Source organism: Dipodomys merriami, unplaced genomic scaffold, assembly GCF_024711535.1.
Source record: "Dipodomys merriami isolate MVZ:Mamm:240054 unplaced genomic scaffold, mDipMer1.0.p SCAF_230, whole genome shotgun sequence".
Classification (NCBI taxonomy): Eukaryota; Metazoa; Chordata; class Mammalia; order Rodentia; family Heteromyidae; genus Dipodomys; species Dipodomys merriami.
This window is the reverse complement of record NW_027203716.1, coordinates 552,440-624,528: the sequence shown is the minus strand read 5'-3', so window position 1 is coordinate 624,528 and position 72,089 is coordinate 552,440. Positions and strand designations below refer to the sequence as shown.

General features: G+C 36.4%; 2 pseudogenes; one reads left to right on the top strand and one right to left on the bottom strand.

The window, feature by feature from the left end:
- The first annotated feature begins 33,948 nt into the window (after positions 1 to 33,948).
- LOC138835204 (periphilin-1-like) lies at positions 33,949 to 34,613 on the top strand (annotated as a pseudogene).
- A 15,018-nt stretch (positions 34,614 to 49,631) lies between these two features.
- LOC138835224 (U6 spliceosomal RNA) lies at positions 49,632 to 49,725 on the bottom strand (annotated as a pseudogene).
- Positions 49,726 to 72,089: the final 22,364 nt, after the last annotated feature.

Genomic DNA, 72,089 nt, shown 5'->3' with positions numbered 1-72,089 from the left:
CACTTAAATACATATCTTAGGGTTCATTTTCCTAACATCACCTTATCTGACCTTTTCTGCTTGACTCATACATATACTAACTATTGCAAATGAGGGAAACCATGGGACCTATGTTTATTTGGGCTTTGCTTACTTCACTTAATATAATTTTTCCAAGTCTGTCCATTTCCTAACAAATGGGGAAATGTCATTCTTTCTGATGTAGGCATAGAATTCCATTGTGTACATGTACCACATTTTCTTGACCATTCATCTACTGAGGGGCATCTCGGTTGGTTCCAGATCTTTGGTATGGTAAATAATGCTGCAATAAACATAGTTGTGCTGGTACTTTTAGTGTGGTCTTGTTTGTAACAGTTGGGTAAATGCCCAAAAGTGGGATTGCTGGGTCATAGGGGAACTCTATGTGGAGTCATTTGAGGAACCTCCATACTGCTTTCCAAAGTGGTTGAACAAGTTTACACTCCTACCAACAATGCAGTAAGGTTCGCTTCTGTCCACATTCCACCCACCATCTGTTGTTATTCGAGTTCTTGTTTCTGCCATTCTAACTGGAGTGAGGTGGTATATTAATGTTGTTTTGATTTGCATTTCTTTTATGGCTAGGGAGGTTGAGCATTTTTTCATGTGTCTATTGGCCATCCTTCTTTCTTCTTCAGAGAAGTTTCTCTCTAAGTCTTTAGCCCAATTATTTATTGGGCAGTTGTTTCCTTGAGGATTTGTTGTTGGGGGGTTTAATTTCTTTGATTTCCAAGTATATGTTAGATATGAGACCCTTGTCCATTGTACGGCTAGTGAAGATCTTCTCCCAATCCGTGGGCTTTCTATTGATCTTGCTAGCTATGTCCTTTGGCATGCAGAAGCTCTGCAACTTCATGCAATCCTATTTGTCCAACCTTTCTTTGATTTGTTGTGTTTCCGGGTTTCTATTAAGAAAATTTCAACCTGCGCCAAGGAGACCTAGAGTTTCTCCTATTCCATCCTGTAATGTTTTCAGAGTGTCTGCTTTGACTCTGAGGTCTTTGATCCATTTGGAGTTGATTCTGGTGTGGGGTGATATATAAGGATCTAGCTTTAGTTTTCTACACTTAATTAACCAATTTTGCCAGCACCATTTACTGAAGAGACTGTCTTTCTTCCATTCTAGTTTGTTGCTCCCTTATCGATGATTAGATAGCTATAGGTCTGTAGGTTCATTCCTGGGTTTTCAATTCTATTCCATTGGTCCTGAGGTCTGTTCTTGTGCCAGTACCAAGATGCTTTGAATACTATGGATTTATATTAGAGTTTGAAATGTGGTAGTGATATTCCTCCAGCAGCGTTTTTTCCGTTGAGGAGCGTTTTTGCTATTCGGGGTCTTTTATTGTTCCGTATGAATTTTTGGATAGCCACTTATATTTCCTTGAAGAATGAGGTTGGAATTTTGATAGGTAACGCATTGAACTTTTAAATAGCCTTGGAAAATATTGTCATTTTCCTGATGTTAATCTTTCCAATCCAGGAGCATGGGAGTTTTGCCATTTCCTAAATTCCGTTTTGATTTCCTATTTCAAGTTTTTAAAGTTTTCATCACAGAGGCCCTTCACTTCTTTGGTTAAGTCAATTCCTAGGTATTTTACTTTTTGTGGGGCTGTTACAAATGGAGTTGCTTTCCTAATTTCAGCCACACTTTTCTCATTGTTGGCATACAGAAAAGCCATTGATTTTGGGGGGCTAATTTTATACCCTGGTACTCTGTCAAAGTTTTGAATCACCTTGAGTAATTTGGGAGTGGAGTCTATGGGATTCTTTAAATACAAGATCATGGCATCTGCAAAAAGGGAGAGTTTTATTTTTTCCTTCCATATTTGGATCCCCTTTATGTTTGCATCTTCTCTTATTGCTGTAGCTAGGCATTCTAATACTAGATTGAAGAGAAGTGAAGAGACTGGACAACTAGGTATTTCTACAAATTCTAATGAGATCTCAGCAGATTAAATATTTTTTGGAATTCCTATTAAAATATTGCGTTGCAGAATGACTGGTTCTTCATACTACACCTATGTGTATCTGTGTGTTTGTATGTGTATATTTGTGTGTGTTTGAATAAACTAATACAACAATGTAGCACATAAAATATTAGTATGGCCTGTCCAAAGAAACATACTTCCCATGGTTCCCCTAATTTTCAATCACTAATATATGTCTGAGATAAATAGAAATGTTCAAAAGCTAGGTCCATTTAACCAGATAAGATAATGTTATGGGAAATGAACCCCAAGATAGGGACACAAGTGGTTATTTCTTTCTGGCTATTGTTTCTAACATACTTATAATGTGCGATGTGATTTTTTGTGTTTCTTTATAGGTTCCTCCCCCAAACTATAGCACCTTTTTTCACTTTATTTGATGCTGCTACATCTTGTATATATGCTCCTCTAATTTGGGAAGGGGAAGGAAAAAACCAAAATGCTTAAATGGGATACAGGTTGACCCATTGTAACAATGAGATGCACAAGAAAATATGTTGAAAAATGAACTTTACAATTTAAGTTGGGGATGGGGGAATGGAAGTATACTTGTGAAGGTAGAAGGGAAGGGAGGTAGGGGGAAAATAATGGAGGAGGTAAGGATGCTTGTTCAGAAATGTACTCATTACATTGCTCATGTAAATGTGACCCCTCTGTACAGTATTTTTACAATAAAAATGTATTAAAAAGTTCTGAGATGAAGAGTTTATTTCCTTTATTTTATTCATATAATATCGTGAACAAAGAAATCATTGCAAAACACTGATATGAAAGTATTTGAATAAATGTATGTGTGTGTGTGCGCACACACACAGCCACTTGGCATGCATAGAATTTGAAATCAGGTGTTCAAGTCTTGCTAATCCTTTCCTCTCTAGATTGATCAGCTACACTATGAGCTACATCTCTATTCCTGGCCCTATGCTATTTAATTAAAATTTTTGAAAAATAATCTCATGAATTTATTTTGCCCTGATTGGCATTCAGATATCCAGCTCCTGAGTAGATATCCCCAGTAGACACGATGACAGTTGTGACCAAGCACCACAAGGCTTTCAGAATAATTTTAAATGTAGAAGAAAATTTACTTCATGGGGGCCTGTTTTATTATCTGCTACTTTTAAAGCATTTTTGTTGATTGTATGTGAAGTTTTTTTCGTTTTGGGATTCTTAATAGACAGTAAGTTTTAGTACTTTTTCAAAAGGAAACTTTGACTCATTTCCTTTCTCAATGTGTGTCTTTGGGCCATGCACTTAGTGCCCTTAATTGCAATTTTTACCAACACTAAAATGGTAATAACCTTAGGATTATAGCAAATGTTATCTTAAGAATTAAGGGAAATAAATCTTGTGAAATACTTAACCTAAACTTCTATGAATGAGCTTTGAGTTTAGCCAGTGTATTTTTTAAAATACTAAATAGAATGAGATAAGCATTACAAAAACTATTACATGTAGTGAGCAACCAGAAGTAATGTTATGTATTGACCATGCTCTTCTTCCAAGGAAGCCAGGTGGATAACTTCTCATGCTGTTAATCAAACTGGTTATCTTATGTCTTGGTATTGTAAAAATATTAGAGACAGAATAATGAATGAAGGTTGTAAACTGAGGTGAAGTCCATATGTGAATGTGAAAAACTGATAAAACAAAAGTATCTGACCAATATATTGTGTTTTACATCATAAGGAAGACCTAGAGGAATGAATTCTCTTTTTGATATCCTATCATAGGTCATTAGAAGGATGAACTCTTTCCTCATTCTTGTAGAGGCATCAACAGATGAGAGGAACTGTATTTTTTTGTTTCCTTCAATTTATTCTTCAGTCCAAATCTGAACTACTTGAGATTGAAAGAAACCAAGGGAAATTAGACACGTACACTTTGAAATGAATAATCAAGGTAAAATAAATAAAATACATACAGCCTTGTAAAAGGTCTAACTAAATTGAGTTATATATCCTCAAGCATAAATAGAAAATGATTTAAGCAATATCATATTATTGATAATTGAAAAATGTTGAGTTGCTTAATTTTTTCCTTTGTACTACCTTGAATTATTTATTGATTTTGCATAGAAGATTAAAGATGAGATTAACAAGAAACTTGATTTAAAATGGACAAAAGTTCTGAATAGACATGTTTTCCTTAAATCCCTGAAGATCGACAGTGGGTTAACAAGGTTGTACTTAATACAACTTCTATGCTGGCTTAATGCTTTGAGACCAGAAGTCATTAGGGAAATGTAATTCAAAATTACTATGATACTACTTCATTACTATTATAACTTTTATCCAAAAAATCAAAGGAACCAGGTGTTGTGGTAAAGGCTTGTAATTCCAAGCACTTAGGAGGTTAGATTTAAGTCTAAGGCCAGTCTGGGGCATGCTGCAGATAGTATGCCCATTATTATAAAAGTTAATAATGGTGAGAGTGTGGAGAAAAGGACATTTTCTACACTCTTGGTCAAAATACAGGTTAGAATTCTCATTGTAGAAATAGTATGCAGTTTTCTAAAGAGGCTGATATCTGAGGATCAGGTTCAAAGCCAGCCCAGGCAGAAAAGTCTTTGAAACTCTTATCTCCAATAAACACCAGAAAACAGGAAGTGGTGCTCTAGCTCAAGGGGTAGATCGCTAGCCTTGAGCTGAAGCACCGAGGGATAATGCCCAGGCCCTGAGTTCAAGCCCCTCAACTGACAAAAAAAGAGAAATGCTAAGTTAATGTATCATCTTACCCACCAATAATGTGATTATTTCTCTCTCTGTAATTCGTAAATATATCTGTAGTTCATTGTTATTCACCTTATTCACACCAGCAGCCAATATATAAATCAAAGTTGTGTTCAACTACAGACTAATGTGGTACATGTACAAATTTTTCACATTTCTGCCTTCCTTCTCTTCTCATATAAGAAAGCACTGACTAACACTATAAATATATTGCATTTATATATTAATGATCACTGTTGTTGTTGTTTTCTAAACTGAAGCCTTCTTTTCCATGATTTTTGACAGAAAATTTTGGGAGATTTTTTTATTGTTATGGGATTCCATCTAAAACAAAGCCATGTATATCGAGAAAGCCAATGTTTTCAACTCAGAGTACTAAACAAAATAGGGAGAAAATTAAGGATAGATTTATATGTTAAGCAAAAATACAGGCAATATCATGATATTTTGAAATCGTATACCTTTACTTGATAAAGTGGCTCAAACCTTTAATCTTATCTACTTGGTCAACAAAGATTAGAGTATTCCAGTGCCAGGGAAGTCCAGACAATAAAAAGAAGTTTCAGAAACTCTTACCATTTGCTGGGTGCAATGTTTTCTTGCCTGTGTTAGGAGGACTGCAGTCCAATCAGTCCCAGGCATAGTGATACTGCCTCAAAATAAGCAATCGAATTACAATCTGCAGGTATGGCACTAGTAGAGATGCTGTTTCACAAGTATAGGGTTTTGGGTTCAATCCTCTAGTACCGCTAGGAATTTAAGTGTGTGCCAGAGTAAGAATTTGGCATGTCTAAAGTCAAACTTCATACTTATTACCATCTTTGTGAGAACTTCAGCTTCCTTATTTGGAAACTGAGCTGTTCAGTTAAGAGTGAGTAGATGAATCTTATTATTTAAAATTTCATTTAACTGAAATTGGAAAGATTAATGTCGCAGACACTATTCACATTTGAGATTCATTAGCCACATATATAGCCAGTGGGTAGTGTGTTAGACAATGCATATATAGTATAATTCCATTATCACAGATGTTTCTGTTAGAACTATTTTAGAGCATGTTTCTGCTTGTTAAGGGATGGTTCATGTTCATAAACTACATATGCTACATAGATGGTACTAAGATTGAAGATCAGACCAGAAAGGCTAGACACCCATGAAGTTAAGATATAGATATAAATTGCTCTACATAGGCACACTTATTTGTGAGGAGGAAGAGGATCAAACAGTCAATGTCAGCAGAATCAACGCTCTCAACTCTAGGAAAGAATAGGTGGAAATTTTAACAATTCTTTGCAGCTTTGCTTCTGTGATTGAAATTGGCTGTAGTATTCTCAATGGTGATTTTGTTGGAAAATATACATGTGTAATTATCATATTCGCTCACAGAAGAATTAGTATTTGTGCTTTGTAAATGTCATTTGGTATTTATATGTGACATTTCAATTTCTCCTGGTAACAATAAACCACAAATATCTTTATATGGCTTCTGAGTTTTTGTTTTCGTTAGTTTTGTTGTTCTTACAGCAGACATTTAAAAAAATTGTGGAAAAATTAAGACTTCTGTTTTATAATCCCATCATTACTCAGTAAGCTTAATAAACAGTGAGAATACAAGAACTATGTGAAGAAATTATATCTCCAATTAATTACTGGAGCAAAGAGAACTGGCTCTCCAGAATCTCACCTTCAGAATTCAAGAATGAGGTGGGAATAAGACAAGCAAAGACAGAGATAGTAATTTGCACTGAAGTTGCTGTGCTGTCACAACGAACACCTGTTCTCATGCAATCTTTTTGAATCTCACAGTTAGCTTTTTTGTGGCTTTTAAGAGTATGACAAAGATGACTGACTTTCCCAGATTTACATTTGGAAATGTGTGGGAGACATTGCTTTATATATGGAATCTTCCTTAAAATTGTTTATCATTCACTTTGGTTCTCGGTGCCTTTTCGATCCTTGTCACAAGTATGTATTTCTACAAATGGAGACGCTGGTTCATCATTTGCCTTTAAATGATTAAATAATGTGGATTTTGGAGGTTGTGTGATTTGCTGTAGATGCAAAGTATTATGGGCAGGACCCTTTGGTCCATTTTGATGCTTCTTTGTAGAATTCTTATTGGGGTCCTTACACATGGACTCATGTGTAAGTAATTCCCCTCATATTCCAGTATAATCCAGTAGAGAGGGGCAATGCATTAGAAATTTAAAACATGCACATAACTCTTAAAATATACTTTCAAATATAATGACATAAATAAAAGATTTTGTTTCTATTTTTTATTTTAGTATTATTGTCAAGGTGATGTACAGAGGGGTTCCAGTTACATAAGTAAGGTAGTGATAACATTTCTTATCTAACTTGTTACTCTCTCCCTCATTTTTCTTCCTCTTTCCCTCACTTTCTCAATCCCTCCACCAAGTTGTACAGAACAATTCCAACATATTGTTATGTTTGATTTCCTTTAAGTAAATATTTGTGCTGTTCCCATCTTGGAGCTCCACGAGGTAAACACTGAAACACCACAGTTAGACCCCTCTGCCTTCATATATGTCTATACATATTTTCCTACAATTTGGGGTCATATATTTGTTTGATTACTCATTTGTTTATTGCCAAAACTGGAGTTTGAATCCAGGGACTGCACATTGTCTTTTTCCTCAACTCTAGCTACAACTCCATTTCTGGCATTTTGTTGGTTAAATGTGGGTTGGCTTTGAACCATGACCTCAAATCTCACCCTTGTCAGTAGGAGGTGTGAGCCTACTTTATAATTTGACTTTTCCTATCATTATATCATGCATCTATTTCCTATCTAATAACATCCTTAGAAATTTCATACTGTTCTAAGATCATTACTTATAATGAGTACATGGGACTCCAGTGCTAATAAATTCCATAATTAATTAAACTGTCTCTATCCCTGAAAATCTTTGTTGTTTCCAAAATATTTAAATGGATCATCAAAGTACTTTTGGATTTTTCATTCTAGTATCTATTTTTTATAAATAGATTAGCATCTGCTAGTTGTTAGAAAGAACCAAATACAAACATTGTTGTTAGAAAGAACCAAATACAAACATTCTTCTTACAAAATGATCCATCTTAACTTGGCTCATCTGAAACAGTAAGTTACTCCTCCCTGTGAAGTTATTCTTTTTCCCAGCATGCAGTTCCAGTTTTGTAACATTTACACACCTTACTCATTATAATGCCTTTGTCTAAAATCCCTCTTGCTATCATCCAGTTTTTGTACAAACCTTTGCCATTGTATTTCATTAATAGGAAGGCATGTTTCACTAATACCAACTTAATGTCATCATTTCCATGGGTATTTCCATTTTAGCCTGGATCAGAACTTGATTCTAACAAGATTTTATTTTAATGGAAGAATCAGAGCATCAATTGGAAGCCTGAGAGTACCCTTATGAACAAATTTTATCATTAATTGCCTAATTTTCTTTTAGAATTTGAAGGCTAAAGTTTACCAGCACGTATATCCTCTGTTGTCACTGTATTTGATTCCCGTTCCCTGCATCTTGTATATACATTTTTCTAATGTGGGGAGGGGAAGGGAAATAACAAAATGCTGAAACAAGGATACAGGTTAATCAAATGTAACAATGAGATGTGCAATACACTATGTTGAAAATGAACTTCACAACTTTGTGGTAGAGGGAAGGAGGAGTTGTGAAAGTACAGAGGGAAGGAAATGTAGTGGGAAAACAAAGGAGGGGGTAACAATGCTCCACAGGAAATGTACTCATTACCTTACTGTAACTGTAACCCTATAACTCTCTATACAGTATCTTTACAATAAAAAATATTTTTAAAAAGATTTCCAGCTCATACTCCCATGGTTAATATGCTATACACCTTAAATGCTTCATATGGCTCAAAATGGGAAACCAAAAAGAAAACAACTTTCAACATAGATTTCTATTGTTGTAACACTGAGATGCCAAATGCATTGCCAAGTGCACAGGAACACAGATTACAGACATTAACCTCTAGAATTCTGAGTTGTCTGCTTTGGCTTGAAATCTCTTAATTGTATTATATACAATATGCAGAAATGTCCTGAAAAAATATTCATGGATAAAGAACAGTTCTATAAAATCAAGAAAATTTGTACCAAGTCAAAAAGAGGAAAATAAGACAAGAAAAATTTTATTCCTGGTTATATAAAGCTAGGATTGAACATGGGTCTACCAATAGTCTGAAGAAAAACAATTATTTAAGTTAGTTCTTATTACAAATATAGTAATATAATGACATACATGGTAAAATAGAACCTAATGATGAGCCATGAACTCTGGCTGGCGAATTCAAGAAAATATTTCTTGCACAATGTCATGATACATAGGAAGGGAAAAAACAAATATTCTGTAAAATGATGAAAAGGTTACGAAGTTCAGTAATCTCCAAATAGTATGACCAAGGAATGTAAAGTATCAGGAACTAGCTAACAGTAAATTGGAAAGTGAAATTGGAGAGATTGAAATGGCCATATAGCTTGGTGTTATGGCACTTTCTTAATATGTATAGGGCCCTGGGTTCAATCCCCAGCATTAAAAAGGAAGGAAGGAAAGAGACCAAGAAAGATTTGTGAGGTGGGCCTAGCACCATCATAGACGTTTTATTCTCTAGCCCATGATTGCATACTGTTGATTACACATTATTACTGCATGGGAGATTTTAACAGTTCAGTTGCCCAAGTCCCAGCCATTTTTATTTGCGTGGGTACAGATGTATCAACTTCAGCTCATATGACTTGGGGGCACCAGTAAACACCCAGGACAGAGATATCATGAGAGCACATATGAGTCTAGAACTTGAAAAATGGTCTATGAGCCTTTTATTTCTGCAGAAAAATAAATACACATGGTATGTTAGCCTAAGTATGGATATAGATTAGTCTGAGTTTAAATGTACCCATATACCAGTTTTGCAACCTTGAGTAAATTACCTACTTCTATTTAAACCTCCATTTCCTGTTTGGACATGGGAGCCAATGAGACTACAGTGTAAGAGTATTCCTAAAGTGTTTTCTGGCTATGCATTTTAAAATTTATTATAACTACCATTAGTTGACTTGTTTATATAGTGCACATTTGCACCAGGTGGTGATGAGCAAAGCATTAGATGATGAAGTGTCCTGTCTTAGGTCTCTCAGGTACTTAATGTAAGTCTTTACACTCCAAAATTTATGAAGTCAGAGTTGGAAAACAGGGCAATTTAAAAACTTTTCTCTATGGAGCCTTAGCATTTTTCAATATCAGAAGGACTCCAGAAAGATGGAAAATTAAAATAGAGAAACTGGGGCTGGGAAGGTGTCTCAGTGTTAGAGTGCTTGCCTTGCATGCATGAAGCCCGGGGTTCGATTCCTCAGCACCACATAAGCAGAAAAAGCCAGAAATGGGGTTGAGGGTCAAGTGGTAGAGTGCTAGTCTACAGTTGAAGAGCTGAGGGACAGAGCCCAGGCCCAGATTTCAGGCCCCACAACCAACAAAAAGAGAAAATAAAAAGGGAAAAAAAGAGAAACCACAACAGTCACTGTCAACTAGCTTACTATTCGTCCTTTTGACTTATGATGGCAAAATACCAGACACTAAATTGGTTATAAACAACAAATTTATTTCTGCACTCTGGAGCCTGGAGGTCCAAGATTGCAATGCCAGCAGTCAGGATTTTTTTTTCTGAGTGATGCACTGTACTAGATCAAGAGTGAAATCTATTTGGTTTTGTTTACTTAAATCCCAGTCATGAAGGCTTGCCATCCACATACACACAAAGGCCCACTTCTGCCTCAAACTGTGATCCTCCTACTTCTGCCTCTTATCAATATGTGTCACGTTTGTTTTAGGTGTTGATATTTTCACCATACCAAGAGCAAGCCTCCGATACCTTCCAGAGTCTAAGTCATAAGTATTTAGAATTATAGGCATGCACCACTATATCAACCTGAATTTTTCTAAAAAGAAATCTTCAGTACTTCTGCTAACAAAGAGATATTCACTCACTTATCTTTATTCTGCAATTCTCTGCCTCTGGAACTTCTTTCTCATTGTTCTCCTCACTGAAGCCGGCAAGTTTGTGATAACTTCAGTTTTGTTAATGCTTTCAAAATATTCCTTTTTAGTCTGCATTCTTCATGCCTCATGATCTATATCATAGTGATTTTCCTTACCAAAAATATTTGTCTCATCCAGGAGAGGTGACTGATGCCTGCAATCCTGAGCAGCTGATGTAAAGACTTTAGTTGGAATCAAGCCAAATATTTTCTATCTAAAAGGAAACTGGGTGCCACTTAATAACATAAAAATCATTATTTCATATTTGTTATAATAACACCTTACAAATTTAAAGTTATTCATTTGATAACCTTAATAGAAACAAGGAATTAAACATGAATTTCTCTCAGGAAATCCAAGTCACTCATTACAACCCTAACTTATTTGGGGAGAGAGTTGAAATCTCGTTCAGAAAACATAACCACGTGCCATTGTTACATTCTCCTTTCTGTCATTATCAAACATGCTTCAGAGGAAACAGACTTAAACATATATGAGTCCTGGAATATTTTGTAAATGCCAGCATTGAATGATCTTTCCATGGTAAAAAAAAAAAAAAAAAAAAAAAAAAAAAAAAAAAAAAAAAAAAACTCTTCACAAATTTTCATGCTCCTGAACAACCCATCCTGTTGTTTTGCTCTGAGCCTGGATGAATTTTCCCATTTGTCCTTCTGTGGCACTTCCTCTAGGATAGGTGTGTGTCTTTTCCTTTATTCGGCCGATATGGAGTTTTATTTCCTCTTTCAAACATTCTGAGAAGCTATTGCCAGGCCACAGAAAGTAAGATAAAATTTTCATCCCATATTCTCCCCTCACAGTTCTCCTGCCCTGAAAAACTGTATACTGAACAAAATGGAACAATGATTGCACAGTGATATAAACCTGAAAGAGCATTATCACACTAGTCATAATACCAGAGAGGAACAAGTAGAGGAATCTGCGTGTCACCAGTATCAATCGACCTACTACATCCATGTTTAAATGGGACAACTAATAGATGTTTTTCTAGCTGCCAGTGGCTCACACCAGCAATGCTAGCTACTCAGCAGACTGAGGTCTGAAGATTGTGGTTCAAAGCAAGCCCAGGATAGAAAGTCCATGAGATTCTTACCTCCAATTAACTACCAAAAAGCTGAAAGTGGTACTGTGGCACAAGGGGTAGATTTCTAACCTTGAGCAAAACAGCTCAGGGATAGCATGCAAGCCAAAGAAACAGCACACACACAAAGATATATGTTCTTTTTCATAAGATGAAGATTTTGAAGTCAAATAATCTTTATGCCAATTAATAGCTATGCTGTCTTGGGCTTGAAATCCTCAAGTTCATCTTCCTTGCCTGTACAATGAAGAAATTTTGCAAAACTGGTGCAGTGGGCGAATCCAGTCATAATGTATATGTGTGAAAATGTAAGTAGGTAAATTCAGGGGGTGGGGTTGGGAAAGATAAAGAAGAATGATCAAATTGGTGACATCCTTTAAGATGTACTCACAAACTGACTTTTTAAATTAAAGCTCCTCACAATAAAAAATAAAAATTAAAAATTAATACTCTTTTGTTCACTACTTAGGTATAATTTTTTTAAGTAGAAAAAAATGTAACCAGTGCATCAGTGCAAACCACACCTCTTAGGGCCAGATAGTGCATAATTGTTTCTTTTAAAGAATACAGGACAGAGAAGAGTGGAACAAATCATTTCCAGAATAAAACTGATCAACTCTACCCCAAAGTTACCATCAATAGTGATGTTGACATATACCCTTGATTTCATGCACTCAGAGCACATTTCCCCCCATCCCCCAATCCTGGGTTTGAATTCAGTGCCAAGCTTGTGTCCCAGAGCTTCCCCTCGCCCCACCCCTCAAAGCTACTGCTCTAACATTTGAGCCACAGCTCCAATTCTGGCTATTTTTGGTTAATTGGAGATGAGTCTCATGGATTTTCCTGCCCAGGCTGGCTTTGAATCACAATCCTCAAATCTCAGGTGTGGAATATAGTTGTGAACCACCATACCAGTATGCACCATACCAGTGCATACTTTTGCACTGTAATTCTCCTCCCTGAAACCTCATAGCCACAATCTTAGGCGAAAAGATTCAGAGAGCCCCCAATTGAAGACCATTCTACAGAATGTCCTGTCACATACTCCTAAAACGGGAGAAATGCCATCTCTTTCCCTTTGGTGAAAATAATAGAAGTTATATTATTATATGACAATAATAATAGATATTATTATAATGTTCACAATATGTATTCCCATCCCCATTGCTACCAGGCTTGGTTGTATAACAAATCACATGTAAGAAATGATGACACGTGTCTTTTCTGAGCTTTAGTCCTGTAGTTTTCACACTTTTCTTCCCCTAGAAACCTCTATCACTCAGTGAATCACAGAATGGACACCATGCTGAATGTCAGTGGACCTGGAAGAGGCTTGGTAGCATGAGAGAGAGTAATCAAAGTTGTAAGCTATTGAGTCATTGGGGTTTGTTTCCCACAGTAAAATCACTCTCACATTGAAGTCCTATTTCTAGGTAATCTAGGCCTCTTTCTCTTCACTCCACTCCCTCCCCCTTCTCATTATTCCTGAATATTTTCTTTTCTACCAGCTTATCCTCAGGTGACACCAATTCATGAGTCTCCTTATCCAAGAAACTGTTTTTAGTGTTCCTATATTACTTTCTCTCTTAGGGGTTTCTTCACTTTGTCTTTCTGAGGTTTTCAGCCAGAAGCTTCCAAGTGCGATGGATCCTCAGATAAAATCCCTCTGCCCAGGCTGGGAAGGTGGCTCAGTGGTAAAGTGCTTGCTTTGCATGCATGAGGTCCTAGCTTCGATTCCTCAGCACCACATAAGCAGAAAAAGTCAGAAGTGACACTGTGGCCCAAGTGGTAGAGCACTAGCCTTGAGCTGAAGAGCTGAGGGCCAGTGCCCAGGCCCAGAGTTCAGGCCCCAAAACTGATCCCCCCAAAAAATCCCTTGCTTACTTTCACTCCACTCATGTTGGTCTACTAGGAAGCCAGAATAAGATGAAGCTCCAGAAACCTTTTTGGATAGAAAAAGAAACCACCACATGGGAAGAGATTGGGAGCTGAACACAGGCAGGAGGGCTCATGGCTTCAATCTCAACTGTCTTCTGTATCATTGCCCAGTTACCAGCGGTGAGTCTTTCCTCCAAAATCAATGTGGCGAATTCTGCAATTCGTATTGACTCATCCACATACACAGACCTAGTTAGGCATCCAGAATGACTTAAAATAAAGATTTCCTACATCAGAGAAATCTGTACCGGAGAAAATGGGCAGAAAGAACTTCATTTAATCAGGTTCAATTCATATTTACATGCTTAAAATTTAACTGAGCATAATATCAAATTCACTCAGCCTTCATAAATTCAAAATATCCAAGCAACTACATTTTATAGGAGGTAAATATTCACAGCACAAATCCGAATTCCTGAAAGGGTGGTGCTCTCAGAAAATAAGGAATTAGGGTTCAGGACACATGTCAGACACATTTCACTTCAGCATCAAGATTAAATTCATTAACACAGGCTGCAAAAGTTGTTTACTTTCAACATGTAAGCACATATAATTTTTTTTCTGGACTTAGTAAAAAAGATGGAAGAGTTTGATTTCCCTTCTCAATTTCAATCTTCACATTCACATTTTCTTCTAAGGAAGTCTATCTCACTCACCTGAAAATATAAAATATGTCTTCATACGAGGGTCTTCTGGACATCTGGGAGCAAAATAGGAGGACAGAAACAGGCTACAGGAAGCTTGATTGTTCAGAAATAAAACATGTTTTTACTTATTCCATGGAAAGCCTTGATGGCACAGCTAAGCTAGTTTGGAAGGGCTTGTCCTTTCCACAACCCAGGTGGGAAGGTGCTTAAGTGGGAGGGGAGAAATGTCTTAATTTCAGAAAAAGGCAAAAGAATGGTGATGGCTTTTCTTCTCAGAAGAGAACCTTTAAATAGGATACATTTTTCTTTTCATAAAACACTTAAATATACAGTAGTCACCTTCACTGAAATTTCCCCTTCTGTAGTTAGTTACCTGTGCTCAACTGTGCTCTGAAAAGATTAAATGGAAAAAAATATAATATTTTGAAAGAGACCACATTCACACAATACCTTTTTTGAATTTTGTGGATGTAAGGTCTCACTGTAGATCTCTCTCATTGTTTTCCTGCCTCAATATTATTTCCTGGGATTACAGGTGTGCACTTCCACACCCATTTCACATTACTTTTTTACAGTGTATTGATACAATTCTTCTACTCTATTAGTTACTGCTATAATTGTCTTACTGTTCCTAATTTATAACTTAAGAATTATTGTAACTATAGTTGTCTGGGTAAAAGTATAAAATGGTCATCTTGGTATTTAAAGGGTTGCTTCCAGAACTGATTGAGTATACTAAAATCTGCATGGGCTCCATTCCCATATATGAAATAGCATAATATGTCATACAATGTAAGTTACACTTTAAATTATGTCAATGTTATATATATTACCAACATATATGTAACAGTATGTAAATAGTTGCTATATTGAATATTTGGGGAACAATTTTTTTCCTGAATATTTTAAATTTCTGGTTGGATGAACACTTAATGTGGAAATTCTGGATACTGAAGGTTAACGACATAAAGTACTTCATTAATTTCAGGTTTCTACTTGGAATGTATATCCAGAAGCTAAGCAGGAACTACAATAAGATCAAAGAGAAACTTGAACCACTTATTTTGCCATAATTATTCACTAAATAAAATGTGGATAAATGTGATTCTCTAGCTCTTCCTCCTTCTCCTCCCCCTTCTTCTCCTTCCCCTCCTCATTGTCTTCCTCCTTGCTCTTCTTCTTCTTCTTCTTCGTCTTCTTCTTCTTCTTCTTCTTCTTCTACTTGGGTCCACTCGTGGGGCCTGAACATTGGGCCTGGGAGAAGTCCCTCAGCTCTTCAGCTCAAGGCTAGCACTCTACCACTTAAGCCACAGCGCCACTTCTGGCTTTTTTTCTTTTTGCTTATGTGGTGCTGAGGAATCGAACCCAGGGCCTCAGGCAAGCAAGGCAAATGCTTTACCACTGAGCCACCTTCCCCGCCCCTCTTATTCTTAGTCTTCATCCTCTTTTCTCAGTGCTGAAGATCCAACGCAGGGCCTTGCACATGCTAGCTTTGGTGTCAAACACAATTCTACATCCCAATCCTTTAGACCTTCTAAAAAGACAATTTGAGAATTTCACAACGTTGAATAATCAACACTAATTTTCCTTTTCCTTTCTAGGCTCCAAAACAAGGGAAAGTGTGTGTGTGTGGGGGGGGAGATAAATGGGACAGTCATCTAGGGAAAACTTTGCTGATTGTCATATTTTATTTTTTTTGTTCAGGTGGCATTTAAAAATGTATTAGCATATAATTTAAATCATATTTTTAAAATTTCTTCATGGGAACAAAGACCAACTAAATAATTTTTGTCATTTATATGTATAAAGTTCAAAATGCTGTCTCTATAAGAATCTTATAAAACGTTTTTGGATATGATTTCTACCATCTCCTAAGAGGCAAAGCTGAAGTCTATACATTAAATATTTTAATCATCATATGCAATCATTAGGAAGGATAACTCAAAAATCAATAGAAACAATAAAAAATATGCCATACATGATAAAAAGGAAAATTATTGATCAAACAAATGTTTATCATCTTGACGGTTAGAGAAAAACCATCTGGGGATGTGCAAAATTACAGAAAAGAGTATATTTAAATTCTAAAAAGGAGAAAACACTTAAAATATTGAAAGAGAAACATGCATCAATAGGTCATGCTTGTAGTCCTAGATGCTCACGGGCTCATTAGTGGCTAAAGAAAAGCAAGAATAAACTAGATAATATCAACTGATAACCTTTCATAATTCAAACGACAGTATAACAGAAGTGAAAACATATCCAATAGATAGAGGACACATACTTGCTAATGCTACAATGTAAGGCTACAATGATCCTGAGTCTTAAGTATTTTTATATCTTCTAATTGTATACAAATTATTTCTGAATAGGATATTTCTTTAAAGAACATATGTAAATTAATATTCAATAGGAGAAGTATATGAAGTAAGTTCCTCTTTAGTAATTTAGAAAAAATAAAAAGAAAAGTCACTAATGTAACAATTATATAAAAAGGTGAAACAAAATATAGTAATGCATTTGTGGAGAAATTGATTTACTCCACATAGCAGATCGATTTGTATAATACTGCAATCATTTTAGCAAGCAAGTTTTCAAGTCTTCAAAAGGTCAAAGTGAATTGTATACGATCCAGCCATTACACTTCTATGTATGTATTAAACAGAAGTAAAAAACTTGTTTGGACAGGGAATGTAGTTCATTGACAGTGCACTGGAACAGTACATGTGAGACCCTGGAAATAATCCCCCAAAACAAATTTTGAAAAGACACACTATAAAGAATGTATGATGGACAAATTCCTATAAGTGAATTTTATATCTATTTTAATTTCTGTTCTAAAGTTTACAGAATTTCTATTTGAAGAAATGCAAGTTTGTGAAAATTACACTTGGAAAACCTCTGATTGTACAATTCACTTACAAAGTACTAAAATGTATACAATGAAAAGAGATAATATATTGCATATGAATAACATGTCAGCAAAAAAAATCTATTGTTAAAAATACTTCACACAAAACGCAGATTACCTAGAAAGATGTTTTTGGTGTTGGTTAAAAACTATTTGTAAACTAGTTTTTAAAACAAAGATGTGATTTCTGTTTATTTTGAGTGTATACAGAGATAACTCACTCAAAAAATGAATGTGAGAACTGGAATATGTAAGAATTATGTATCTTTTATAAGTAATTTATAATCTTTTCTGGAAGAAACTTTTAGCAAATGAGAGAAGACACAAATCTATGCATCTGCATTTTATGAAAACCATATCTTACTTGCTCAATCCAATTGCTTTTCTCTACTTTCTAGGAAAAAAGTATTCTTAAGATAAGAGCCAATAGCAGTGAAAAGAAAAAATACAAAATCATCATGATTTATCTGTGAAAATAACAAATGAAATAAAATAATTCCACTTAAGGGAGTTCAGTATTAGCGTTTATGAAGAAGATGTTCCTGAATGCCAACCTCCATTGCTTTTTTTTGGAATTTTAATTTCTACGAATATATGAAAACTAGAACTAGAAAACAAATATAGTCTTAGAGCAAACCAGCCTTGGAAAATTTTCTTAATTGTTTTGTAATTACAAAAGAATTGATACCATTAAGCAAATGATCCTTTCCTTAGGAAACCATTTAAAACTGTTTACAACTTATTATAATTCAAATAACAAGCAAGAATAATTTTATATAATCATTACAAATGTCATCTTACTATTATCGTAAAATAGAATAAAAGGCCAGTCCCAATATATTACCTACGAATCATTATTCTTAATTCCTAATCATTACCTAAATACCTTAAACAATCTAAATAGTCATATTTTAACATAGACGTAAATATTCGATACTTTTTACTTAACATTTTCCAGGAGCATGCATTCATTTTTCTAAGAAATATTCACAGCAGTTAGAAGATGCTTTGGTGAAATTAATGTGATACATTTTGTTGTTGTTTTTGTTGTTATTGTTTACAAGCCCTGGGCATTGTCCCTAGGCATTTTTATGTTCGAGGCCAGCAGTCTACATCTTGAAGAACAGAGCTAATTCCTGTTTTTGAGGGGTTAATTGGAGATAAGAATGTAACAAGTATTTTTCTGTTTTGGCTAGTTTTGAAAACAATTCTAAGATCTCAGGCTCCAGAGTAAATAGAGTTACAGGCATGAGTTACTGTCACTTTGTTTGATTTTTTTAAATTTTAATAATGTTTTGAGATTTTTGCTTCATGATAATGTACATTGTTCTACACATAAATTTAGATATATGTATATATTTCTGATGACAAATTCTCTATAAAAATGTATGTCTTTCTACACATAATGTAGAAACATATATATATATATATATATATATATTTCTGAAGACAGACATCCTCTGAAAATTTTATGCTACTATTTTTACCTTTTTCATTTAAAAGATATACAGTCTATTTTTCCAAAAGTTTCCTGTAGTAAAATAACTAATAATTCAATAGAAAATAGAGTTTTTTACTTTCGATTGAATTTTAGATATACACAAGATATTGTAGTAATGTTTATAAGCATATTCTATGAAAAATTCTGTTCAATCTCTTAAATATTTGTGTGTAATCACAGGGAGAGAGGAAGTTAATTCATACTGGTTAGGAATTTTCAATGCTTCAAAAAATCTATTCAATAATTTGTTATAAGCACATAGTCAAGCTACCTGCTATGGCTTATTTTTTTGTTTCTTTATTCCAAAATTTAACATGGTTGCATGCACAGTGGTAACATTAAAATTATTAATCAAAATACAAATAATTACAAAACCATAGACACATATCAGCCTTTCAATTATTAGCACTTATGATGCTAATAATAATAATAATGACCACAATGTAGCCTGATAATGACAATATTGTGATTGAAAAGGAAAAATTACTAGACATCTTTGAAGCTAGATTTCCCATATTGAATACATAGTTATAAACAGCATTGGATTATATACAATAACAAGAGGAGAGTTTCAATATCAAGAAACACAATCACATAAACTGGTGAGACAGTAAAAACCCTAATGTTATTCTTGTAGTCTGTCTAATGTATATTCACTTTTCATGGTGGTATTGATTTTTTATAAATAAAATCATTTATTTACAAATGTTGATTATTCAACATAGATAAAACATAATATGCTTAGTGCTTTCTGTTATCAACTGATATTGTTTGTTCTAGCCTTGGGAACTTAGGAGAAAGCCTTTCACTACCCAGACAGCCATTGGCTTAGTTATATATCCCTAGAAGGTAACAACAAATGCTTCAAGCATGTTCACTCATTAGACAGAAATCTGTGGTCAGTTTCTCTCCAGTACACTGGAGAGAATCTATGTATAAATTTATGAAGAACACTTGACAACAAATAAAATAAAAGAGAAATTTAGATGGACTAAGATGTAGTTTTAAACTTAGTGAGATTAGTTTAAATAACATTCCCATATAGATACTATTCAATAACCAATGTTTTCTATGAATACTTAGGATCTATGTTAAAAGGGCAGAATGATGCAGGCTCCAGTCTCAGGATTATATGAGGACTGTGTTTGTGTATATGGAAAGCTCTTGGCATGCGAGGCTCGAGAGGGAACATGTTCTATCTCCCTATCTCAAAACACATGTCACAGACTCCTGGGAGCTGAGGAAGTAGCTCTTCTGCTTACTTAAGCATAGACGATCAGCTAGTCAACCATTTTCCTGAGATTGGAGAAGTGGTTTGAGCTTTCTCTAAAGTAGTTTAGATAATAATATATGAAGACATTGTTTCATAGGTTAAGTAAGATGTATCTGTTGAAATTTTTTGTGAATGTCTCCTGACTAAATCTTGCCAGAGATAATGCTTGTTTGTCTTTAAATACCCACTAACAATAAAGCACAGCATGCAGTGCCAATTGCTGTTTGCACTCTGCATCCCTGGGTCCTGGTGATTTTGTGACCCTTACCCAGGGACCCGAATGCCTTAGAAATATTGAGTATGTTCTTCAATACATCTGTAAACACATGACACGATTTACATAATACCACTTACAAATCTGTAATTGCCTTAAAAGAACACAGGCCTTAGAGCCAGGAGGTAAAATTTATTTTTATTTCTGCATGAAAAATATTTGAGATTTTATACCAAAAAACTGAATTTGACTCTTTTCTTATTTGTAAGCTATGGTGGAAAATGTAAGGACTCTTCACTTTTCTTTTTTCTTGCTCTAGAAGTCACTAAATACATTCTTCAATATTCCTGGTAGATTACATCCATTTACAGATGGGAAATGTAAGGCCAACAGTCAATGTAATGAATAAATAATGATAGTAGAATTTGTGTCTGAGCTCTTCACTCTGTGTCCTTATAAGGAGCAGTAATTTGGTGATGGAGAGGATCAGTATGAAAAAACTATGGGGAAAAAACCATACTTGTTAAAGGTTGTTTAATACCAGGTGACCAGTGATGATTACATGAAAGAGGCTGGTGTCAGGGGTATAAAAAGGAGTACATAGAAATCATATTAGTGACAGAAACTGAGAAAATCTTGATCATTCATCTTATCTAATGGGAGGGAGTAGATGAGTAAGAACAAATCTAAAGTGTTCTACATCTATGTCTAGGCAACTGTGTTAGTGATATTCTTGGTGATAGAGATTACAGGAGGAAATGATGATGGATTTAGGGGAAAAAACTCGCTGAGAGTTCTAAAGTTTATATTAAACTGATGGAAAGATAGGCCTGTTTAGACATCATCAAAATATCCATGGCCATGAATATGAAAAAGAATAATAAAATCAGGGGCATTATTAAAGGGAAGAGGAAAAGGAAAGTTCTCACACAAGTGCGAGCAATATGAGCACCAGTGTGGACAAGATTGGAAGGAAGAGATAAAGAAGGAAACATGAAAGTAATAAACACAGATTTACACAAGTAAAGAATGGAAAGAATTTGCAGGAAGAAAAGGTCAAAACTCTTACAGAGGTATTGAAGGAAATATGCTATTTGGATTTGAAAATTAAAAGGGCATAGACAACTTCAATAAGAACAGAGTTTTGGTAAAATGATCGAGATATGTCATATTGATGAAATTTTGAGATATGAATGTGAAGCCATAAAATTCTGGATCCAGGAATTCAACAGATCCTGTAGATTTTAAATGTTGGGAACAAATGTTTTTATCCTATCCTTAGAAGAATTATACAGATGTAACTGTCATGAACTTTACTTAGATATATTCTGTGAATAGTTTTGAAGCCTTTGATTAGCCAGGAGATTATAGATTGAACTAAAACACAGACATGTCTCATTTGTCCTACAGTTCCAATGAGTTACCCATGTATCCACATCAGTTTGGGATTTCATTGAAATATCTTTAGATATGTTTAGGTATCTTATCAGCCTATCCATTACAAATGTAGGACAAGTAACATCAAATATTAGGTTGAAAATACAGGTTTACTGATGTTACTCGACACCTCAAATTGATTCTTCTTTAGCCATTGAGTCATCATAACTGCCAAATACTGTATTTCAATCTAGTTCTTTTCAGGGATATTTTCATTCTGAAATAACCCTGCCAATCAACCTGCCACAAATTCTTTTTTTTTGTCGATCGTAGGGCTTGAACTCTGGGCCTGGGCACTGTGCCTGTACTCTGCAGTACAAGCCGAGCGCTCTAACACTTGAGCCACAGCACCACTTCACACAAATTCTTATATGTAGGAAGTGCACTTATAAACTTCAAGCTTTTATTGAATGGAAGAGTTCAGACAGTACCCACACTACTAGGATTAAATGCCTAAAAAGATAAGGCATTTTGCTGTAATGCCTTTCTTTAATTTTCTCATATAAATTGGCAAGTAGAGAAGGATTCTAATGTAACAATAATACAATGGTGACTTGTATTAACACAACATTCAGGATCTAGTGTTAATTTGGATACTTACTAATTAGCTCCAATCTTTGTGGATATTTATAGGTCTCCTGGGTAATCTAATGAGCTCCAAGAAAATGTCCCTCAGGAGCCTTTCAATTATAATATGCCTTTTTGTCTCCAAATGCTTTAAATTCTACACCAGCTAATGTGGGCATCGATTTATACTGTTAAACGTTCCCCTTCAGATAGTGAGTATGACCCTATTGCTTAACATGGAGAAAGTACCTTCTTACATAGACTGGGCATGTGCAAACAAGAAGTGGTAGCTGAACAATGTTCTTAGCAGTTTGTACAGATGAAATGGAAATAGAGCAACTGTGAACTCAGAACAAACGTGGAAAAGAAGACGAAGGAACAAAGAAGAATGTGCCAAGGAAATGTTGAAGTGCAACTGCAAATAATGTGCTCAGGTGTGAGGGTGTGTTCAAAGTACAGCCAGGCACTGTCGTTCGATAACATAGGGGAAAAAACCTACTTTAACCCATCTTGGATAATCATACAAGTAGAAGCCCCTAACTCTGACTCTCAAATCAACCACAAAATCATCAATTTAGGGAGTATTTTCCAAGAGCAAAATGAGAAAAAGAGGGCACATCACAGTTAGTGTTCTGATTGAAGTAATGACAATCACATTAATTTTCTTAAAATTTTCATTTATTTTGGAGCATTAAGTGGAAAAAAGACAAGTAAATATTTTTTCAAGAATCTAAATTAAGTGGGGAGTATGCTATTGGTCTCTTTTTTACTTGGAAGTTAAAGATTATGTCTTTTTTTTAATTGTGGGAATAGTGTAGAGAGGGTATACAATTAAATGGACAGGGTAATAAGTATATTTCTTTTTTTTGGGTGGGGGGGTGTCCGGGAGTGGGGCCTGAACTATGGGCCTGGGCACTGTCCCTCAACCCTTCAGCTCAAAGCTAATGCTCTACCACTTGAGTCATAGCGCCACTTCCGGCTTTTTTCATTTTGCTTATGTGGTGCTGATCAATCTAACCGAAGGCCTCATGCATGCAAGGCAAGCACTCTGCCACGGAGCAACCTTCCCAGCCCATGAGTACATTTCTTATCAAGCATTGTTGCCTTCTCCATTGTTTCCCCTTCCCATCCCTTCCCATCGCCCCCCCCCACGACACACCTCCACATCCGCCCCCACCACCCTCCCCCCCCCCCGTCCCTCGATCAAAGTTGTTAGGTTCATTTTTCGACATAATATCTTGTACATCTCATTGTTGCAATGGGCCCCCTGTATCTCTTTAAACAATTTTCCTTTTCCCTTCCCATCCACAAAGTATACCAACATCAAATACAGTGAGAACAGGGGCTATACCGTGGGGTAGGGATGTGCAAAGCAACAAAAAAATCATCATATATATGTATATATATATATATATATATATATATATATAGATAGATAGATAGATAGATAGATAGATAGATAGATAGATAGATAGATAGATAGATAGATAGATATATGTTAGAAATAATTGCAAGGAAGAAAAACCATTGAATCCTTATCTTGGGGTTTATTTAGCCTCAAATTAATTTATCTGAACTTTTCTGCTTCTCTCAGACATATACTAGTTATTGCAAATAAGGGGAACCATGAGAACTATGTTTCTTTGGGCCTGGATTACTTCACTTAATATAATTTTTCCCAAGTCTTTCCATTTCCTAAAAAATGGGGTAATGCCTTTCTTTCTGAGGGAGGCATAGAATTTCATTGTGTATATATTCCACATTTTCTTGACCATTCATCTACTGAGGGGCATCTGGGTTGGTTCCAGATCTTAGCTATGGTAAATAATGCTGCAATAAACACAGTTGTGCTCTTAGCTTTAGTTTGGTCTTGTTTGTGATCATTTGGGTAAATGCCCAAATGTGGGATTGCTGGGTCATAGGGGAGCTCTATGTGGAGTCTTTTGAGGAACCTCCATACTACTTTCCAAAGTGGTTGAACAAGTTTACACTCCCACCAACAATGCAATAAAGATCCCTTCAGCCCACATCCCCTCCAGCATCTGTTGTTATTAGAGTTCTTGATTTTAGCCATTGTAACTGGGATGAGGTGTTATCTCCATGTTGTTTTGATTTGCACGTCCTTTATGGCTTGGGAAAGTGAGCATTTCTTCATGTGTCTATTGGGCATCCTTCTTTCTTCTTCAGAGAAGTTTCTCTTTAAGTCTTTAGCCCACTTATTTATTGGGAAGTTGTTTCTTTGAGGATTTGTTGTTGGGGGATTTAATTTTTTGAGTTCCAGGTATATTTTAGATATGAGACCCTTGACCATTTTATGGCTAGTGAAGATCTTCTCACAATCCGTGGGTTTTCTATGGATCTTGCTAGCTATGTCCTTTGCCATGCAGAAGCTCTGGAATTTCATACAATCCCATTAGTCCAACCTTTCCTTGATTTGTTGTGTTTCTGGTTCTCTTTTCAGGAAATTTCAGCCTGTGCCAAGGAGACCTAAGGTTTCTCTTATACCATCCTCTAATGTTTTCAGAGTGTCCTTCGACTGTGTGGTTTTTGATCTATTTGGAGTTGATTCTGGTGAAGGGTGATATATTAGAATCTCGCTTTTGTTTTCTACAAGCTGTTAACCAATTTTGCCAGCAGCATTTACTGAAGAGGCTGTCTTTCTTCCATCCTAATTTTTAGCTCCCTTATCGAGGATTAGATGGCTATAGTGCTGTGGGTACATTTCTGGGTTTTCAATTCTATTCCATTGGTCCTGAGGTCTGTTCTTGTGCCACTACCAAGCTGTTTTGTTTAATATGGCTTTGTAGTAGAGTTTGCAATTTGGTATTGATATTCCTCCAACACAGTTCTTTCTGTTAAGGATAATTTTTTCTATTCAGGGTCTTTAATTGTTCCATATGAATTTTTAGAATGACTCTTCTATTTCCATGAATAATAAAGCTGGAATATTCATAGGTATCGTATTGAATTTGTAGATAGCTTTGGAAAATATTTCCATTTTCACAAAGTTGATCATTCTAATCCAGGATCATTGGAGGTTTTTCCACTTCCTAAGTTCTGTTTTGATATCCTTTTTCAGGTTTTTAAATTTTTCATCATAGTGATCCTTCACTTCTGTAGTTAAGTTAATTCCTAGGTGAAGTGCCCAGATCTCAGATCCCTCCTGGCAGACTACCAGAGACCACGATCAATGCAAACAGCAAAGAGTCGTTTATTGCAAGCTCGAGCTTGGTTCTCTGCACACTCGGTAACTGGTGATGCTAAGAGTTCCTGAGTAAAAATTAGCACAGCTTTTATAATATCAAACAATCAAGTTTAGAGGGTTTCACACAAGCGAGTTCAAAAGTTCAGGGGGTTTCCAAACAAGCAAGTTCACAATTTCAGTGGGTTTAAGTCCACCCTGATGGCACTTGCCATTTTTCTGATGGAACACTTAGGCAACTGCTCTGTTCCTTAAGGGTGGGCAGGGTTGGTGGCAACCTGCGGTTTTTTGAGAACTGTTCCTTTTTTGAGGTTATTCTGAGGGCAGCACAGCTACAGGTTGTTGGGCTTAATCTTAAAATGCAGTTTCTGTAGCTCTTCATTCCATCCTCTTCTAGAGCATCAGGAACTAATCATGGTCCCCTAATTGACACAGTCTTTTATATTTACAGTTTGGTATTGGGATCTCAGAGCTAAGAGATGGACTACACTGATCTCTTTTTTTACAAGGTCCAATTGTGAGTAAAAAAATAACAGTACCAAAGGTCCTTATATTTTTTACACATTTTAAGAAATCCTTTTTAATTTATTTTTATCCAAAGGATACCAATTTTTTCCCCAAGGCTTCCTTTACTACCCTCCTCTTCTTTACAATTCCTTGAGCTTCTTTTGGCTAGAGTGTAAAACTGCCCATTTTTTCCTGTTGCTTGTGGAACCAACTTATCTCAGAACAGCCTCAAAACACCACTGAGATGGAGAATTTTGCTAGATTTTAAGGCTAAGAGCAGAGCTGCGTCTTATTCCTTTTACTACCTGCATTGATAACACACTCGGATTTTTACCATACTAGAGACAAACTAGGCTGTGACTATAAAGTGGATTTCCAGTCACTATGCACTGAAGTGCCTATGGCAAGCAAGCCAGTGATATCCTTTCTCCCAATATCCACTGTGGGAATAGAGAGGGTTTTTGGATATTACCCAAAAGAATGTCCCACAAGATCTTAGTTTTAGCAGCTTTTAACTGGGTTGAGTCTCAGGTGATTGAACCTGAAAGGATTTCAGACTACTTTTCCACGGTGGAGGTGGTCTGAGTGACGATATAGATTTCTTCCAGTTGACTGTCAGCCGGTCTTCAAACTTTACCCATTAGGGTGTGCAGCTGCATCAGCAGGTCTCGCAGTGACTCCAAGGACTGTCACAGCTCATGCTGGGCTGCAAATTCCTACACAAACTGCATTGACATGGCAGGCTTTGGCCCCGTTGGATTTTAAGACTGTTCAGACAATAGCCCAGGATAATTTACCAAAATGACAATTTTTTTTTACTAAACATATATTTTTGTAAACAAACACAAAAGGCTTAATCTTGTAACCTTCTCCAACAGATGCAGTCTGAACACTTGCACAGCTGTTAACACTATTCTTTATGCCTATTTTTTTTTTAAAATAATTATTTTATCTATTTTGCCTCGTTTGTCCAAAACTGACTCTGGACTCTTGATCTTAAAAGGGGAATGGTGGTCTGAGGTCTATATTCTGTAACTTCTTCAAGCTGACTTTAGGGGCGTTGATTCTACCTAGCCAGGAACACATAACCTTCTAAATTTTTCCCTTTTCTTTTCTTTTTCCTTTTCTGGGTTCTTAAATAAAATACAGTTTTAGACAGAACAGGTAACATTTTTTGACAGTGTAAAACTAACCTTTATATGTAAATTTTTAGTATTTATCCCCAAATTATTGCCAAGGGAACTAAATCCCAAACAGCCAATGCATTATAAAATATTAGGTTTTTAAATACCAGATTTTCTAATTTTTAAGTTAATGAATTTCTAAAAATCCATTTAAAACAATGTAAAAGTTCTTTAAAATTTTGGTAAGGTCCAAACCTCATAACCTTTTACATTTTAAATTTTAACTCACCCGATTGTTACAGCATGCAGACAATTTTTATTTTGAACATGTTCACAAACACATACAAAACACTCACACAGATCTTAAAGCGCACAAAAATCAACATCAGTTGTATGTACATTTTTTAAATTTTTAAACAAAAATTTAAGACAATTTTTCTTTTAAACTAAGTACCTTTTTTGAGCTTCATTTTCCCAGAGCTTGCTTGTTTAGCAAGGCAATTTACCAATGGATCTTTTTAATCCCTTCTGTTGGAGGAGGGCTGGAGGAGGGGGTTGCCTGAAACTAAACTGGCCTGATTTTTTTAATCCAATTTTAGACAAGAGCACTTTTCAAATTTTTACATTGTCAGGGCTAGTTGAAAAGTCCAAACCAGGCACAAAGCCTTCCACACCCTCCCCACTGGCAGACTCCACAAGGAGAAAATGTGGCCTGAGGCGTCAAGGGAACCAACCTTCCACGCCTCACAGGAAGAGGGGCATAGCAGGTCTGTGACTGAGCCCAGCTAGGGGCTGAAACTTTTATTTCCCCAGAAATGTTCAAATAAATAACAAAAACACAAATAAACACAAAAACCAAGTATCCACACTTAAAACTGGTACCAATTCTTAAACAGAACTAGACAACAACCAAAGGCTGAGTTGGGGACTAATGGGCCCCCAGTTCATCCCTATCAGAACTCTGCACCATTCTCACTCAGAAAGCTGAATCCAGAGTCTGGTGAGTGAGCTGGCCACCTTCACCAAGAACTTCCCCACCTCAGAAAACAGAACAGAAACCACACCAATGTAAACAAGACAGACAAGTGGCCACAAAGACAAAATCAGGTCTCAGTGAATGGGGTGACATTTCACCACTATTAACAATTGGGCCTCAAATCCATTTACCAGGGGATTTGAGTCCCCTCTACTCACCTCCAGAGGATTTTTCATTTAGATTCCTGCAAACGTGACACACAGGGGCCTTCCAAGGAGGAGAATTCCAAGTCATCTTGGAGCAAGGGAAAGAAGTCTCTAGTGGCCATCCCTTCAGACTGACAGGTTCTCCCACATGCTCAGACCTCCCTGGGCTAAGGCCTGAGGCTAAAATCTTGCTGGGAGCACTTGCAGGTAGTCAGTGGCAGTTTCATCCTGAATATGGTTGATAAATTGAAGGTGCCAAATCAGAACGACAAACAAAACACTCAACAGAAAGAAACAACTAAAGAAAAAGACACATGCTGAGGGTTGTAAATTGCCAACCAGAAAGGGCCAGACTTAGATGGCATATTCTCCAAAAAATGCCGGCATGAAAGTGCCAGACTACAGATGGAAAATTTCCACAAAAATGTTGCACTAAACAGCAATTCACCAGATGGGGACTGGGGAATTCTCCCACAGACCCCGTGGGAGCCCTATAGCGTGTTCTACAAGACTCTTTGCCAACCAGAATACAGATCCCGCGGGAAAGCAGAATTACAGATACAGAACCTGCAGGTGACCAAAAATAGAGAATGGTAATGACTCAACTTACTGGCCGGGTTTTTCACCACTCCATGCTTTGGGGTCTGGGTGAGTTTATGGGGGGAAATCCCGGATGAGCCCCCAGATGAATTGCCCAGATTTTGGATGCCCCCTCACAGACAACCAGAGACCATGATCAATGCAAACAGCAAAGAGTCATTTATTGCAAGCTCGAGCTTGGTACTCTGCACAATAGGTAACCAGTGATGCTAGGAGGCCCTGAGCACAAAATTAACACAACTTTTATAGTATCAAACAATCAAGGGTAGAGGGTCTCCACATAAGCAAGTTCACAAGTTCGGGGGGTTTAAGTCCACCCTGATGGCACTAACCTTTTTCTGATGGTACACTTAGGCAACAGTTCTATTCCTTGAGGGTGGGAAGGGTTGGTGGCAACCTGCGGTTTTTTGAGAACTGTTCCTCTTTTGAGGTTGTTCTGAGGGAAGCACAGCTACAGGTTGGTGGGGTTAATCTTAAAATGGGGTTACTGTAGCTCTTCACTAGGTATTTTATTTTTTGTAGAGCTATTACGAATGTAGTTGCTTTCCTGATTTCATCCATGCTTTCCTTATTGTTGGCATACAGAAAAGCCATGGATTTTAGAGGGTTAATTTTATACCATGCTACTTACCAAAGTTTTGAATCAACCTGATTAAATTGAGAGTGAGGTCCGTGGGATTCTTTAAATACAAGATCATGTCATCTGCAAAGAGGGAGAGTTTTACTTCATCTTTCCCCATTTGGATCCCTTTTATATTTGCATCTTGTCTTATTGCTGTAGCTAGTTATTCTAATACTAAATTGAAGATAAGTGAAGAGACTGGACATCCTTGTCTGATTTCTGAGTTAAGAGGAATGGCTTTAGTTTTTCATCATTAAGTATAATGCTGGCTGTATGTTTGTCATATATAGCCTTTATTGTATTGAGGCAGGTTCTGTGGATTCCTAATTTTTCCAGAACCTTTATCGTAAACGAGTATTGGAAATGCTTTTTCTGCATCTATTGTGATAACCATGTGGTTCTTATTATTGCTTTTGTTGATGTAATGAATTATATTAATTCATTTGCATCCCTGAAATGAATCCTGTTTGATTATAATGTATGATTATTTGGATGAATAGTTGAAGTCCACTGGCCAAAATTTTGTTGAGAACTTTTGCTTCAATGTTCATCAAAGAAATGGGTCTATACTTCTCTTTCGTTGATGAGTCTCTGCCTGGTTTTGGGATGAGGGAATTGATGGCTTCATAGAATGAGTTCGGTAGTGAACATTCTCTTTGAATTTCATTGAAGATTTGAAGGAGTATTGGTGTAAGTTCTGCTTTGAAGGTATCGTAGAATTCCACTGTAAATTTATCTTATTCTAGGCTTTTCTTCGATGGGAGGTCTCTTATTGTTGTTTCTATTTCAATGCTTTATATGCACCTTTTAAGATGGTTCAACTGATCTTGGTTTAGTTTCAGCATGTCAATATTTGCTAGGAAATGGTCCATTTCTGCCAAGTTCTCAACCTTACTAGCATAAAGTTTTGAGAAGTATTCCCTTATAGTGTTCTGAATCTTGGTAGTTTGTGTGGTGAAATTTCCATTCTCATCTCTGACTTTATTTATTTTGCTGTGTTCTATTCTTTTTCTAAGTTTTTCTAAAGTCTATTTTGTTAATTTTATCGAAGAATCAACTCTTTGTTGGGTTGATTCCTTGTATTTTTTTTAGATTCTAATTCATTAAATTCTGATTTAATTTTGATTATTTCTTTCCGTCTACTGGATTGGGGTTTATCTTGCTGCTCTATTTCAAGGAGGTTCAGATCTATCTAAATTTTTTATTTCAGCTCTCTCCAATTTGTTGTTGAAGGAACTCAGAGCTATAAAATTACCTCTGAGTACTGCCTTTGCTTTGTCCCAGAGGATCTGGTAATTTTATATGTTCATTTTTGTTGAATATCATGAACACTGGAATTTCTTTCTAATCGCTTCCATGACCCATTGGTGATTCAACAGTGTGTTGTTTAGCATCTAAATGTTACAGGACTTTCTTTGGTGGCTTTTGGTGTTGAGTTCTAAATTTATTCCCTTGTGTTCTTAGTAATGCAAGGTATAAATTCAATATTTCTGAATTTGGACAGGTTTGCTTTGGACCTAAAATGTGGTCTATTTTGGAAAATGTTCTGTGTGCTGCTGAGAAAAACGTGTATTCTGATGCTGCTGGGTGAAATATTAGGTAGATGTCTGTTAAATCTAGGTTTTTAGATTTGTGGTTTCTCTGTTGAGTTTTTTGCCAAGTTGATCTATGAAGTGGGGATAGGAGTGTGATAAAGTTCCCAACAATTAATGTCTTTGGATCTATGTGAAAATTGAGGGAATGTAGTGTTTATTAGATAAATTTGGGTGCTCCGTGGTTTGGTGAATAGAGATGTAGAATTGTAATATCCTCCTGAAGGACCCATCCCGTAATTAGTATGTAGCGACATTTTTTTTATCTATTCTCACTAATTTTAATTTGAAGTCTATTTCATGTGATATTAGGATTGTAATTCCCACCAGTTTATCGGAGCCATTTGCCCGGTAGACTTTGTTTCACCTTCAAAATATGTTTTTTTATGGACCAGTTCTGACTTCTGAAGGCAGCAGATAGAAGGATCTTGCTTTTTAATCCAACTAGACAATCTATGTCACTTAATTGGAGAGTTAAGTCCAGAGTTAGGAATGATAGGTGTTTGAGAGTTCCTGCATTGTAATCCACCTTCTTGGGATCTTCAGTGACTGGATTCTTCCTATGGTTGTTGGATTCTCAGTTTGGGTGCAGTTTCTTGGCCTTTCTTGTGGTCTTGTTGATTTTTCTATGTGTAGGCATCTTCAAGTATCTTTTATAGGGCTGGCTTGGTGGAGACATATTGTTTCAGTTTTTCTTTGCTATGGAAGGTTTTTATTTCACCTTCGGTTATCAAGGAGAGTTTCGTTGGTTACACTGTTCTTGATTGATAGTTGTCTTTAGAGCATGGCCTCGATCAGCGCAGGCTCTTCTTGCTTTAATTGTCTTGCTGCGACATCTGAGGTGATTCTAAATGGTTTCCCTTTATAAGTGGTTGACTTTTACTCCCTGAGAGTTTTAAGGAATTTTTCCTTTGTCTAAACTGATCCCGTACGGATTATAATGTCATGGTGGGATATCCTATTCTTGTCTAGTCTATTTGGAGTTCTAAAAGCTTCTTGTATCTGAATAGGCCTATCTTTTTGCATCTTTGGGAAATTCTCTTCTAGGATCCTATTAACCAAGTTAGCTAGACCATTAAGTTATGTCTCTATGTGATCCTCCACATCCATTATCCTCAGATTAGGCCGTCAGATGGTGTCTCCCAAATGGTGAATAGATGTATCATATTTTTTGGATTTGTCTTGGATAGTTGTATGTTCTTTCTCTATAATAACCTGGCTGTCCTCACTCCCTCAGATTCGATGTTCTGCGTGGTCTAACCTACTGTCAAGACTTTCTAATTTTTTTCTTTCTTTTCCTTCTAATTGGTTGGCATTGATGGCTTCAAATTCTTTGTTGGAGCTTTGTTTTCGATCTTGTATGAAATTCTTTACTTCCTTAATTTTGTGCTCAGTGTTTATTCTAAAATCACTTAGTTGATTGGTTATGGTTTCCTTGAACTCCCATTCCTTCTGTTGGGCTCCATTCAGCATTCCCATTGTGATTTACCTGAATTCTTTCAGCTGTCTGTTTATAGATTCCATGAATACCTTTATTGATCTTTGTGTATTCTCATCCCCCTCTCAAAATTCCTGTATAACTCTTTGATTAGCTTCCTCACGTTCACATAATTCCTGTCCTTCTTTTTGACTGTTCTCAGCCTGCTCACACAATTCCTTTATTTCTCATTGACTCTTCTCAACATGCTCACGCAATTCTTGTATCACTCTTTGAGTAGTTCCTCATGCTCACGAGATCTCTGTGTTGATCTTTGGTTTGCCTCCTCTCTCTTCCTATCATGCTAATCCTGAGACGCTTGCAAGTTTTCAATCATTTCATTCACCATGTTTAGCAGTAGTGTTTGTAGAGCTTTTTGGGGACTCTCCTCTGGATTATTCATTAACTGTTCTGTCACTTGATTATCATGAATGGGAGTTGAGATACCCGGATTTGCCATTTTTCTTGTGTTTTTCTGTCTTGTTCTGACCATTTGGTAAGAAAGTAAAATTGTGTGCTCGAATAGTATTTTAAGGCAAGCATCAACCAGAGTCCTTTATTTGCACAGTCAAAATGACTGCAGATAAAATGTAGTTCAACAGATACAATCTATTCAAACAAGTATGATTAATAGGCTTTGAACAGCAGAGAAGAATTTGGCAAAACAGAAATTATTACGTTTAGGGAAATATGTGGGAGAAATAAGTTTAGTTGTATGTGGAAAGGCAAAATGGGAGTGAATTTAATCAAGTTCTAATTTCAGAGAGGGAAAAGGATTGGACAGAATGTTAGGAGAGAGATTAAAAAAAGAAAAAATTGAAAAAGAACAATTGAAATTTAAAAAGTGAAACTCAAAATTATGTAAATATAAAGAAATGTTATTGAGAGAAGAAAAGGATAGGATGAGAGGAGGGGAGGAACAGAAAGGAAATATGAAAAACTAAAAAATAAAAATCCTTAAAATTAGTTACTTGAAAATTATATAGGTATAAAGAGATAATACTGCTATTAAAGAATTTAAGCCTAAGAGTTTGTGAATAGAGTAATAAATTTCTGGATTATGTGAGTACTCAATGGGGGATAGCATATAATAATCGATGAAGGTTATATATCTGCGCCTGGGCAGAACAGCAATTAAGGCATGCAAAAAAGAAAGGGAAAAAATGAAAAGAATAAAAAAGAGGGGACATAAGCTACATAAAATAAAATTTCACTCTTTCTTGTCTACTCTCCAACCACCATGAGGAACGGAAGAGATGGTTTTAGAAGAAAAAGTTTCTACTTTTCCCATTTTTCAAGGGATCGTTCTCCCCATAAAAGGGAGCATCCATTTTTCAGAGTCACCTGGAGGTCGAAAGGACTCTCCACACAACAGATCTGGCTCCAGTTTCAGCAGCAGGGGCTACTCTCCAGGACGGAGCAGAGCATATTCATTCCACAAGTCTCAGCATAGTTGTGGTGCCTGAACTCTGAGCCTGGGCGCTGACCCCCAGCTCTTCAGCTCAAGGCTAGCACTCTACCACTTGAGCCACAGCACCACTTCCAGCTTTTTTCTTTTTGCTTGTATGGTGCTGAGGAATCGAACATAGGGCCTCATGCATGCAAGGCAAGTGCTCTGCCACTGAGCTACCTCCCCAGCCTTCTACTCAGTCTTTGAAAACATCATGAGACACTTCACCTTCAAGCTCTTCAACAGTTCCTTCATCAAAGGTTTATCGGCAAAACTGCAAAACTTTCGGGATGGTTGTGAAAATGCTGATTGAAAAAGATCCTTCATTAGAACAGTCAATACAGTTTGCACTGAGGCAAAATTTACATGAAATAGGTGAGCGTTGTGTTGAACAATTGAAGCATTAAATTGCAGAGTATGATAATTCTGCTCAAGATTTTGGAGAGCATTTTTAGAAGAATAAGTGTCTAGGTATAATAAACATTAAAAGTAATCTTTCTAGATATAACCACACTCCCTCATCTACCTGTGGAACTGTGTAATTTTTTAATGTACGGGACTTTTGTGACGAAGAGCAATATTTTATTTGGCCATATTTCCAATTCAGTCAAAGGTCTAAAATAGTCTTGGAAAGATACTTTAGCTATAATTTTTTTCTAAACATAAATTCACTTAGTCCATATTCCCACAGCAACTCCCCATCTCTCCCCTCAAATGATGGTTAATTTGCTAAGCTTTGGTAAAACAATCCTGGAGAGTAGCTCTTTGTACTTACTCTACTTTACTGTCTTTGATAACATATGCTGATTTGTTTAGTCATTTGAGTATAATTTATAGGTAGAGATCATTCCACTTAAAATGATAGTCTTTTGCATTCTTGGAGCAGAGATCGCCATGTGAAAACTGTTACCATTTTGAGTTGTGATTTTTTTTGCTGACTTTTTTATTAGTCCTTTAGCAAGTTGAGGATACCATCCTAATAAACAGTACCCTGGTATCTTAGTGCAGATTTGCTTTCAGAACAGTTCTCATTCAGCAACAAAACAACTTTCAAAATTCTAAATCATAACAATTTTTTCTCAAAACATATAACAGTGTTTTCTCTTAAAATATTCATGAATGTTTGAGTACTGTAGTTGATCAAATATTAAATATCATATAGTAAGAATAAAAGAAATCAATTTGAGGTGGAAGATGAGTATTTTAAAAATGTAATTACTGCAATAACTTTCTACAGAAAAAACTCAGCAAATATAGGAGATTGGTGTTTAACATTTCCATAGACCCATACTGGTTTAAACCATTTTTCAAACTATTTTTTATTAGTCTCTATAATATGAGTGTTTTGTTCTGCTGAATTTTTTTTGGGGGGGGGTGGGAGCCGGTTGTGGGGCCTGAACTCTGGGCGTGGATGCTGTCCCTCAGCTCTTCAGCTCAAGGCTAGTGCTCTACCACTTGAGCCACAGCACCACTTCTGGCTTTTTTTCTATTTGCTTATGTGGTGCTGAGGAATCAAACCCAGGGCCTCTGGCATGCAAGGCAATCGCTATACCACTGAGCCACCTTCCCAGCCCCTGTTCTGTTGATTTTTAAATGTCTTAACCTTCCAAATGTTCTTGAAAGAAACAAAGAAGAATTAGTAAGTTAGCAAGCAGTCTGCGTGTGTTCCAGTCTTTCATGAGTGAGCCAACAAAATCATGAGTTAGTTAAGAATTTAACAGGGACCATTAGAATATTCCATTTTTCCTCGCCATTTTCAGCAGTCCTGTGCATTGAACCAAAATAAAATTTTGTAGCATTAGTTAATACGGCACTTTTAACAATCATGTTTGTTATTACTGCCCAATTGCATTATACTCCCATTCTTTTTCCATTTTTACCATGTTATCACTTCAATTCTGGCATATTTCTATGCCCTTTATTGTTGCCTTCATCTAAAAGTACCTAAAATTTACATTGAATGTCAAAATAGCAATATAAATAATTTTAATGTAGCTTATGATTTGTGCTTCAAAATATGTGTTGTATCATTTTGCAAGTTTTGATGAAGGCCATTTAAGTTTTCTAAGACCACCTTAATTTTCCTCTCTTTGAAATCTAACTTCTTAACTTTTCAACATTTATAAACTATAAGCCCAATAAAAGTTCCATATATTATCTGCTATTCTTCAGTGTAAATAATGATGTGTTGCTCAATTTAGAAAGATCAGGGCGTCATTGATGTTGATATTATTTTATCCTCTCGGTGTTTTTTTTTCCCTTAAATATTCTGTTCCCAGAATTCAGTTCCTTTAATCAAGAATTTTTTACAAGTAAAATTTGAGACACTACCATAGGCAGAGGTGTTATTCACTTTATTGAAATTATTAAATGTTTACTAACATATATTTCAGTACAGGCACAAGCATTTAAAGCTGTTATAGCTTTCCATTGGCAGCATTCTGATGTTTGTCAGTGTTTAACAGCTTATTTGATTTTTGCTTTTTGATGCCTTTTAAATTCTAATTTTAGGATAGATATATTCAGATGTGTTCTACAGTATATTTTGCAAAATGCTCTTATTTGTAGATTGTTGTTTTTGATTAATGCCCAAATGATGTGACAAAACTTTTATTGTCTTACCATAAAGCCTTGATGACCAACAGGGAAAATAGATATTGTAAAGCTTTTTGTGAACTTAAAAAAATACAAAATAAAGCAATCAAGTTTAAATAAAAAATACATAATTTCACTGTATTGCTATAGTAAATATTATTCTAGGTGTATTACCTTTTTAAAAAATGAACACTATTTTGCATCTAATTTGAATTAATTACCCCCTTCTTTATCAGAGGATCATCAACTTGAACGTTTTCCAACTATACAATATTTTCACAATATATTTGCCATTATTTTGAAAAAAAAATTTTAGTATTGTCACATAGTAAAACAGAAAACAGTTTAATTCTCTGGAAGCTCCTAACTTTTAAAACTGAATAATTGTTAAGAGGACAGAATATATGTGTTCTTCAAAATTACTACGATTACTAACTACTCATTTTCAAATTCTGAACCAGAATTTTGACATTCAATTTTTGAATGTCTCTGGTACACAGACATAGAGAGACATTCAAAACAGTACTTATTTGCATGTTATTTAATTCTGCAATATCTTCAGTTTCAATGGGGGTTTCAGAAATCAACAGAAAATATAGCCACATTCTTGTAGAGGATAAAACTACTGTGTGTTATAATTAATTCCTCAAGAATAAGCTATTATTTCTATGACCACCAATACCAAGCTTTTATGTCATAAACTCATCCTAGCCCAACAATTTCCAACTTGTAAGGTGCACCTCAATATTCCCTTAATTCACATCATGAATAGCTTATCACTATTGCAAAAAAATACTACACTTCTGCTAATGTGATGCCGTTCCTATTGTGAAAAGAACACTACATTAAACTTTTCTGAAACATTTCCCCCCCAGTGTTATGCTTGAAATCAGAACACTTGCAAATATTATTTATATTTATATTTTTATCTATCATAGATAGTCAGGAGGCTAAGATCAGAAGATTATGGTTCAAAGCCCACCCAGGGAGGAAAGCTCCTTAGATTCTTATCTCCAATAAACAGCTCAGAAAAAGCCAGACACAAGTGGCACTGAGGTTGAGTGGTAGGGCGCAAGCCTTGAGCAAAAACCGGCTCAGAGAGAGTGGCCAGCTCCAGTGTTCAGGACTGAGGACCAAAAAAAAAACAAAAACAAAATAAAAACAAACTACAGCCCTGGCATTTTTCTCATTGAATACAGAGGCACATAATTAAGGAAATTTCTTCCTGTATTACAAATAGAGACACAAACCAAGACGTCACATAATTACTCCCTTCATACCTTGTTACACCAAAGCCTCAAAAAAATTGCTTTTTCTAAATTAACAAATTAATTTCATTCATTTCTTGCCAACTCTGTCTAGATTATTCACAGTATCATATTATACATGTATTATCTATTAACTAAATTCTAATTATACCTCGCTTAAAAGAATATTTTAAGCAAATAGAATGCCAGAATCATTTGTGAATTTGTCAATTAACCCCTCTACTTAAAAATAATTTTGTATTATCTTATAGAATACAAAATTACAAACAAAGACAAAATATTTATTTTAAATCTAAATTCTAATTTAGCAAGGTCTACAAAGTCCTACATTAGACGAACTTTGCTATTTCTCCAAGCTTAAACATTTGTAATCCTTCATCATTTCTTTGGAATCCAACAGAAGGATGCTTACTTTTTCAAAGTTTTCATTGGGAATCAGGAGCCATTTTGCATCTAGGAATGTTCTGTAATGAAGAGAGCATTAAAAACACAACTGAGGATTATAAGTGTTTTGGATTTCAATAGGAAACGACTTCTCAAAACATAATGACACAAATTAGCCCAAACTTCCAACTGTGTATCCCTTTCTTGTTGTTTGGTGTTTCATGGAGATAAAATTATACTATCTGGCCCAGGGAAGGTATCGCTATGTAATTATACTCTCTAATCTCTTGTCTTAGTCTGCTAGAATTCCAGGCTTGTATCACATTGCCCTGTCATAGTTTGTTGGTTTATTTAATCTACATACTAGCAATTCTGAACTTCTCCGACTGCTCAAACTGTTTATGTACTATTTTCAAAGATGTGCTAACATTTAACACAGGATATGAACACTTTCAGATGCACATGCAGGGTCTCTGATTCATTCTTCCATGGATCCAATCCATTTTATAATGATTACTTGATTTTCTTACTATCTCTGGTTCCTACCTATGTAATATTCTCAAACTTTTTGAAGAAATTTCACTTGAGGATTTTCTAATATTAAAAATTATCACATGATCTAGTTTTACTCAGGATATATTTTATATTGTTTTTTAAACTTTTCTACACATTCCGAGAGTTATTTCATTTGTTTATGTTTGTTTGCATATATGTTACTCTGTGTGTATGTGTATGTTTGTATGTATATATGCAAAAGCCTCAGCAACCTTATTCAGCAATCTTGCTCATGACTAGTATTCTATCACTTGAGCTCACGCCTATAATTCTAGCTACTCAGGAGGCTGAGATCTGAGGATTGCAATTCAAATCTAGCATGATTAGGAAAGAAATGTTCTGAGGCATTTATCTCCAATTAACCACCAGAAAACTGGAAGTGGCGCTGTGGCTCAAATGGTAGAGCACTAGCCTTGAGCTGAAGAGCGGAGAGACATTGCCCATGCCCACAGTTCAAGCCCTGCCACGACCATCAAAAAAAAAAAAAGAAAGGAAAAAGGAAAGAAAGAAAGAAAGAAAGAAAGAAAGAAAGAAAGAAAGAAAGAAAGAAAGAAAGAAAGAAAGAAAGAAAGAAAGAAAGAAAGAAAGAAAAGAGAAAGAATGAATGAAAGAAAGAAAAGAGAAAGAATGAATGAAAGAAAGAAAGAGAAATGAGATCTTAGCCACTAGTTCATTGCTAGTATAATTCCCTCACTCTCAACGTGGACTTTTTCTTTCCCGTTAAGTACATGCTCTTATATCTAACTTGCTTTGGAACAAGAACTATTCTTCCATTCTACGTTTTACAAATTTGTGTGATTAGCAACCATGATTTAGAGCTAGAAGATGAAAGAGAGTGTCCTCATCCTTCATGTTCCACTTAGTATTAATGCTTTCTCTATGTCACTCCCATAGATCTACATATTTGCATTGACTTTATTGTTTCATAGTTGTTTTATTTGCAGAGTTTTCTGTAGTATATTGAACAAATATACTTAAACACAGAACTTTTTTCTCCTATTATTCCTATTGTTTCTCCTATTGTTAACTTATGTACACTTAAGAAATAATGCACAACATACACACTCACAGAAAAACATTCTGAGAATCTTCTTCCAGTTAAATTTAAGTTACAGAGAACCAAAGTTATAGAGTTCGTTTTTGACATGACAACATGTACTTCTTATTGTTGCATCGGGCCCACCTGTATCATTAAACGACTTGTTTTCCCCATCTCCTCCACAAATTATACCGACATCAAATATAGTGAAAGCAGGGGTTATACTGTGGGGGAGGGACATACAAAATAGATAATGTTTTTATAAGCTATTTAAATTCCATATTTGTCTTTGCTAAGTTGTCCCTGAAACAGGTGTCACCTCATGTCCAAAGATGTCTTTGTGCTATTTCAAGGAAGCCAGAAAACATTCATTTTAACTCGAGCAGTGCCATAGATTGTTACTGGAAATAAGTGGAAGGAACTGTTACTGCAAGTGGAAACTGATCCCAAGAGAGGAATTGAACATGGAGAAATGACAAAATTCAAGTTAATTTGTGTTCCTTTTTACTGAACAAGAAAAGAATCCAAGTCTTGAAGGAAACTCTGTCCCTGACTTGTTCGAGTGTGTTAATTACTCATATAAAACATGTCTGTAAAATTGTAGTTGAGAGTTTTAAAAAACAATGTGCCATTTGAAGGCCAGCATAGGAAAAAAGGAAATAACTTAGTTTAAAAAGTGTTCTGCTGGGATGGTGGCTCAGTGGTAGAGCTCTTGCCGTGCATGCCAGAGGCCCTGGGTTTGATTCCTCAGCACCACATAAGCAAAAAAGAAAAAAACCAAAAGTGGCGCTGTGGCTGAAGTGGTAGAGCGCTAGCCTTGAGCTGAAGAGCTGAGGGACAGTGTCTAGGCCCAGAGTTCAGGCCCTACGACCGGACAAAAAAAAAGTGTTCTGCTGTAAAGAAACAAAGACATGGAGGTTGTAAAGAGTCTTATGCATGGATATTTCCCTCCTGAGATGATTTTCCTATTGCAGGAGTTAGTTATCCATTCCTTTAGTCTGGTCCTGAGTTCTCCATCCCAATAAGGATTCCAAAAAGGCAAGATCGAGTCAGTATGATCAGCAAAAGAAGTCTCTTCTCAATCCAATGCTTTAAGGATGGTCCCAAAGAAATATGTGCTGTTTTTTGCTTGTTTATTTGTTTGTTTAATTTGTGCTTGTTCTGGGGCTTGATGTCAGATGCTAGACCATGTCCGTTAAAAATTTTCTTCCTTGTCCAACTTCCCCCAAAGCTAGTACTCCATTGCTTGAGCCAAAACTCCACTTCTGGCTTTTTGGTTGTTTAATTACAGATAAGAATTTGACAGACTCTTCTGCCTGGGTTGGCTTTGAAATGAGAAAGTAAAAAAGCCAAGTGATATAAGATTTCTGTTTTGAACCAAGAAATACTAGAAGTTTATTATAAATCTAATATTTGACAATTTTTAAAAGAAGAAAATATGTCCAGCAAAGAAGCCATAACTTAAATAACTCACCAAAGTAGGTACACCATTCATTTTAGAATTATTTTTGTTTCTTGGGAAGAAAACTATTGACTTTGTAGTTCCTTTTGGGGAAACTTAAAGTCATATTTGCATTTTTTGTTGGCCATAGGGCTTCAACTCTTATCCTGGGCCCTGTCCCTCAACTCTGCAGCTCCAGCTGAGCACTCTACCACTTTAAGTACAGCACCACATCCAGGTTTCTTGTGATTAACAGAAGATAAGAGTCTCATGAACTTTCCGGACCAGGCTGGCTTTGACCTGCAATCCTCTGTTCTCAACCTCCTTGAGTAGCTAGGATTACAGGCATGAACCACCAGCACCCAGCTCATATTTGCATTTATGTGCAATTCATAACACTATGTAGACAAAGAATGGAAATTTGAATCAAATGATGTGACATTGCAACTTTTCAGAAAAATTGAGGTAGCAATAAATATGTCCTCCTTTTCCATCTTGTTACACTAAGGACTAATGTGCTATGCAACTCTTACATTAGCATCCTCTACTGACTGCATATGTGGACTTAGTATCACAAATTGTTCACAGAGAAATAGAGAAAAATGAAGTGAGATTTTTACAAGGCAAAGATCAGGTATGAAAGAACAGCACAGAAGGTGATACAATTTATCACACAGAAATTAAAAACTAGCCAAGGAGATTTAGAATGCTAAAGGCAATGAGGAATAAGCCTACTTGATTACTAGTTCTTCAATAACCAAAAATGGTTCCCTCTAACAGTCACCGGTATACCTTAGTTATTATTATTATTATCATTTATTCCTTCCATTTGGAGTTATTTCTTCTCTTCAGTCATAACTGTTAATTAGCCTCTGCATTTTTGGTGCCATGACTGAGCAAAAAGATTTCAAATCTTACTTAGACTACCTGTCTCATTGTGATGAGCAGTGACCACTGAAATGCCTGGAAGCTTTGAATTTCCAGTATTAAACTTCACTTGATATCAAAGCACATTTCTGCCATTAATTACTATGACCTATTAACAAAACATTTCTTTCAACACTGTATTCTAATATGGGTAAAGCACATGAATTAATTAAGGACTATTGTCAGGTATCAGTATGGAAGGGCAATTACATTTTCCAAGTATGGGTTGTTTATTTTGCATTTACTAACTGTCTTTTTTGCTAGTCCTGGCACTTGAACTGAAGGCCAGGGAACTGTTCCTGAGGAGTTTTTTGTTTTGTTTTGTTTTGTTTTTTTGCTCAAGGCTAGCACTCTACCATGTGAGGCACAGCACTACTTCCAGTGTTTATTTTCTGTTTATTTGGTACTGAGGAATTGATTTCAGGGATTCATGCATGCTAGACAATAACTGTACCATGAAGCCACATTCCCAGAGACTTAATGACTTTCTTAAGATAGCATTAATTTTTCATTCTGTTACAATGTATTATAATTTAGGCCAGGTGGTAGAAAAGGAAGTGGAAAACAATACTAAGTCCAATAAGGCTGACATTCTTGTCACATCACTAAGCAAGTACAGTGTTAAGACCTGCAGGACACATAGAGGTGTTACATGTGACATTATTATGTAAAACACCATTAACAGTCCTCTTCTGCTTCCACTTTCAAGGTCAAGAGCCAAATATCTAAGCCTTTTTATTGATTGTTTTTCCTATGAAGGAAGAAGGAGGATGTGGAAGGAGATGGTGGGACAATATGTATATTGGCTCCCTGCCCACATTTTTTGGATTTTTAAAAAGTGCTACTGATGAACGCCCATTTACATCTATTTGACTATACTATCTGCACAAGGTGCAGATAAATGAATGCATTTATTCTGGTGGATAGTCACATACATTAACAAAATCCATTTCTGGAAAAAAAAGATACTAGGTAATAAAATATAAAGTATTGACTATAAAATGCTTTCTTCTCTTAGCAGAACAAAATGGAGTATTGAAATGATTACTCCAGCTTTCTATGAGATTTTATGCTGTCTCAGTATCAAAATGTTCTCTAATTCTTGTAACATCCAAGCATAAAAGACATGATTTGAACATCTCAGTAGTTTTAGAAACAAATGTACATAATAGCCTCCTTCTTGCAGAGACATATGTGATAGCAAGTATGATTGACTGTATTATAGTTCTCATTTTTTTCCTCTTTATCTCAAGTGTTGCATATTTTGGCATATTACTCTATGTCCTGCATCAGCTCCCTGTAGGTGAGATTTAACTCTACTCTGCAATGCGATGGGTCATGTGACTTACTTTAGCTTACAAAAATGAACGAGAATTGGCAACAGATTTCTATGCAATTCTCCCTGTCTAACAGCTGACAGCTGACTTGTTTTCTCTTAGCTATAAAAATAGCATATTTCCAGAGGAAATCTTCTTTCAACTTATATACTGAAAGAACATAGCATATGAAATTGAGGCAAAACTCAAATATAGCCACATACATATAACACAACAAGAGTTAAGCTAATATTAGAATATAATATTGAGAAGTTAGTTTCTTACCATCCTTGTATGCTTTTATGATTGTTGACTGTAGCACACAAGAATTTAACAAATACTAAACGAAAACTAAACAAATAGACAACTTTTCCTGTTTGATGATATTACAATTTTTATAAAGAAGCATTCTCCATGAGATCACTTGTGGGGTTATCTTTTTTATTATTCATACATTGTGATTGAGATGAGGAAGAACAAAATATCTAGATTTCTTCTTCTCTTTTCCTTTTTGTCTAGTGTGAATTCTCATCCTTTCTCCAAATTCTCCTATTAATAAAGGAAGAATGACACATTGTGGATATCAAGCAAAAGGCTTTAAATCAAGAATTTCATTCTTTTAGAAATAGGTGAAGTAAATCAGAGTGCCTCGAAGAAGAATAAAAACATGATTTTTTCTCCTGTCTGGCTTCCACCATAGTGTCTGAACATGACTTTAAATATGTAATAAAATATTTGCTTTGGCTAATTTTTTTAAAAAATTGTTTTTTTTAATATTATTTTATTTTATTTGAGAACATACTGTACAGAGGGGCTACCTGCCCATGTAAATGTAAAAAATTGTTTTTTAAATAAAGATAATTTTAAAACATTTTGTTAAATAAATAAATCATAATTTGTTGTTCGCTTTTGGCAGAAACGAAATAAGACTGCATTATCATTGGGTGAGTTGAGAGGCTAAATTTTATCAGAATCTAAATATAATAAAAATAGATGATATAAAAATAAATACCTTGTAAGTACATTTTTAACATGACATACCCACAGAGACACTTTTTTCTTCTTTTCCTCTCTACACTGATTCAATTTCAATAAGCAATTCATGTAATTCAAATAGCTGTTTCCGAAATAGATTAGACACAAAAAGTTAGAAAAATAAAACCAGTATTGGATGGTGCATTCTTTAAAAATAGCAGTCAAATAAGTATTAACCACAATTCCAAAATAATAGCAGTTAAATGCTCTTGAAAAGAGAAGATTTTAAGTAGAATGAATAAAACAAATGATAGTGCCAGAACTGCTTCAGTAGCTGCTCTCTGGTATTTAGGGTTTATAGTACATGACAATGTTTTAATCAGGATTAATTGCTTTCAGGGACTAAATTTTTTTAGTTATATTTTATTGTAGAAATATGTTATTCCAATTTAATGAAATGATAACAGTTTATAGTAGAAATAACGCTACACACTCATTGTGGTACACATTATATATTATATATATAATTTTACAAACATATATATATATCTGCATATATATGTTTATTTTTAATTTTGGTGCATGGGGCTTAAAATCTGGACCTGTACACTGTCCCTCAGCTCTTCAGCTCAAGATTAGTCCTCTACCACTTGAGCCACTGCTAGTTTTCTTTTGGCTCATTGGAGATAAGAGTCTCGTGGACTTCCTGCCTAAGCTTGCTTTGAACCATGATTCTGAGCTCTCAGACTCCTTAGTAGCTGGTGTTGCAAACATGAACCACTAGCACCTAGCTACATAATTATTTTTTACATATTTATGAAATATTAAGTCGTAATCCTATTCATTTATATTTTGTGTAACGATCAAGCTACATCATATCCATTAACTTCTGCAAGTAACATTTCTTTTTAGTGAGAATGCTCAAAAACTTATCTTCTGGCTATGATGAAATATATATATTCTTAACTATAATCACCTTGCTTCTTGTGGTATACAATTAATATATTTACTTTTATTCTGCTAATTAAAGTTATATAAAACATAAATTTTAAAGTGAAAGAAATTCACGGTTCCATTACTTTTTTTAAGAAGACAATTATACCTTTTGTTTTCAGTTATATTTCTTTGGGAATGTGTACTATTCATTGATTCAACTGTTAAAATTGATAACAATTACATTATATCCAGTTGATTCAAACTTGTATTTGAAAATTGCACACAACACAAATATACTTCCACTTTACTACATAATTAAAATAACATTAAAGCAAAGATTGGTGTTAGCCATTCATGTGTACAATCCTAGAAACCCAGGAGGCTAAGACCTGAATATTTTAGTTCAATATCAGTCCAAACAACAAAATGTGAAAACTTATCTCGAATTATCCAGCAAGAAGCAGAAGGTGAGAATGTGGCTCGAGGAATAGAGTGTCATCAGCCATGAGCAAAAAATACAAGGTAGACCATTAAACTTCACGTTTACAACACAACACAAAACAACACAAAACAAAACACAAAAACACAAAAGTATTATGAACATCAATAATGAAGACAAAATAGTAGAAAAGATCATGAGAAATGTGTAAACATCTGGAAGACAGAAATCATTTGACAGAAATTTGATTCATGAGAGGGAAAGGTCGCAGGCTCATTTGAAGAATCTCATTGTAAGCATTTGTGTTGAAACCTGGCTATTGGGTAACATGTGAAAGAGTACATTGGATTACCTGACATAGCAGACATTGCCTGTGACTATGGACCATCCCAGTCTGCAAAATCTAAACTCATGCGAGTTAATTTAAATAAAAGCTCATGTTCGAGACTGGTCCACCCAGACTGGGGTCTTTATTTTGAGGCTTCAGACCTGTGTTTTGTTTATAACCATTCCTGTTTTACACCCCTTCCTTTGTGCACCTATGCCTTATTGAGCTGGCACCAGGCCAAGGCTTTGAATTTGACTCCCCTCCTGCCTTAATCCCTCCATTTCTCCAGCTACAACTCATTTCACATGCTATCTCTGTCTTTACATTAGTTGTTTTCTTACTAATCCCCACCAGAAAACTCTTATATTCATGTAAATCCCACCATAAATAACCTAGTGAAAGGAGTGTTTATTATTGGCTGAGGCTCTCATCTGTGGTTTTGCTCCCAAATAAATCTGTGCTACACGATCTCATTTTTCTTCATGGCTTTTCAGTCTGACAACTGATTGATTTGGTTTGATGTAATCCCACTTATCCAGACTTACTTTGGAAGTTTGACCAAGGAGCCGTCATGTTTCTCCTAACTCTTCCTGTAACAATCTCAAGGTATCTGGAATTACAAGGAGGTCTTTGATCCATTTGGAATCGATTCTGATACACTGATATATATAAGGATCTAAATTCGGTTTTCTGTATACTGCCAATTCTACCAGCACAATTTTTTTTTCTTCCATCCTGTGTGTCTGGCTTCCTTGTCAAAGATTATTTACCTATAGGAGTGGATTCATTTCTGGATCTTCAATTCTGTTGTATTGTTGGAATTCTGTGCTTCCATTGGAAAGAATGCCATTACTCCATTCCTAAACAAAAGGAAAGAATGGAAAAAAATGATATTAAGTGAAATAAGCCAGATCTAATTAAATATATGCTGCACGGTTGTCTTCATTTGTAATAACTAGATATGTCTATAAATCTACAAGTTAATCGAATAGTTAGTAAAAGACATACAATTACACTTGGATATGATTAACTAAGAGCACTCTAAGCATTCACATGGCAGGAACAAGGGAAACTATTCTTAGGAGAGGATCACAATGTCTCCATACCTATGTGCATATGACCATATAAATATCGCTTATTGCAATGAATTCTAAGAATCAATCATACATGTGAAATGCATCTATCTGTATATAATTTTAAAAGATGTCATGAAAATAACCAACTTCTCTGTAAACTCAAAAGCAAAATTCTAAGTTTAGAAGATAAAATTGAAGAATGCTTTCAGCACATAAACTTAAACACATAGGGAAAAATGTGGGAGAGAAAAGATAAGATGAAAAGTAGAATAGGTAACTATTGAAGAATTCATAAACTATTTCCAAAAGTATACAAGAGAGCTGGGGTACATCTCACTTGTAGGACTAGACTAATATATACAAAGCCATAGGTTCAATCCCCATGAGTTAATAAATAGTAGTAATACAATAATTACCTGAAATCAATGCTTTCATATTAGAGAGGCCTGAATCCTAAAACAGTAAATAAATTATTCTCAATGGTTGTATCCAATGACAAGTAACTACAAGAATGAAGAGCAAATATTTTCTTTTTCTAGCCTTTCCTTTCCTTTTCTGGTTTATTCTTTTCTTTTTTCCTTTGACACTACTGGTGCTTGAAGTTGCTAATGCTCTAATCACTTTAGATTATTTTTCAGGCTAGGCCTACCTTGAGGAATGATAGCTTACCAATGGCTTCCACAAACGTGAGATAACAGGGAAATTTCATTATATCCAGCTTTCTTTGTTTTTGTAGTTTCTCATGAATTTTTATTTTTTAGAACTGGCCTTGATATCAGTCTTCTAAATCTCTGCCTTCTAATTAGCAAAGTACATTTCATCTCAAGCTTGGACCCACACTATATTTCAGTTTAACCATTCAATATTGACTTCAGTTCAACCAGCGTGAACTATTGGGGAAATATATGGACACCTCACTCCCACTGACAGGCAGTTCTAATGAAGATGAGGAACGAGATGAATACGTGAGGAATGGTATCAGTTGCCAAAAAAGAGAATGGAATAGGATCCAAACAATTTCTTCTTTGGGCTGCCGAAAATAATCGGCTTACTACAGTTGCAAGACTACTTTTCAAAAAGGCCACTCATGTGAATACTAGGGATGAAGATGAGTATACCCCTCTTCATCGGGAAGCCTACTGTGGACACTTAGACATTATCCATGAGTTGGTGGCACAAGAGGCAGATATTCATGCAATAATTGTGGATGGCTCAACACCCCTGCACAATGCTTATACGTGGAATAATACCAGAGTGTCTTCTTTCTTACTGCATCATGATGCAGATACCAATGCCCAAACGTAAGGCCTCTTGACTTCTTGCATCTTGCTGCTGGGAATATAGATAGCAAAGATATGCTGGATCACCTTCTGTTGACCCGTTATCTCAAACCAGGTCTAAAGAACAACTAGGAAGAAAATGTATTTGATATTGCCAAAAGGATAAGTATGTATCACTACCTCTTTGAAGTTGTGGAAGGCTGTACAAACTTTTCCTAAGTCATAATGGTTCTGTTAAGCTTTGCAAATTTCAATGTGCCAGTCCATTCTTTGGTCCGTACAAAATATTTTCACAGTACAAATTAACAGCAATATCTTACTGTAAAAATTCATGTATTCCATCGTATTATTCCAACTCAATTGCCTGACTTTTATGTCAAAATGTATTCAAGAGTTTTTGTATACATTTATAATAATTTCTGCAGTTTGTGATTTTTTAAATCAGAAATAATTTTAACTTATCTGTTGAAATGAGCAGTACAGAAACTAAAGGTATTTCTAGTGCTTGTCTGAGAAAAGTATATTTTAAAATATTCTATATTCTGTTGTTTGTACAATTTCCATAATCTATTCCATTCTCTCCTAGATATAATACATTGAATTCTACATCGTTTTATAATATATAGGTTCATTAATAAATGTGTACTTTAAGATTGCATTCCATATAGAAACAGTTTAAGATTCCTTTTTTCCTAGGTCCTTATACTATTTTATTTCTTTGGGATAAAATGACAATGTTATCTAATTTAAAGAGTTTTGTAAAGTTTATGCTATTTAAAGGCCTCCCTAAGGTGAAAACTTAATATACTGATGTCAAACTTACTTTCAATTCTATGAATTATATGTATGGTTACACTCGTATTTTTGTAATCAAATTTTTAATAACTTTTTTCAATTCTTGCATCTAAAGAATGAAAAAATTGGACTACTTCACAAATTTTCATATCATCCTGTATTTCATATCATCTCTGTATTGTTGTAATTTTGGTATACGTGCTGCTGAAGCATGTAGTATCTTCTAAATTTAAACAGTTAATGATGCAATCTTTAAATAGGCATATATCTTTGGTTGCCTATTTGTAACAAGGAAACCTTATTGTTCCTAACAATGCTATTGATCTTATTTTCCTAAAATTCTATGTATAGTGGAAAAAATTTATATTGTTCAGTCTATTGCTCACATTTGCAATTTTTGTGTCAATGAATTTTTTTTTCATTTTAAATTTGATCATACTTTGAAACATTTATAGCCAGGTCCAAAGATGATGGCTTTTTCAAATACTTATTTATCCAACTGAGTTAGCTTTGTGGAGCTAATGGATTCAAAGTAAGCCTTGCTTAAGGGCTACTTAAAAAATTCTGCTGCATAAAATTTCCGAAATATGATCTTACTGGTACAAATGTCTACCTGACCATTTAGTCTTCTTCCATGTAGCAACAGACCAACCAGAATATCTATCCCTGACAGCATAGATTGCCTTACTGAAACAAAACTATTATTAGTTACAAGGGATCATAGAGAGATGAACAATTCAGACAGAACTGTTCAGAATAGAAGGTATTTTATCAAAATACAATTATTTATTATTCCTACCATTTCAAGAGTAGCTAAACCAAGGAGAAAAAATTGTTCATATGCATGATTACCTAATGTCCTGGCCTGTCAACCATCCAACCAGGCAGGAACTTACACTACTGCCTTTCTATCACCAAATATTCCCATAGCTCCAGGATAAGTCCATATGTTTCTCCTCGTTAGTAGGTCTTAAATTGGTAATGTTTTAATCAGAGTTTTTCCTCGTGCGTCCAGGTTGTAAATCTGCAAATGGTAAAGCTTTAGTTCTAACTCCACCAAACACTGAGGTAGAAATAATGGAATAAAACTTTAAAACAGAGTTGCCTTTGATACCCTAACCACAACAGAACAATGCAAAACATGTGCCATTTTTATTATATTATATATAGTTATAAATTTTATATTTATATGTGCTGATTTTATATTTCACATAGTGAAACTTACTAAAAAATTGATAATTTGACAAAAAATTATATTTATTTATTCCAATAAATAGATGGGAATATAAATAATTAGGTTTAGAATATATATTAGAATATAAAAAGTATCAATGCAATGTCTTTCATACAAACTTGTGATACCTTCAAAGTGCTCTTGGTCTTCTGAATTCACATGGTAAAAAAACAATTTCATTTTCCTCTAATCTATAAAGTATTTTACTCTGCTGCTCAGTTATTATGTTAACTCGCTGGTCCTAAAGAATTTTTCTCCATATTTCTTAAGCATTCCAACTGATCATACCCAAATTTTGCTGATATGATATCTACAAGATATTTTTTCTGCAGGACCCACAGTTCCTAGGATCCCAGATCCGAGTTACCTGCATCATCAAATAACAGAGGCAAGACTTCTCACCTAGGCCCATGCAACATGCCAACAGAAACTAATTGAAGATCCATCTCAATTTCTCATTTCCTATAATATTTCAGGGCCCGAATTCTTTGAGAAACAGGAATTTGCAGTAAGCAATTGTGAAATGCAATGCAACTTAAAATAAAAGATGATATCACAAAATCTGAGAGAAAGTACTGTAGTTCTAACTTTCAATTTACAGATGACCAGTCCATATGAGTGAATGAGATCAAAAATGTCACAAGATTATTTTTATACCACTCTCCTAATGATTAATGAAAGATTTCAGTCCAGCACAAGTAGGAAAAAAAAGTAGATCCTGGAAGGATAGATCCATAATTGGTCTACCAAGATCAGGAAAACTTGACTTAGAGGTCAAATGTAATTCAGAAAAACATTAATTGAGAAGATCCTTAGTGCTTCAAAACAATGATACTTCACTAAAACTTGGTTCGGTAGTATAAAAATGTAGTCATTCTGAAAACAATGATAACCTACATTTAATCTTCTGAAAGTATATTCTTTTTCAAATATACTTTTAAAAATCACAATCACCTAAATAACATTTGACAAGTAGATTATACTTAGTGGCATTACAAGGTTTTCAAGTGTAGGGAGCAAGTTACGATAGAGTTGATTTATTTACCCAGCACTAATGCCAAACAGGTTCAACTATTCATTAACGTATAGCAATAGTTCCGCCCACCATTTGTGTTTTAGTAGGTGCCTTCCAGAATTGTGTTAAATAGATCAGCCTCCTATATTTAAAACCCAAATGTTATCTAATACAGTAAATTTCATCACTTAGTAAGGTACATTTGAAAAAGTCACAAATAGTTGCCTCATCATATGTTGTTTTATGTTTTCCCTATCTGTCTAACATAGTAAGAAATATGACTTTGTCTTGAATATGGGTATTCATCAGAGATGTGACAAACATAATATCTGTCTTCTATTTCTATCATATTCCTCGATAGTAGTAAATCTTATTTTTCTTCATTTTCCAAAACTTATATGTAGTAGAAAATATTATCCCATGCAAAACAAAATAATAACAAACCATTGTACAAAGCTATTTATAAAAATTGGTAATTAGGAATAAACTCTGAGCCATTTTAAAACTTTCTTTTTGACTAAAGATTAATCTTACAAATGGATGAGAATAAAACCATGTCTAGGTCCTTCACATCTATATCTTGCAAATTATTATTGCAGATGAATGAATTTTAGAAATATTAGATGACATCAGTTCAAATATATGCAGGATTGAAACTCCATAGAATGTATATAAAACTTTCAAAGTATTAACAGTTTAATAGAATGACTACCAGGAAATTGAAACCCGAGAAGAATAATAGTAAAGACGTAGAATGACTGAAAAATGGAACAAGTGGCAAGTACAGTTAGAAAACTCAATGTAGACGTGTGATAAAGGAAGTGGTAATTCTGAAATAAATCTTGAAGAAGGGGTTGGTTGAGAATGATAGAAAAAGTGACTCTGATCCAGGAGCATTGGACAATTAGATGAACATATTTAATTGTAAGACACTTGCAAAATCTTTTGAAATTCAGTTAAAAAACACAACAAAAAACAAAAACACACAAAAATCACAACTAAAGAGCAATCTCTAGAAAGTATGTATATGACCTCTCAAAATTTTAAGGAGTTAATGAAGGGCAGTCTTGGGAAAAGCAAACAATGCTTTTCAAAGAGGCCAGTTCGGGGTAGGGGAGAATTTTGAATAGATATAAATAGATTGTCTAAGATTATAAATCACCTACATCTGCTGCAAATATTATCTTTCTTCTGTGAGTTCTTTTTGTCTGAAATGGGTACTGCAGTCCTGACCCGCACTGATAGCTTCTGAAGATAGAATGGAAGAAACAAGATCAAGAACCTAATAAGTTCTGTCCAATGGAGAGAAAACAATTCTCTATGTTTTCTCTCCTCTCTCTTCACTACTCTTTTTTCATACTTTTAACTCAACTGATTTTGAATAATATTTTTCCTTCACTGTTCTGACAAAGTAATTGGTCAAAGTAGTTCACTAAATATTATTTGCCTTTTTTTTCTATCATGCTGTTTACTTGTCCAAGAGTTCATTAAACTTCACCCTTGCATTTGGTTGCCAGGACAACCCTACATCTATGTTAATGAGGACAAACTCTAATGTAAAACTTTGTGTCCAAAAAATCAGTCCCAGAAGCTGTGATCACAAATATTTGGTTACACATTTTTTTTAACCTTGAAAGTCTTCTTGTGTCTAAAGTGCCCACAAAAATAAGTACTCCACTACTTTTTGGTTCAATCACTTTTAACCTCAAAGATATATTTTGATAACAAGATGCTTAGAGGAAATAAAAAATACTCCACTTTTATCTTCTCTCTTAAGACTCTCCTTAGATACCATATCAGTTTCAGTGAAGTTACTCTTTGAAAAATTATTTCAATAGATTATTCACTCTTGGTTTTGCATTTGTTCAGCAAGATGTATGGGAAAGAAGAGTTAAATCATCCATTCCTTGGATGACAGTGTCTGTTACAGAGGACAATGCTTCTATGTCCTCATCTTAGCTCTTGACTGATTTCCAATTAATCACAGCTTCTTGGCTTCAAGTCCAGTGAAGCTGAAGGACTATAAGGTCTCCCCCCACCCTGCCCCACTATATTTTCATGGTTTCTCTTTTAAAACTCTTTTAAATTGCCTCATTTGGACGCAGAATTCATTTTCATGTCTTCATTCAATCTGTTATGCATTGTAGACAGCCAAATAGGCTCTATAAAATCACTTTAGGTAGCAAAAATATTAAGACAATATATATAAAAAGTTTAGGCCTCCCTCCACTGCTGAAGCCATTATGCTTAGCTAGGGCTTCTAAGAACACTGTTTTCTTACCCTTTCAATTTGCTCAATTCTTTTCTGATCCCAACACTTTTTGGCTTATGTAATAAGAAAAGTCATTAATATCTAATGTTAATAAGGATTTTATTTTTTGTGAGCTACTTAGAAATGTGTAATCATTGGAGTATCCATTCAAATTTTTTTCTGTGTTTCAGTGCTTCACGTAAAAAGTCATTGTAGAAAGTGTTACAAACAGAAAAGTGTGAACCCAACACCTTCTTTCATTGTGGAGGGCACATTCGCCCTAAATATTTGCACCAAAATTATCTTTTTCAAAGAATTATTTTGGTAGTTAAAGGTCAATTCACAAATTTAGATGTCTTAGTTTTTTAAGAACTTTGAATTTCACACAGTGAGAGTATATTTCCTGGGTAAGAGCAATTCTCAAAAGAACCTACAGGATTTACAGCAAGGTTTCTAAAGTTTGTTTGTTTAGTGTGAAAATGAGCTATCTTCACCCACATTGCTCTCTCTTAAATAAGTCTCCATAGATTTCTTTGCATGAAAGCCTATTTTCACAGGCAATTTTCTTAATAAACTAAGTTGTTAAAAAGTTTGAACAATCAAAATATACCTGTAATAATTTTCAAACTCTTTTGAAATTCCTTTATCAGAATCACATATTCACTAATCCTAATTCAACCTTTACCATCAAAAACAGTAAACAGATTGTTTTCATGATATACTGTCCATACAATTATTATTTTCCAGTGGGTTTATGTGTATATATGACAATATAAGCTGATGCTGAGCAAAATGACCTTCAAGATATGGAACAGAGATTTTTTTGTAGTGGTTGTTTATAATGTACTATGTGATTTCTATTTTGTTTGGGATTTTTTCCCTTATGGTTGTCCCCTGCTGTATATGATTTGGGTGCCCTGTGCATTGTGTATACATTTACCTTAATTAGGGAAGGGAAGATGAACAACAAAATGGTGAGACAAAGGACAAAAGGAAAACCAATGCAATAACAATACTCACATGACAATATGTTGGAAATGTACATTACAATTTGTGAGGAGTACTGAGGTGAAGGAAAACTGTGAGAAAAATGAAGGAGGGGCTAACAAGTTTGAAAAGTTATGTATTCACTACCTTACAATTATTGTAACCCCATTGTACATCAATTTGATAATAAAATTAAATATTAAAATAAGCTGCATAAAATATAATTTCACTCTATTTTTACAGTAAATATTATTCTTTATTTTATGTAATATTTTTTTTAAAATCAATACTATTTGGCATCTAATTTGAAACAATTATTCCTTTTTTATCAGAGGGTCATCAACTTGAATGTTATCCAACTAGAAAATATTTTCACAATAAACTTGCCAATATTTTGAAAACAGAATAAATTTAGTACTTTCTCACACTAAAACCAAAAACAGTTTAACTCTATGGAAACCAAGAACTTTTAAAATTAAATAAGTTGTTAATAGCACAGAATATATGTGTTCTTCAAAATTCCTATGACTAATAACTACTCATTTTCAATTTCTGAACTTTCCATTCCTGAGAGATTCAAAACAGTACCTGTTTGCATGTTATGTAATTCTGTAATAGATGCAATTTCCAATGGAGTGTTACAGATTGAGAAGTCTACAGAAAAATAGCCACAATTTGGTAGAGGATAAAATTATGAAGCATTTGTAATTATTCTTCAAGAGTAAGCAATTATTTATCAGAGTAAGCTATTATTTCTATGATCATCAATCCCAAGATTTATGCCATAAAGTCATCCTAGTCCAATAGTTTCCAACTCTTAAAGAGCACCTTAAAATTCCCTTAATTTACATCATGAACAGTTTATATCTATTGTGAAAAAATACTACACCCCTGCTAATGTGATGCCCTCCTTGTTCTGGAAAGACCACTACAAAAAAATGGGTTGCATCATTTGCCCCGAGTGAAATTCTTGACATCAGAACACTTGCAAATGTTATTTATATTTATACTTTTTAAACTATCCCAGATATTCAGAATGCTAAGGTTGGAAGTTTATGGTTCAAATCTCCAATTAACTTCTCAGAAAAAGTCAGACACAAGTGTCTCTGAGATTGAAGTGGTAGCGCACGAGCTTTGAGCATAAAGAGGCTCAGAGACAGTTTCCAGATCCAGAGTTCAAACCCTAGGACAAACCAATAAAATAAAAACAAACCCCAATGTAAGATTTTTCTCATTGTATACAGAGGCACGTAATTAATGAAATGGCTTCCTTTGTTACATATAGGTAGAAGAAAGAAGATGTCACACAATTATTCTTTTCATACAATGTTATACAAAGCACTCAAAAGTTGCTCTTTTGCTAAATTTATAAACTAATATCCATTTGTTGGCAACTCTGTCTAGATTATTCACATTATCATTTTATACATGAACTGTTGGAATTATCTATCAACTAAGATCTAATTATGACTCTCTTTAAAGAATATTCTAGGAAAATGGAATGCCAGAATCATTTGTGAATTTTTTCAATTAAACCCTCTACTTAAAAAGAATTTTTAGTATCCTATAAAATATGAAATTACAAACAAAACCAAAATATTTATGTTAACTCTAAATTCTAATTTAGCAAGATCTACGAAGTCTTGCATTAGATAAACTTTGTTATTTCTCTTAAGCTTTTTTAATCCATCATTTCTTTCAAATCAAACAGAATGATGCTTACTTACTTTTTCAAATTTTGGGTGGGAATCATGAGCCATTTTGCATCTAGGAATGGTCTGTAATGAAGAGAACATTTAAAACACAACTGAATATTATATACGAGTAGCATTTCAATTGAAAGCTTGACTTCTCAAAACATAATGACAAAATTAGCCCAGACTTGCAATTGTGTATTCATTTCTTGTTTGATTTGTTTTGTTAAACAAAATTATACTTCCTGGTCCAGGGAAGGTATCACTATGTAATTCCACTCTCTAATCTCCTGTCTTAGTCTGCGTGCAAGAATTCCAGGCTTGTATCACATTGTCCTGCTATGGTATCTTGGTTTATTTAATCTAGATACAGACTAGCAATTCTGAACTTCTCCAATGATATTATACTAGACTGACTGCTCAGAGTGTTTATGTACTATTTTCGAAGACCTTCTAACATTTGACACAGGATATGTACATTTTCAGATGAACCTGCTGGGATTTCTTATTTATTTCTCCATGGATCTGATCCTTTAATAATAATTACTTGACTCTCTTACTATCTCTGGTCCCTACCTATGTAATAGTCTCAAACTTTTTTGAAGAAAGTTCACTTAAAGATTTTCTAATATTAAAATTTATCACTTGATTCTTACTCAGGACATATTTTCTATTGTTTTTTTTAACTTTTCCACATATTCTAAGTTGTTTCATTTATGTAATTGTGTGTACATATAAGTGCCTCTGTGTGTATGTGTATGTTTGTATGTATGTATGTATGCAAAAGCCTCAAGCTCTTATTCATCAATTTTTCTCATGACTGGTATTCCATCACCTGAGCCATTCTTCCAATTCAGCTTTTGGCTGTTAGTGTGGCAAAGACTGTTCTGCTCAGGCTGCATGCCAACTGAACTTTCCAGACTCCTTTATTCTTAGGTTTTATTTCTCCAGAAGTATCAACTTTCAAACTACAAATATTTTTGTGAGTGTAAAGTCTAAACTGTAGCCCAGATTTTTAACTCAAGAATTCATATAAAGATAGATGAACATACATATTGCATATGCTGAGTGTACACTATTAGAAATGTGATCTTTAGCCAAGTGGAAGAGAGATTTGAGGACTGGGGTTCAAAGCCAGCCCTGGTAGGAAAGTCCGAGAGACTCTTTTCTCCAATTAACTACCAGAAAACTAGAAGTGGTACTGTGACTCAAGTGGTAGAGCAGTAGCCTTGAGCTGAATAGCAGAGGGATAGTGCCCTGGCCTTGAGTTCAAGTGCCAAGACCAACAACAACAAAAAAGAATATAAGAAAAGGAAAGAAAAATAAATGTGATATAGCCACTAGTTCATTGCTAGTATAATACCTGCTCTCTCAAGACGCACTTTTTTTCCAGTTAAGTCCATGCTCTTATATCTGACTTGCAATGGAACCAGAATTATTCTTCCACTCTATTTTTTACAAATGTCTGTGATTAGCAAGTGTAATTTAGAAAGGGAGGGAGTGGCCTCATACTTCATGTTCCACTTAGGAGTAATGCTTTCTCTAAATCACTCCCATAAATCTTCATATTGGACTTGGCTGTTAGTTCCAATGTTGTCTTATTTGTAGTCTTATATACTGTATTGAACCTTTATACTTAAACACAGCACTTCTCTTTCTCCTATTATTGCAAATGTTTCTCTTACTGTTAACTCATGTACACTAGGGAAATAATGCACAGCACATACACTCACAAAAAAAAAGATCTGAGAACCTTCTTCCCATTTAAAATTCGCTTTAATTTGCAGAGCAATTATGAAGTTTGAACTCAATGTATTCATGGATAATGTATTTATAAGCAATATAAATGTCATATTTTCTCTTTACTAATTTGTCTCTGAAACACCTGCTCCCTCATGTGAAAAAGTGTCCTTGTGTTATTTCAATGAAGCCAGAAAACATACATTATCCTTCAAGAAGCATCAATGATTGTTACTGAAAATCATGGAAAGTGATGCCAGGAGAGGAAATGAACATAGAGGAATGACAAAGATCCAATTAACTTGTGCTTTCCTTTCACTGTACAAGAAAAGAATCCCAAGGCTTGAAGGAAACTCTGTCCCTGACTTTTTCCAATGTGTTTTTTACTCATATAAAACTTGTTTGTAAATTTCTAGTTGAGAGTATTACAAAAGAAAATAATGTGGCATGTGAAGGTCAGCATAGAACAAAAGGAATCAACGTTGTTTTATTTTTTTCCAATTGTGGGGCCTGAACTCTGGGCCTGGGAGCTCTCTCTCAGCTCTTCAGCTCAAGGATAGTGCTCTACCACTTGAACCACAGCGCCATTTCTGACATTTTCTGCGTATGTGGTACTAAGAAATCAAACTGCGGGCCTCATGCATTCAAGGTAAGCACTCTACCACTGAACCACATTCCCAGCCCCTAATAACATTGTTTTAACATTGTTCTACTGCAAAGAAACAAAGACATGGACGTTTAAAAGTGTCTTATGGATGTATATTTCACCCCTGAGATGATTCTCTTTTGGCAGGAGTCCGTTATCAATTCCTTTAGTCTGGTCCTGAGTTCTCCATAGCAATAAGAATTCCAAAAAAGCAGGATCCAGTGAGTATGATCAGCAAAAGCAGCCTCTTCTCAGACCAGTACTCCTTTAAGGAGAGTCCTAAAGAAATATCTGGGGGATGTTTTTGTTTGCCTGTTTGTTTAGTTTGTCCTGGTTCCGGGGCTTGAACCAAGAGGCTGGACCCTGTCCCTGAACAGCTGTCTTTCCTGCCCACCTGTCCTCAAAGTTAGACTCTACTGCTTGAGCTAAAACTCCACTTCTGGCTTTTTTGGTGTTTAATTACAGATAAGAGTTTGATAGACTCTCCTGCCTGTGTTGTATGTGAACTAAGACAGTAAGAAAGTCAAGTGACATCAACTGTATGGACTTCTCTTTTGAACCAAGAAATATTAGATGAAGTTTATTATAAAGCTAATATTTGACAATTTTTAAAAGAAGAGAATATGCCCAGCAAATAAACCATAACTTAAATTACTCAGCAAAAGTAGGTGCACTGAATCATTTTGGAATTATTTTTTATGGTTGGGAAGATTACTATTGACCTTGTCATTCCTTTTGGGGAAACTTAAAGTCATATTTGCACTTTTTTGTTGGTCATGGGGCTTGCACTCTATTCTTGGGAGCTGTCCCTCAGCTCTTCAGCTCAAGTTGAGCACTCAACCACTTTAGCTACAGCACCACTTCCAGGTTTCCAGTGATTAATTGAAGGTAAGGGTCTAATGGACTTTCCTGACCAGGCTTGCTTTGAACCACCATCCTCTGGTCTCATCCTTCTGAGTAGCTAGGATTACAAGCATGGGCTACCAGTATATTTGCATTTATGTGTATTTAATGACACTATGTAGACAAAGAATGCAAAACTGAACACAGTGAAGGATCCCCTTCCTCATGGGAATTGGGTAAGGATTAAAGAGAGCCATGATTTATTCCATAAACCCACAACTGTTCACGATTAACAACAGGCCCCACTTGAGCCCTTTCCAGGTATCTTCTTGTTTCCTCTCAGAATTGCCAAGAACCCTCTGTATAAGTCCCTTGTTTCCTCGCAATTGTCCCATGGGGAAACTGAGGTCCAATGGTTGAGGCCTAACCCAGGGCTTTGCCTGTGGTCAATAATTGGCTGCCATTGACTAAGAGTTTGGGATAATCCATCTAAACTGATGACTGAGTGTGGTGCTACATGTCTACTATCCCAATTGCAGAGGACCAGGCCTGGTGGAGCATGCCTGTCAAAGATAGGAGTACAATGATCCAGCCCAGCCTGAGCATATATTGATTTTTTATCTCAGAAATGTCCAACACAGAAAGGCTTGGCTCACATGTTAGAAAATCTGACTGACAAGCTTAAGGCCTTGAGTTCAAACCCTAATATACCAAAAAGAATCAGAGGCCCGATGCCAGAGGCTCATGCCCAAAATCCTAGCTACTCAGGAGTCTTAGATCTGAAGATCACAGTTCAAGATTTAAAATAGTGTTGGCCTCACCCATCAGACGTCATGATGAGAAGACCGGAGTCTGACCTATGCTGGTGCACTCTATACTTACAAGGTGCACATCATTACTAAGTGCTGGCCACATACTCTGTCCCCCTGGGAAACCACCCCCTGCGGGATGCACCCCCCAGGTCCTCCTCCTAAGCTCCACTGTCACCAACCAGGCCCAAGGGAGTAGACAGCTCCAGGCCCCTCAGATCCCTAGGTCTTGTAATTTAATAGAGATGAGTCCCCTTCAAGTACCTCACCCTTCCAGGCTCCTAGACTTCAGCTGTGAAACACATGCACCAGCCCCCCAAAGATAGCAGGATAAGGATCCAATTCTCCTTGTTGCCACCCACTTCTACACACACACACACACACACACACACACACACACACACACACACACACACACACACACACACACACACACACACACACACACACAAATCCAGACTGGTGACAGAAGACTTATCCATGCAGCACCTGCAATTTGCCAATTGATCACTCACCTAAGCACAGTCAGGATGTACAAGTAGAAAGATAATCTCACTCTCTCTTTCTCTCTCTCTCCCTCTCTCCTCCTCTCTCTCTCTCTCTCTCTCTCTCTCTCTCTCTCTCTCTCTCTCTCTCTCTCTCTCTCTCTCTCTCTCTCTCTCTCTCTCTCTTTCTATGTCCCTCTCTCTCTAATGCGCATGCACCACACACACACACACACACACACGTGACTGAGCAGTGCCTCTGTTCATTCCTCATCTGGGACAATGTACAAGGTGGAGCATGGGGGTTCCCTTGAGAGAATCAGAGAACCAGAGGCTCCCACCCAAGGGGAGCACCACTCAAATGACACAGCACCACCTCACCTCTCCCTTTCTCCAGGGCCAGATCCTTCCTCTTGGGAACAACCAGCCTTGACTCCACATTCACCAAAATCCTAGGCCAGGATGCTGGGTGAAGGAATCCTGAGACAGGTGGCTCCTCAGAGCCTGGGAGGGGAAACTAACATAGGGTCATGGTGCCCCCAGAGAGGTGTCTGACCAGGGGTGGGGGCAATGTTGGGGAAATGAATGGGGTCCTAAATGCTACATACATGGATATACTCTATTTCTAGCCTACATGCTTCTGGGTTAATTGGCGGATTCTTGGAGAGGAAAAGGAGACCAAAAGGACCAAAAGCACCAGCAGATGCTGGCAGAGCTGGGAAAGGTGATGACCCTGTGAGAACCTTTGAAACCTGAGGGGTGGGGGAACAGGCCGGGTCTATGTGTGTGTGGAGGTTGTTCCTCCAAGATATTCAGCTTCTGCTCTGACCCCCAGCGCCCTTCACCTCCCTCCAGGGCTTTTCTGGGACCCTCTTCAGGTGAAAGGGTGACCAAGCACAGAAGACAAGGGCTCACACAGCAAGGGGGGGTTCTATCTTCTGTATCCAACAACCCCCATGACCAGAAAAAAAAGACCCAAGAAGGCATGTGTGGAGGTACTGCTCCCCACCTCTGACTAAAGCCACCAAGCTGCCACCAGGGAGAGAAAGGGTGCAGAGGCATGGCTCTGTGGCTCCCACCAGGGGCTCTGTGGTGTCCCCTCTTCACCTATCCCTGCATCTGCACTTTTCCTGGGACATTGGACACTAGGGATGTGCTCACTCCTGGGGTACAATAGTGGCAGAGTCCCCGGACTGTGGGGTTTGAGAGAGGTGCAGATCCAGGAACTGGGTGGGTTGTCGTGGGGTACAGGTGTCGCAGGGTACAGACCCGCTGGGCAGCCACTCACCTATGATGCTGGGAGAAGTTGCTGCCAGCTGCTCCAGGTGGGGTGAGCAGTAATGGAGGAGGCATTGCAGACACTCAGGTCCAGAACAGAGGACCAGGGGCCGGGACCAGGTCGAGGCTGCAACCTGCCAGTAACTTGCTACAGCCTGAGATTTGAAATGCAGTGCCCTGGAGGAAGCAGGGTAGGGGGCTGGGAGGCGGGCAGGCACATCAATTTCCTACTCCAAAGTAGCTTCAAGTCTCTTGCTCACCACTCAGCCACCTCTACCTTATTCAACTGCTGGTAGTTGTGTCAACCAACCGAGGGAATCCTGGTGGAACAGGGCAGCATGGAATGTGGGCATGGCCACCTTTCTTGTATCCCATTGGTCAGAAAGAAACATGAAAAATGGGGGTGTGGCCAGAATCCTGTGATGCAGGCAGCATTGGCATAGTCAAGATGACAGAACCTCCCCCAGCCCATTTCCCAGGGAACTATATTCAATTCAGTTGGGGGCAAGAGGGTGACCTGCTTTAGCCAGATAGCTGCACAGATTCTTGTGTATGTCTGTTTGTTGCCAGTCCCAGACCTTGAACTCAGGATCTGGGCACAGTCCATGAGCTGCTTTTGCTCAAGGCTAGCCCTCCACACTAGAGCCACATGGCTCTACTTCTGGCTTTGTTAGACTGAAGTGGGACTGGGGTTTCAAGGACTTTCCTGCTTAGGGTGACTTTGATCCTCCCATCACAACCTTGTAAATATGAAGGAGGACTCCTGAGAGCGACTGATGCTTGCCTCATCATTGGTCTTGCTGATGTTCTTGGAGAGACTGGTGAATTCCCTATCCTCGGGTTTAACTAGTGGGAGCTGGAGCCCATAGTTCGAATCCTGGTCCTGCCACCTTCAAATGACAGGAGATCCTAAGAAACTCATTCTTATCCATATGATTACCAATGGAATGTGATCAATGTCATGATTAAATGAGCATTTGTTGAATGATTCTATGATAAAATTATACACAATGATATATAGGACACTGATCAATATTAATTAAGACTTTATTAAGCATTTAAACAATCACATTCATTAAATGGAGGAATAATGAAATACCTAAGAATTGCCCGTCATATACTGTAAAGGGGCCATTTTTTCTGCCAAGACTGGGATTGGAACTCATGGTCTGGGTAACTCTGTTGCACTGTGTGGGAAGAGGAAGCTTGCTTCCTTGAAGTCAAGAAATTCAAGTCTGTTCCTTAGGCCTGAAATTGATACCCACCACTAGAAAGCATCCTACTCATGTACAATTTATGTATATGATTTATATTTATATACATATGTTGACTCCATATTGCGTTCAGTGGAGTTACTCATTTTAATTTTTGTTTTATTTATGTATTGACCGTTTATTTTACAGACTATTATGACACATAGAACATTGATTACATAGAATATAGTTCTGCATATGTATTCCACTTCATACCTGACACCCAGGAAAGCCACAGAACAGGAAAACATGTGTCACCATCAGCTTCTTTTTCCACAATTCATTTCTTGGGCGTGCTGGCATCTGAACTCATGGCCTACAATGCCAAATTCATGAATGGGTGAGTGTCAACATGCCATCCTGGGGCAAATTGAGCTGACAGGCAGTTCCCAGGACCTGAGATCGAGCCCCAGGGGTTGACAAAATATGAACAAATTGACATGCAGATGGCAGTATGCTAATAAATATATATCTTTATAGCATGCCAGAGATGTCTATCGATTATTCAGTTATATAGACTACATTCATACCAATTTTTGGGTATTTATTATACCTCCATGTAATGAATGTTTTTCTTTTCATCCTTAAACTATTAATGAAATCAATCTCTGTCTTGAAATTATTGCATTCCTGTAAGTAATAGCATTCTTTAATGCTTCATAAATATTAAATAAAATCAATCAGCCTCCTGAAATCATGGTGTCTAATTTTATAGAAGCACCATTCACAATCAACTCATTCAAGCATGACAATGATAACATTCCACTGTTATTCCTATGGATGGGAACGAGTCTCTCAGTATCTCCTGCCATTGGTTGTGTCAGGACAGGGATTCGAAATCAGGGTCTACATTGCCACGTGGGCCTATGGCTACCCCAATAATCTGTCAGACTTCAGCAATGCAAGGTGAAGTACCCTTTGCAACAGTGTCATTCAGACCCAGGAGGGTCACCGTGCAAAGGAACAAAACATAAAAAGCAATCTCACCGCATTTTTTCTGTGCATTTTTTTTCCCCTGCATGACCTGGGGGTTTAGGATCACAGGAGCAGCTGTGGGTCCAATGGCTTCACCCCATCCTTGGGTGATCAAAGCAGAAGCAGAGTTGCCACAACCTGAGCTCAAGTGCCATGCTGAGCATAAAATAAAATAAAAAATAAATTAGCTCCCTGGCTTGCAATTCGTGCTGTTTTGGATTTGAACTCAGGGTATGGGTAAATCTGCAGCACTGTGGATGAAGGGGAATCTTACCGTAATTGAAGATAAGAAAGTCAGGCCTGTTCACTTGGCCTGAATTCAAGCCCCAGCCCTTGAAAACTTACTATTTATATACATTGTAAAGATAGGATTTATACTTGCCTATAGATATTCAGTACATACATGTTTGGTGTGGTTGTTCCTTGAATTTTTTTATTCATTTATTTACAATTGATTTTATTTACTATGATGATATCCACTCTGTTTATTACATTGATGACATACTATCACATAGCATCTAGATTTGTAGATATGTTCTCCATCATGCCTAACACCCAGGACTCTCAAATAAAAGGAAAATAATTTTTGCATTCAGTTTCTTACTTCATGATCCACTTGGTAGTTATGGGATCTTTCTGAGGGCTTAGCAGGACCAATTGGTGAAGAGGTCAAGGAGAACAAACCAGCCTGTGAGCAACTAAGGAGCTAGGCCATTCCCAGGATCTGACATTGATCCCCATGTTGCCCCACGATAGTCATAAATTCATTATTTTAACATAGGATCTATATTTACATACATGTTTGGAGATATCTTGCATTTGTTATACTTCTTATTTTGTTTCTAATTCATGGAGATATTGTGTATTTGACTGAGTATGGTGACAGGTATAACTGTGTTGACATGAATGACAACCTGTTCCAATGGTTATAGGTTTGCCTACTCATTCTCCATCCTCGTTGAGACCCAGTACTTTCACAGGAAAGGAAAACATGTGCAACGACTGCCTTCTGACATCCGGATGAATCTTTTGTCAGTGTTGGGATTTTAACTCAAGTCTGGGTAGCTCTTTTGCACAATGGGGAAAGGTGAAGCTCACCATTCTTGAAAACTAGAATGTCAGGCCAGGTCTATGGCCTGATTTGAAGTGCCAGCAAGGGACAAAATAATAATCCCTTCTTTTTAACTAAGATCTCTCTTTACCTACAGGTGTCATAAGTATCTTGCATTCAGTGTAGTTATTTCTTTTTATTTTTTATTTATTCATGGAGATATTGTGTATAGTATTGAGTATGGTGACAGATATAACTATGCTTACATGGATGACAACCTATTCCTATGGCTATAGAGTTGCCTATATAGCATTCTCCATCCTCTCTTATACCCAGGTCTTTCACAGGAGAGGAAAACAGGTAGATCAATTGGCTACTCACATCAGGATGAAACTTCTGGCTGTGCTAGGATTTGAACTCAAGGCCTAGCAGACCCAATTGTTGAAAGTGTCATGATGAGCACACCAGCCTCTGAGACACTAAGGAGATAGGTCATTCCCTGGACCTGAGATCGAGCCCCGGCAGAGGACAATATAGTCCTAAATTCATAATTAAACCAAGGATTTATATTGCATACATGGCTGGGCAGCATCTTGCATTTGGTGTAGTCATTCTCTTCATTCTGTGTCTTATTCATTGATGTATTGTGTATTTTCTTGAGTATAAGATGACAGATATAACTGTGGAGAACTGGATGAAAACCTCTTCCCATGAGTATAGAGTTGCCTATACATTCTCCATTCTAGCTGAGACCCAGAACATGCACACCACAGGAAGATAGATGCAATGACTGACTTCTCACATCAGGAAGTGCTGGGATTCAAACTCGGGCCTAGGAGGCCCAATTGCCCAATGGGTCCATGTGAGCACACCAGCCTGTGAGCCACTAAGGAGCTGGGCTGTTTCCAGGAGTGGAGAAAGAGCCCTAAGGAGGCTACAATAGTCCTCCATGCATCATTGAAACATGAGATGTATATTTACACCTATGTTTGGACCCAATCTTGCATTTAGTGTAGTTATTATCTATTTTGTATGCTATTCATGGATGTATTGTGTATTTTCATGAGTATATGATGACAGGTATAACTGGGTTGACATGGATGACAACCTATTCCCATGGCCACAGGGTGGCCCATGCATTCTCCATCCTAGCTGAGACCCAGCAATTACATAGGAAAGGAAAACAGGTGCAATGATTGGCTTCTGACTTCAGGATGAATCTTTTGGCAGGCTGGGATCTGAACTCGAGGCCTAGCAAGCCCAATTGGTGAATGGGTCTATATGAGCACACCATCCTGTGAGCCACAAAGGATCTAAGCCATTCCCAGGATCTGAGATCGATTACCCAGTGGAGGAAGGAGGGGGGAGCACAATAGTCATCCATTCATAAGCTGAAGGTAGTATGTAAATAAGTACATATTTGTATAGAGTAGGAGAGAAGGCAATCTGTGATGGAATCCAATCTACCGTGTGACTACCGATTCTTGGATGTTTCCTAATGCCTCCATTTCATGACTGTGATGATTATTGTCACACTTTTTCTACTTTTTATTACAAATAATTGATACTCCATGATTCTTGCCTATCATTTCCTACTCCCATCATGCACGAACTACTCATTCAAGGATGACATCAATTGCATTCCATGACACTTTCTGGGTCCAGAAATGAGTATCTCAGGCTCTCCTGCCATTCCCTCCTCCTAGGGGGACTGAATTCAAGCCTCAGTCTTGGAAAACATACTCCTTATATACATTTTAAAGATAGGATTTATATTTCCATACAGATGTTCAGTCCATATCATGTTTGGTGTGGTTATTTATTTTATTTCTTGTTTTATTCATTTATTTATCATTTATTTTATTGACTCTGATGACACCTATACCAGTTATTATATTGTTTAAATCCTATCACATAGCATCTACATTTGTAGATGTGTTCTCCATCATGCCTGGCAGTGCTAAGATCTGAACTCAGGGCCCAGCAGGTCCAATTAATGACTGGGTGAGTGTTAGCATGTCATTCTAGCCAATGAAGCTGTCAGGTGGTTCCTAGGCGCTGAGATCGAGCCCCAGGTTTGGCCAAAACAACAATAAATAGATAGGCAGATGGTGGTATACAAATAAATAAACATTGGTAAAGAGTGTCAGAGCCTTCTATCTATGACTGAATGACACCTACTACGTTCCTACCAATTCTTATATATTTATTATACCACCATTAAAGGAATATTATTCTTTTCATGTTTAATAAACTATTAATTAAGATCAATCAGCATCCTAGGATTATCACATCCAATTTTAGACTGGACCAATGCATGAACTACTCTTTCAATTGGTATTTGTATGCATAGGAACAAGTCCCTTGAGATCTCCTGCCATTGGTAGGTGTCAGGACCGGGTTTCAACCAGGGGCCTATGTTGACAGTGTTGTCTATGGCTTCCGTGATAGCCCTCCAGGTTTCAGCAATGGCAGGCCAGGTCCACTTTGCAACCAAGTCATTAAGACCCAGAATAATCACCTAGCAAAGAAAAAAAAATCCTAAAACTCTCCAGCCCTCTGTAGCTCGCCACTATTTGTGCTTTCTAGCTTTTTTTTTTCTTTCTGCAAGCACTCTGGGCATACGATCCCCTGATGGAATATGGGTCCGGATGCTGCACCCCAGCCTAGGGAGATCAAAGCTGAGGCAGAGTTACCACGACGTGAATTCTAGCCAAAAAAGAATAAATAAAATATTAATTAATTATTTAATTAAATTACAACAATAAAACTCACTTGTTTGGAATTTCTGTCTGTTTTTTTCCTAGCCTGGGATTTGATCTTAGGGTCTTGGTAAATCTGTAGCAATGTGTGGGAAGGTGCAGCGTTGTCACTACTTGAATTGAAACCCTGTGCCAAGCCAAAAATAAAAAAAATAAGTCACTGACCTGGGCAGGGGGAGTAGTTGTGGAGATGGGAAAGAAGGTATGATAGGGGAAAAACAAAGGAGGAGGCAACAATGCTTAATAGGAAATGTACTCATTACCTTTTTCATGTAACTGTAACCCCTCTGTACAACACTTTTGCAATAAAATTGTACAAAACAAAGAAATTATGTAGTTCTCAGAGAAGCAATTTAGGGGTAAAGGAAGCATGTCTGAATAGCTGTACAAAATTCTCCACTGTATTTTTGTTTAACATTCAGTATGAAATTGAATAAACATAAATTCTTCCTTTAAAAAATTAAGTCTCAGTTTTGGAACTGGGGCAAGTATTTCTGCCATTGCTCAGATTTGATCTCACTGTCCAGGTGACTCTATTGCACCATGGGTGAAGGTGAAATTCACTGTCCTTGAGGAAAAGAAATTCAGGCTAGAATTCCCAGGGCAGGAATGAAGGCCCTTCAATGGAAAAAATATTTTTTCTCTACATGTGTAATATATGATATATACTTACATGTGTATTTTATTACATATTATGATTACTATTGATTTTGTATTTTATTTTTATTTAATTCATTAATTTATTGTTTTATTATTATACAAATAATATTTATTACATTTTGAACGTACATTATATAATTATACAAAATAATTTAGGACATTAACTCATTTTTATTAATACTTTATTAAGTGTTGAAACATGATACATAATTAAATGGAGGCATTTGTCACAATTGTCACATGTTTAAAGTTTCACCCAAGTATGAGCTGTGTCTTACCTTTGGACACCTTACTATACTGAATCCTTTAGACGATTTATAGTCAGAAGCATTTTCTTGAGGATAGGCAAGTTGAGGGATAAAATTGTAAGGGTGGGACTAGAAATGTGGCTTAGTGGTAAAGAGCTCGCTCAGCATCCATGAATGCCAGGGTTTGAATCCTCATTGTCACATACTCAGAAAAAGCCAGAAGCTGTGGAGTGGCTCAAGTGGTAGAGCACTAGTCTTGAGAAAAAGAAGCCCTAAGACTGTAAAAAACAATAGGCCAGATGCCAGTGGCTTACAGCTTGAACCCTAGCTTCTCAGGAGGCTGAGATCTGAAGACCACCGTTCAAAGTCAACCTAGGCAAGGAAAGCCTGTTAGACTCTTTTTTTTTTAATATTATTTTATTTTATTTGAGAACATACTGTACAGAGGGGCTACAATTACATGGGCAGGATAATGCATACATTTCTTACCAAGCATTGCAGCCTCCTCCTTTGTTTACCCTTCACCTCCCTTCCCAGCCTCCCCCCTCCCCCCACCCAATTATACCCCCCTCCCCCTCCACCGACATTGTAAAGCTGGTTTTGACATGACATTTTGTACTTCTCATTGTTGCAACAGGTCCACCTGAATCCTTAAACGACTTGTTTGCCCCCATCTCCTCCACATGTTATACTGACATCAAATATAGTGAAAGCGGGGGTTACACTTTGGGGGAGGGACATACAAAGCAACAAAGAAATAATCTTATAAATGCGTTAGAAACATATGCATGAAAGAAACGAAAACATTAAAATACATATTTAAGGATTAACATCGTGAAAATGGCCTGTTAGACTCTTATCTCCGATGAACCACCAAAAAACCCATCGGGTGCTGTGGATCAAGTGTTACAGTGTTCGCCTTGCTCAGGGACAGTGGCTACGCTTGATTCAGGACACACCACTGGAAAAAAGTAAGGGTTAATCAAAGTACTTTTCCTATTTGCTAATTAGGAGACCATTCTCTGGAAAATGAACACTGTTGTACAGCAGAATTGGAGTCAGAGCTCAGGGTTCAAGGGTAGCCGATCCATATGCCCAGCCTCTCAGACCCTAGCATTATAACCTTGTGTCCTACAGCATTCTGAAAGGTCCAATGTTGAAAGACTTAATATGCTCCCCAAGCTTTTTGTGATGAACAGTTGACTTGTTTTGTTGATGTAATTACACTTCTGAACCTATCAGAACAGCAGTGGCTCACACCCGTCATCTTTCTCAGGAGGCTGAGATCTGAGGATCACAGGGTAAAGCCAGCCATGGCAGGAAAGTCTGACTTCCACTTCTGAAAGGTCAGATGTTCAAGAGCACCCTGTGTTTATCTTGGTGATGAGAAGTTACTTGCACTCTAAATGTTCTTAGAATTCTTGAGCTCTTATAGAAAGAGGAAGGAAACATTTTGACCCATCCTGGGTTCAAATGAAGTTCTCAGAATCCAAGCCTAGTCCTGTTATCTGGAAGAACTCCAGTGTAACACTGCATTTAAAGGACAGAAAAGAATTTCAAAAGCCATACTAGGTGAAAAGACCTAGGCCTGCAGGATTAGGAGGCAGAATGTACATACTGAACAAGGAAGTGAGCTGCAAAAGCACTTCATGAATTCCAGGCACAGCCAGCAATGGGGGGAACCCTGAAACATTTGTTAGTTACATCAGGGTCAGGCATTTCTCAGCCTCTTCAAGCAATGACTAATTAACCTTCCTCCCTCAGGTGAAGGGACCCTCAGGCTATCTTTAGGTTAACAATAGAGAGCCAGAGAGGGGAGGAACAGAGAAGAAAAATCTGCCCTCTGGTTTTAAGGAGTGGGGATTTGACTCTCCATCTGTCAGATTTAAAGACCATTCTTCTACCTCTGCCAGTCCATTCTCCTTCCTTCAATCTGCACATCATTAATGCAAATCCCCACCCCAAGGAGAGGCAGGGCCCTTTCTCTTCTGTCTTCAAGCACCTGAGTTAGAACCTGGCTCTGCCCTCTTGGCTCTGGGAACTTCGGCTGCCTGAGAAGTGGGACAGAGACAGTCTTCCTGATCTGTGGTTGTGTGAAGGCAATGTGGTGGCCTAGCACCCTGTAGAAGTCCTCATCACTGGGAAGTGTTTCCTTCTTTCCTCCTGATGTCCAAGATCTATCCATCCACCTACCTTCCTACCTTCCTTCCTACCTACTTACGTAGCTAGCTATCTCTTACCAGTTCTTGGGATGAACTCAAGGCCTGGGCTCTGTCTCTAGCTCTCTGCTACTTGAGCCACAGCACAAATTCTGGCTTTTTTCTGTGTAATGCTACTTAGGAATTGAACCTAGGACTTCTTGCATGCTAGGCAAGCACTCTCTCACTAATCCACATTCCCAGCAACCTCATCCTTTTCTTAATGGTAGTTTTTACATAAGTATGCTACCATTTTATGTCCCCAAGTTTAATTTTCTGAATGCTGGTTATTTCTATGAACCCAGAATTTTTCTTCCCCTGCCTGATTTGTGACTGTTCCTGCCTTGGCCTCATAATAAAATGTAAATAAAGGCTGCTGAGAGCTTAAGTGTGAATCATATAAAGACACAGGCCTGGAATCCTGGAAGAGAAAAGCCATGTACCTGAA